We start from the raw sequence: 72089 nt of genomic DNA on the forward strand, positions 1-72089 counted from the left end.
CTGCTCTCTCCCCCACTATAATTGCCTCATGACGTCTTCAGATGTGATTTATTTGTCTAGTATCGTTTATTTTGCTGCCATTCACCTCGCAGACGGCTGTTTCACTCAATTCGGCGTGCTCTAATGCTTGTTGCCATCATTGATGATGGCTGACGTAATCTTATCCCAAGCATACCTTGAAGGCATCATGATGTCAACTAAGTTTTCTGGTCTTATCGGATCTTCTGATAGTGCGGTCAAATTGAGTCTGGTTGCCGCAAATCGTGGGCTTAATGATAGCAACTGCTATTTTCAACATGAGGATGGTCTACGAAGTGTTAGATTTCTTCCTTAATGTAATACCAGTTTACGACTTTGCTCATTTTGGGCCAAAAAGCAGATGATCCGCTTACTTTGACTATTCCTAACGTTTGAAATGTTCTTACTGGTGATAGTAGAATAATATATGTTTCGCATTCAACTGCAACTAGTCATCAATTGGTTCAATTGTAGTTACTCTAGAATAAACTCATACCCACAAATGTGCACCCATATCTGTGCATTTTAAAGCGCTCGAATTAAATACGGAGAGTTTCCAATTTCAATTTTAATTGTATTTTGCATATTTCGCGTTTTTATCTATTTTGCGTGTGTGTAACTCCACATCACTCCATTTGCGCCCATTACTTTTAGTAAATGCAAAATAGACGGACTCAGTGAGCCACCGAATATCTTTAAATGTCGGTTAGGAGCTGAATTAAAAATTGACTTCACCTCAAGGAGGACACAGCAACAACACCAGAGGTAGGTAGGTAGATAGGTAAAATGGCAAGAGTGCCACAGGCACACTTCAAGTAGCACTTACGTGCCGTTTTGATACCATAATGTGGACCATTACCTGTGCAAAAAAAAATTTTGGGAAGAGAAAACCGTCTACAGCCATCCAGTGCTGTTAATGTAGTGGAGGAGAGAAAAGGGATCTAGGGTGGAGAATTTCTTCAAGTCATCCCCAAAGGGCACGTTAAGGAATCTTAAGCGCCTAACCGCCAGAAGCCGGACATTTGCAGAGAAAGTGTTTAACAGTCTCTTTCTCTGCAGGATCCCCACAGCTTCTGCAAAAGGAGTTGTGCGGAATTCCAAACTTCTCCGCATATGTACCGTTCACGCAGTGACCAGTGAACACCGCAATGAGTTTGAAAATTGAATGGCGGTGTCCCCCGCCTTAAGCGTTCTGTTTCTATCGTATTGGGGCCATAGTGTTTTCGAAATCGCACACGATGAGACAGACTTCCATGTGTCTTGCGTTTTTTTTAGAAAGAAATTGTGTAGTTTTCCGTTATCACCGCACAAAAGGACACCGATGTCTGAGAAGGGGACAGCTGAAACCGATTCTGTCGACCCCTTTCTGGCATGCTCGTCGGCAATTTCATATCCCTCTATATTCCTGTGCCCAGGAACCCAGATAAGGGAGATGTTTCCAGCTCGTTCGAGATGTTTGAGTTCTTCCTTAAAGAAAGTCACCAGAAGAGAGCTGCAATATGGCGACGACAGGGCTTTGATCGCAGCTTGGCTATCGGAAAAAATATTAATGTCTTCCTCCCAACAGCGATCCCGAAGCATTTTGCATGCCTGCAGGACTTCTGCTTGAAAAACGCTGCTCGTTTCCGGCAGTTTAAAGGATACTGAAATGCTGGCTGATTTAGAGAAAACCCCCGCTCCCACTCCAGATCCCATCTTGGATCCGTCAGTGAAAACAGTGGTACCTATACCCGTGCCGACTCTCTCCTACTTCCAACCCAGCCTGCTCGAAAAGATAGCCCTAGCACAACCCTCAAATCCCAGTTCGCGGATGGAGAGATCAATGCGAAGAACAGAGAAGGAAGGTGAGATCTGCTTCACGATGCTACTATGTCCCTAATAGCGCTCTGAGCAGCAATGGATTTAACTTGCAGATTCACAGGAAGTAAGTGCATAATAACGTTGAGCAAAGCAGTGGGGCATGTTCTACAAGCACCAGTGATGCCCACACATGCAGTTCTCTGCACTCTCTCTAGTTTGGCGATGTTGTAGCCCTTCTGAAGAGCTACCCACCAAACTAGGCAACCATATGTTAAAATTGGCAGAATCACTAAGTTGTACCTACATCCAAAGTACGACACGTGGCTTGAGACCCCATTTTTTGCCGAATATAGATTTACATGCATAGAAGGCTATACTGGCCTTCTTAACTTGATTTTCCATGTGCAGCTTCCAGTGGGCTTGGGGTCAAGTATTACACCAAGACACCTGACTTCCGATGCGAGTGTAGGACACTGGACAACAGCAGAAAGAAAACCAGGATATCGTATCGGAAAGTCATCGAGTGACTGAAAGAGATTTATTAGAAGCCCTAGACATCTAATTGAGCAGTGTAAGAAATAATGAGTTTCAGAAAGCTGTGTGCACAATGGGTGCCGCATTCGCTAGCAATGTAATGTGACTTCGAATTCGACTTTCTCTGCAACATTTAGAGCATTTTCGAAGGGATAAAGTTGGGTTTTTGTGCGTCGACTCATCACTATGGATGAGACTTGGGTCTATCACCATGATGCTAAATCAAACCAAGAGGCTATAGAGTGGTTGAAGAAGTGTTGGCATCATTTTTTGGAATGGGAAAGGAGTTTTGTTTGTGGTTTACCTGCAAACTAACAATAAATTCTAAATATTATTGTAACCTTTAGACCAAATGAAGGAACAAATTTGTGAAGAAAGTTGGAGAAAGAAAAATATTCTTTTGCATCAGGACAATGCATCGTGTCACAAAAGCATTTTGACTATGGTTAAAATCCATTAATTATAAATAGTTGAAATTGTTGAAGCCACCACCGTAGCCGCTAGCGACTTCCATCTGCCAGACCTAAGCAAATTCATGGGTGCCGCGCGTTTTTCATCAAATGATGACGTTGTAGCAGCTGTGCAGCCCTTCCAGACTCTCGCTTCAGGGACAGGATTCATAAATTGGAATCTCTTTGAACAAGCGTACTGATGTTCAGGGAGACTATACTGTATATTAAAGTGTGTTTTAAACCATAAAACTGTATTTTCCTTGTCGGAACGCATAACTTATTAAACAACCTAACAACTGGATAATGAAGATTGTGTGTGTGTTACAGGTGCAGTTCCAAGTTCTTTCCTCTAAAAAAAATTTGGATAAGAAATTCACCACTCAAAATCCTATTGAAATCTAAGCTGATCCTAATTATTTTGAATGAGTGTTTGGGGCGTAAATTTCTAAGTCTATGTTTTTGGCGAAACGGGCCGCAAAATGCATCTTCTTGTCTTTACAAGTTCTTTTCTTCAGTGCTTTTCCTTCCATTAATTTTGTGTGTCAAGAGAAAAGCGCTGTTTCTGATTCGCTTATAATTGGTTTAGGTGGTTGATACTAGGCTTTGGAGTTCCTGCTAGGAAGCAATACGATTTGAGTAGCGCGCTAATGTAATTGAAGTTATATTCTTGTAAGTCTAGTACGTACTTTTATTTACCTTCTGGGCCACACTCACGCCTTCTTTAATTAAGCGGCGACATTTTCTTCCATTATTACACATTTTTATTACATTTCATTCGTTTGTTTTAGTTTTTGTTTTCGTTGCCCGAAATGGCCATTTTATGTGCAGCTTGCCATTAGTTCTATTGACAGTTTCGTTTAGTAATTTGTTGTCCTTTTTTGTTTTTATTACAAACATTCGCCACACATGTGCCGCTATAAAAAATGCCATTCGCTTCTTTGATGGCCTTTTAGTACTTGTACATGGATGGTAACACACAGGCAGTAATAATTCTTGCTGACTTCAGTTGCCATTTGATTTGTTGGTTTGCCTGGAATTTGTTTTGAAATTCTCTGCAATAGACTTGACTTTAGGCAATTGCACCATATCCCCAACCAATGTGTTTGCCATGCCATTAGCGAAGTCAAAGCCATTGATCTTTTGATGTAGTGCTTCGAGTGCACCTTCTTATGCTTCTGGTTTTATGCATTTTAGTATCCCATTGAAGAAATTGGATCTATTGAGATTCTCATATACGAGTAGATAGATGGCTTGCATACCTTTTCGAACTGCAACTATGGCGTCTTTACTTTGAGTAAAATATTTCTTGCATTTTTCGAAAGTTAAATTTTTAATCATTAAATTAATAGTCGTCGTCTGTCATCGATTTAATGGCATTTTAAATGGCACCACTGGATCAGACTTACGTTGATTAGAAAAGTGCATATTTGCAGGCATAATCGAGCGAAAAATGTTATTTATGTGTTTTACAGAGTCCGTGCAGTCGAAGTGTAACCCACTTCAGACCGCTTGCACAGCTGATGCATGGGCATCATCAGTCTCAGCAACGTCTCACACAGCTCGAGTCAACAAAGAATGGCTAAAAAACAACGTTCCGAACTTCATAACGTCCACACAATGGCTCTCAAATTCATCAGAGTCGAACCCGATGGATTATTCTCTTTGGGCCATTTTAGAGATCAAGGTTCGAACTAAAAGATTCACCAGTCTCGGGGTGCTGATAGATAATAAAAAAAATACCTGCAAGTCACATTCGGGCAGCTTGCGACGCTTGTCTGAACCGTTTCAAGGCTTCATAGTCTAGGCAAAAGGTGGTCATATCGAGTAAAAGTGAATTGATTCTTAATTTTGTATTATTGTCACACATTTTTTACTTTGAATTGAATAAAAGTAATTTTCCAAACTAAATTTATGACCTTTTTAATTTGTTACACTTCGTGTGCCGGACCCTGTAGGATATATAAGGAATTAGACTAGTCAAAAGTCATGGTTTAGTTAAAAAAATATATTTTGTACTGTGTAATTTAGGCGAGCTTGTATTAATGAGGTTTGCACTTCGATCTCACGATCTTTTGTGCCCTCTACTCATCACAGTACCTCATGCAAGCCCCGTTCTCTTATTAAGCTCACGATAGACCTGAGTTGGATTGAGCGTATGTGCCTTTCCTCTGGCTGCAGTTGGCCAAGATGTCTTAATCTTCTCCGCGCTATAGCACTGCGTTCCAGGAGAACGTGCTTCGCAGTCTCCTGGGATTGGTCGCAGAAACGGCAAGAGTCCGTAGACCAAATCCCGATCATGTGCAGATGACTTCGCAGTCTGCAGGCGCCTGTGAGGATGCCCATGAGAACTCTCGGATTATTCTTGGAGAGGGTTATGAGTTTTCTAAACCTCTTTTGGTTATACCTTCTCAGTAAGGATTTCGCCTGGCGTAGCCCCATAGTTTGGTGCCAGCAAATCTCCCTTAGCTCTAGCTCTTCACTTCTGAGCTTTTCTTTGATGGTGTGTTGCCCCATGACAAGTAAGGTCTCGGGTTCTATTAAGGGTGAGGCCGCAGCCTCTCTCGCCAATGGGTCCGCTACTTTGTTCCCAGTTATACCCTTGTATCCTGGGACCAAAATTACAAATTAGCCGGATGCAATTATGCATTCCTAGTTTTTTAAAGGTGGTTTTAAAATTAATAAAAAATATGTTTAAAGTATTTATTGATTAATAATATATTTTCCTTCATTATTTACAATGTCTTCCCAACGTTTAGGCAAATTTTTAATTCCTTGCTCAAAAAAATTTGTTGTCCTTGGAGCCAAAATATGCTTCGATATCCTTTTTTATAGCTTCTTTTGAGGAGTAGTTCTTCTCACTCATATGGGATTGAAGTCCATGGAAAAGGTGATAATCACAAGGTGCAATATCCGGAGTGTATGGTGGATGCGGCATTAGCTCCCATCCGAGCTCGTTCAGCTTGCCTAATGTTGGCTTGCGGTATGAGGCCTTGCGTTGTCACGGTCGATTTTTTTAAGTGCCTCATTCAGGTTTGACAGCTGATGGAAATAATAATCAGCAGTTTTCGTTTGGTTTGGTTCCCTCTGCTGAGGGTTAGCGACGGAAAGTCTAGGCGGGACCCATTTTCCCAGCTTTGAAACCTTTCCCAACTATCCATCGGTACAGACCGTTTGGTTCGGGGTGGCAGAGCTTGAAAACATAACCCATTTCCTGGCGCGCAACCTAATCAAGGAAATAAAGAAAAGTGTTTTTCGGAAAATTTACGTTAAGTGATTCACAACTGAATGAGATTCTCAATGGGGAAAACTATCATTTGGATAAACTCTTGCGTTTTATTAAATATGCCTTTAGATGCAGAGATTACCCAACAAAAGAGCTTAACTGGATTTAAAAGCCAAAAGTCGGATAATTATACGAAATAAAATATTGTCGTTAATGTAATAAACATTTTTTTTCTTAATACCAGAATTAGTAATTATCAAAATTTTGTATATTTATTTGTTTTTGGCATTTAATTATATCAGTCAACTGCAGGTGTGCTCTGCGATTTTCACTATGGATAAAAATATCGAACAAAGAATTTGTCTTAAATTTTGTATTTGAACGGGATTTCGTGTTCCGAATCGTTAAAAATTTGCAAAGAGCTTATAGCGTTAGTGCTTTATCAAAACCACTGGTCTACGAGTGGTATCAGGATTTTGCAGAGGGCCGAGAAGTCGTTGATGATTTGCCCCGATCTGGTAGCCCATCAACGTCTTCAACGGAGGAAAACGTCGAAAAAGTCAAGGAAATGGTACATACTTGAAAACCATCATTCAAGTTTGAGGGAGGTGGCTCGTGACCTTAGCGTGTCTCAGGAATCAATTGCGTATGGCGTGTGGCTACTCGACTCGCCCCCAAAGAGTTGAATTTCTTTCAAACAATTCATCGGAAGAAGAAGGCTGAAGACATGCTTGAGCAAGTGAATTCGGACCCAACGTTTCTCCAGCGCATCATAACAGGTAATGAGACGTGGGTATATGAGTTTGACGCGCAAAGCAGTCAACATGCGCGAATGGCGCTATCCACATGAGCCGAAACCAAAAAAACCACTTCAATGTCAGTCAAAAGTGAGTGTCATGGTACTCGTTTTCTTTGATTATTATGCTGTTGTGCACTCGGAGTTCATTCCAAATGGTTCTACGGTAAAAAAAAGAGTATTATTTGAAAGTTATGCGACGTTTGCGAGAGAAGGAGCGTAGGTTGCCCATTTTGTGGAAAGAAAACTCAGATCTATGAGCAGCATGATAACGCACCGTCTCACAAGGCTCATATTGTGAACAGTTTTTTCACCAAAAACTCAACAAATTTCATCGAAGAACCACGGTATCAATCGGACTTAGCCTCCTGTTCCTTTTTGTTTTTTTATATCCGTGTTTACTTCGCTCGAAAGCGTGGGGCCTCGACAAGACTTTTCCATCATACACGATTCTGGGCTGTTGTTTTTGCGCCATCCCATGTGATGTCGTCATCTGCTAGCTCGCGCAACATCGACCTTCCCCAGTGTTCCTTGGTCGACCGCGACCTCTGCTCTCTTCCCGGTTCCAGTCCAGTGCCATACTTGTGATGTTATTTGGTGTTTTTCTAAGTGAGTGACCTATCCATCGGCTTTTTTTGCGTTTTGTGTGCCATAGGATGGGTTCTTAATTCGTTGATTTCCATAGCGCATCGTTGCTGATGGTGTTCGGCCAGAATATTCTATAGATGATGCGGAGGTATTTTTTGACGTGAGATTTTAGCCTCTGTGTGATGGTTTTGGAGACCAGCGATGTTTAACTTCTGTGCAACAATGCAGACTTGGGACATGAGCTGAATATTCGCAGTTTAGTGCGCTTGGAGATTTGCGAACTCGCCCACATCGTTTTCATTCGTCCGAATGCCGCCCGCCCTTGCTTTGTTTAACCTGCCGTTGATATCTTTATCTACTCCGCGGTCTGTCGCGATAGTACAGCCGAGGTAGTAGAAGCTTTCGACAAATTCCACGGGTGTCCACGTCAACCATTATAGATTTTGTTCTTTAACTTCTATAATGATGCAATAAAGCATGGATGTTTTGCAGGAAGTGTTGTGCATTCGGGTTCCATTTTTTCTACTTCTTAAGCTTCTTAGGTAAAAAAATAAAGTAAAGTACAAAATAACTTTGCGATTTCACTTTCAGTAGAAGCCATAGCTCCTCGTGCTGTAATAGTAAGCAGGGTTTAAAAACACAACAACAATAAGTGTGCAACTTTTATTTGGAATGACTCACAATACTGTTATCGTCATAGAGCGCCACAACTGCCACAACTATCACTTGTACGAACAAGTGTTGGCCTAGTTAAAATATACAGCAGAACATAGTGTTGCACGTAACGGTTGTCCTCCGGGGCATGTACTTGTACATAGGTAAATACATACAAAGACAGTCGTTGTAGCTGTGACTTAATGAAGCTGCTTAGTTTGCGCTGAAGACCCCATGGCAGAGAGAAGGCCTAAACTGCCGTTGTTACACACACACATATTTACATACTTATATATGCAGTTGCTGTCAACCAGTTGGTATGGGCTCTGTTACTACCAGGGAAGCTGTTGTGGTTGGTAGTGCTGCTTGCCGCAGATTTCCTTATTGGCTTTGCTGCTATTGGTACTTTTTGCATTTTTGCCCATGGGCGGTGTGAGTTGTGGTTATTTCATTTGACGTTGATAGTGCCACCGTTTCCTTGACGCGACGATGTGTAAGTGTCGCTGTCACGAGTGATGACTAGCTTTGCACAATGCGCGCCTTTCCCGGCGTCATTTGAAATGATGTTTACTATGGTTTGTAGTTGTTGTTGCTTTGGTTGTTCAGGCGGCTGTCATTGTGTGTACTGTGGCACTATCAGCCAGTTGTCCTTCTACTCCTTGTCACAGTGCTTGTATGTGTAAGTTAGCATTTATGTTGCTGCAGACTGCCACAACTTGACTGACTCTTGTAATATCAGCAGCTTTCGGACTGAAGCCGTCGAGTTTTTATATATTTGTATAACTAGAAGCTAAGTATTTATGACCCCATTAGATATTCTGAAGCATCCACTCTTGTGATATGAGATGAACTTTAAACACTTTAAACATTAGCATTGATTTAAGCGTACGAAATGGCAATTTTCAGTGGCTTATTTGGGGTTATGTCTCCCTCTGTTCATCCGGTTGATATGCTTGGAAAAGCCCAGTCATCTTTTAAAAAGATATGTAATTTGCACTTCCGAGATCTACTGCTGCTAATGTCTTATTGTGCTCAGCATAAGTTTTGTACAGGTTTAATGGTGAGATGGAGATTTCTTCACTACTTTTTCGCATTCACCTGGCTCGCATTCTACAGCATGGTGGGACTTGTCAACCACCTTCATAGTTTACTTCCGCTAGTAATCTGCAGGTCAAGGATCGTAATAAGATTCCGAAGCATAGAATGAGAGCGCAAAGCAGAAGCAAAGCGAATGAGACCGAGGTAGAACATCCAACAGATGCGTCATCCAAAGAGGCCGTTTTCAAGTACAAGTAGATCTCCTGTGGCCTGGAACCCAGCATAAGATTACACGATATTGTTGTTGTTTGGAATGCAGCCAGAGCTCGTAGGGCAGCTTGGCTGTCTGATAGAATGCAGATATCCGTTGATGATATTCTGTTTATCTTTAGCCATTTTAAGGCTTCATGAATAGCGTTTATTTCCGCTTGAAAAACACTACAGTGATCCGGTAGTTTAAAGGATTCACTAATAGAAAGCTCTTCGCAAAATAAACCTGATCCTACACCGGTGTCCATTTTAGATCCGTCCGAGTAAATCTTAACGGGTGTGTTGGGTGTTAGATCTTCTTCTTGAAGCCATTCCAGTCTAGAAGGGATTTTCACTAGGAAATTCCATTCGAAGCAAAGAATGGGAGGGTGATAATCACAGTCACTGGGTATATCCGTGTAGGAGTCTAAAATGGTTGAATGTCCACGTGTGACAGTCCTCCATTGTGAGCTCGCTTTGAGCCGTAAAGCGGAGCAGGCTGCTGAGTATTTGCAGAAGAGATCTAGGGATGGCAGATGTAGCATGATATACAAAGCCATGGATGGCGTGGCTTTCATGACGCCACATATTGCTAATTCCTCTGGTCTCTGCACCTTATTTAATATATTAGAATAGGGTTTTTTCTGCATAGCACACCACCAGACAACATTTCCATATAGAAGAAGGGGTCTGACGACAGCAGTGTAAAGCCAATGAGCAACCTTAGGTTTAATTCAGCAGGTCTTACCCAGAGCTCTTTTACAGACATAAAAAGCTAGGTTCGCTTTCCTGACCCTTTCTAAGATGTTTGACTACCAAGTCAGTTTCCTATCTATGTTTAGTCCCAGGTACTTGGTTTCTTCCAAAATCACAAGAGCTTTTCCCTTGAGCGTAATTGGACTTAGCTGAGGGATTCTGCGTTTCCCAGTGAACAATATGAGTTGTGTTTTGTCTGGGTTGTCTCCTACACCACACTTTTCTGCTTACCTAGAAAGTATATCTAGCGCATTTTGTATTAGGTGTCTTAATGTAGATAAAAATTTACCAGAGACAGCAATAGCAACATCATCGGCGTAAGCTATCACCTTATAGCCCACCGATTCCAGTATTTACAGAAGTTTATTTACAACAGCGTTCCACAAAAACGGTGAGAGGACCCCACCTTGCGGAGTACCTCTACTTACCAATCTCCTGAGCACCGATTCTCCTAGTTTCGCTTCAAGGATTCTGCTATTTAGCATTTTGCCGTTTGAAGCCTACCAAGCCCGGTTCTACCCCAAGATCAGTGAGTGCTGCAGTCCATCTGGACCCGGTAATTTAAAGGGTTTGAAGCTTTCAATCGCCCATAAGAGCCGATCCTCAGATAAAGCGCCTATTCTAACTTCACGACAGCGTACTGTATCTTCCATGTAATGCCCAGTAATGTCTGAGCAGCCTGGAAAATGAGTGTCGAGTAAAAGTTCCAGAGAAACTTCAAACTAAAACTTAATTAAACATTGCGTGTCAACATTTAAGTTCTGCTATTGTAGTGCTTATCTAAAATCGTTTGCCATTCTAATGAATCCATTTGTCGCAACCGCAGTTATCTTAGCTAAGCCCCGAGGACATTCGTTCAGCTGTGTGATTTATTGACGTCTGTATAACTCATAGTGCGAAAAGCAACAAAGCTATTAAAAAGTAATATTGGGAGAGGGATGTGCACGAAAGTTGTACAAAAGTGTGCAAGTTTCAAGCCGAATTAACACTCCGGGGCTTAGTAGCATCGAATGCGAAGTGATTATCCCATTTGGCAGTTAAATCGCAGCCACAGCCTTTTAACGGTTTCAATTTCTATGGTTGTCTTGAAGGTTTCTACTAAATTGTTGTATTTTCCTTCTCTCATTTGTGTTTTTCCTGCATGTTTGCCCTCACCTCTCGCATTTACTTGCATACTTGGATTCAACCACAAACGCTAATGAAATTTACGCACACATTCGTTATGTGCGCAATCAACACAAGGGACTGCGTCAAGGCACCCGCTTTTCACACCCGTATAATTAAAATCGAAGGCCACAATCCTTTTACTGCCGTTTTGCTTGTCGTTCTTTCCTTTTACCATATCTACCCCTCGCGCCATGCGTGTTCATTATTGTGCTTTCACTTTAATGTTCTTGCCATTTCCTTTGTTAGCTCTTTTAACGGTTGCTTGTTTGTCAGTGCGTAAAGATCCTGCTGAGCTGGGTTGTCTTTGACAACATTCCTAGAGCGGCTGAGTATTGTGGAATGTACAATATATGTCTGCATTTTTGTGTGTGGGTGTGTGTGACATGAAAATTAAATTTGTCGCGGTAAATCCCACTGTGCAATCATGAAATCGTCAAAACCACATTCAGCGCTTACACAAACGCACTCTCGCGCACACACCAGAATGAAACTCGTGGACAGAAAATGGAAAATCAGGCAGAAAAAATAAACTGGAGAAAGGCATAAACGCCTGTAGATAAGAGAACGCGTGTCACTCAGCTGAGAATTCTAGTAGGGGTATTACATTTATCTTACTTAACATATGTACGAGCACACGCATCATTGTTGCTGTTATTCAACCTTCTTAGTGTAATTGCGTGTGAAATGTTTTTTTTTCATCCGATTTTCGGGTATTTGGGAGCTGGAGCAAGTAGTAAAAAGTAAATAAATTTTAATGTTTGTAAGGGTGTGCGTGGGAGTGTGAGTGTGTATGTGGCATATACATGCATTTGCGATTAGGTCGACCCAGCACGCAACACACATTTCAACAATTTGATATCCGATAGCTCTCCATGTACAGAATTCTAGAAAAGTGCAGGGGGCTATTATTCCGTTAAAAAAGAGTTGGGACCTGTGGCCGCCGTAGCCGAAAGGTTGGTGCCTGACTACTATTCAGAGAACTTAAGTTCGGATCTCCGTGAAACACCAAAATTAAGAAAAAGTTTTTTTCTAATATCGGTCGCCCCTCGGCAGGCAATGGCAAACCTCCGAGTGTATTTCTGCCATGAAAAAACTCCTCATAAAAATATCTGCCGTTCGGAGTCGGCTTGAAACTGTGGGTCCCTCCATTTGTGGAACAACATCAAGACGCACACCTCAAATAAGAGGAGGAGCTCAGCCAAACACCCAAAGAGGAGTAAGCACCAATTATATATCTACATAAATAAATATATTCACTCAATTTCATTGTATCACCATCAAAGTAGGTCTCGGGTAGAACAGAATTTTTTTTTAAATTTCTAACTAAAATGTTTGAAATTTTTAAGGTTGAAACTTTGAGTTGGGTGGTTTTCATTGTAGTACAAAGCGGCACGAAATTAATCAGCCTATCGGAAGATTTATAATTTTTTGCAACTGGCGTCGTACGTGAATCATCTGTGACACTTGTGAACTAAACAGCTGCAGTATACAGACAGACAAATGGCGCGCGCAAAGGTCATATTTTATATTTTATATTTTATATTTTATATTTTATATTTTATATTTTATATTTTATATTTTATATTTTATATTTTATATTTTATATTTTATATTTTATATTTTATATTTTATATTTTATATTTTATATTTTATATTTTATATTTTATATTTTATATTTTATATTTTATATTTTATATTTTATATTTTATATTTTATATTTTATATTTTATATTTTATATTTTATATTTTATATTTTATATTTTATATTTTATATTTTATATTTGGTATTTTATATTCTATTTCATATTTTATGATCCATAGTCAACAAATTTATTGTATCACCCTCAATGCGTGCACCAGTCGAAACGATATACGAGATTCAATATCAAAGCATTTTAAGAAAATGCTCTATCGACTGAAAACGGGTACTTCGAAGTAGTAATTTGAGTTTTCCAAGAAAAATCCATACCAAATAGATAAAGTAATTGTTTGATGACATTTTCGTAGTTCTTGGCCAGGAATTCGTAAGTAAGTTTTAAGAGTTCTTCACATGAAACTTTCAAGTTTTATTCAGAGAAATTGGTGCAGTATATTTTAATGAAATTATTGCCCATCTCTAGTCATAAATGTTTAGGGTACAAAGCATCTCAGTGCTAGACCATGAAATTTGCATTAAAACTTATAGGATTTGAGTACGTTGAAAGAAAAAGTGGCACTTGTGGTTGGTAACAGGTGGCGCTGTAGTAATCCTCCTATCAGAAAATGCTATAAATTTTGCGATTGGCCCCTAATGTCAGTTCTGTTTTGACATTTGTGTAGTAAAAAATAATATGCTACACTGCTCCAGAATGCGGAATATTGCTGACTATTTATTTGACCAATAATCGGTCGGTGACTTTGGCACAACGTGAATTTCGTCGCAGATTTCCTCGCCGTCCAACGCCTACTGGTGAAACACTGCGACGTTTAGCCACTCGCTTCGAAGAGACTGGCACAACACGAGATGCTGCCAGGCGTGGCAGACCTCGGAGTAGCCGTTCTGCAGAGTATTGCTGCTGTAGCCGAGGATGTCATGGAAGCGCCGTCGACATCGACCAGACGACGTGCCACGCAAATGGGTATCAGCCGACGGTCTTTACAGCGAATTTTGGTACAAGATTTGAAGATGTTTCCGTACAAAGTCCAGATGGTGCATCAGCTGATAGCTGCTGACCGCCAATCGCGTCTAACATACGCTCAAGCCATCCTTAATCACCACCAAGAGGAAGATGATTTTTCACCAAAAATAATCATGAGTGATGAGGCCCATTTCCATCTTAGCGGGTACGTAAATAAGCAAAATTTACGCCTCTGGGGCACTGAAAATCCGCGTGTAGCCCAGAAAGAGCCATTACACCCGCTCAAAGTCACTGGTGTGCTGTTTTCGCTGGAGGAGTCATCGGACCTTTTTTCTTCGAAGACGTCGCGGGCCAAACGGTTACTGTGAATGGTGAGCGCTACAGAGCAATGATCAACGAGTTCTTTTTGCCGCAACTTGATGAATTGGGATTGGAAAACATGTGGTTCCAACAGGACGGTGCAACGGCACACACTGCACGTGCCACAACCGATATGCTGAAGGATGCATTTCCCGGGCGCCTAATCTCCCGTTTTGGCGATTTGCACTGGCCAGCAAGATCGCCTGATTTGACCGCTCCAGACTTCTTTTTGTGGGGTTTTTTGAAGTCGCGGGTTTATGTCAACAAGCCTCAGACTCTTGCAACTTAAAGACAATATCCGTCAAGAATGTGAGGACCTATCGCCGGAAGTTTTGGCCAAAGTGATGGAAAATGCCATAAAAAGGGCTCAAATGGCAATCAACTGTGGTGGCGGCCATTTACATGACATCATATTCTCGACTTGATGTAAAAAAAATTAAAAGACCAAATAAAAATAATCTACAAGAAGAATCAAAGTTTTTCATTTTCTTTTTAAATTACAGCCAAAAAACATCGCAAGGTTACTTTTGCGTCACCTTGTATAATACGTCGACTATCGCTTTGTAATCGTTTTAGTGATGATGCCCGCTGGCCACTCTACAGCTGCGATTTAGCTACGACAGATTAATATTTGTGAAAAGCCATTAAAGGTGAATGTCACGCGAATCATCTAGCAACGACTGGGCTCTCAAGGACAAAATTGGTGCAGCCATCGTTCAAATAAAGCTCTCCGTTATAGGCCAAAATGTGCTGAAAATTTGGGTTCGCTGTATCGGCTACTGCAAAACCAGTCGTCGAGGACGTTTGAATGGATTGTTTCAAGTGTGAGATGTTTAATTACAATTCCACGTTTTTTAATTGGAATTAAAAAAAAAAAAAATACTGGTATGAACAATAGTTTCACAGCTTTTTAAATTTTAGTATAAAAAAAGTAAAGTTAAGGAGGATGGCGTAAGGGCTTTAGCTACAAACGTAATACATCTGACTTTTATACGGGCTGTTCTAAATGAGTAGTGGAGTAGGCGCTGAGATATACTGCCCATAGTCAGACCTAAGGAAGTCGTATAAGGTTCCAGATCACTGCAGTGTGTTTCAGGCTCGGGTTTTCCCAGTTGAAAAGGCAGCAGGCCTAGCTTGTGCGACTACTGGGAACAACTCCATGGTTAACTTTTTCATGGGTAGTCAGGCAGCCATTAAAGCGATCACAAAGTTTAGTATAACGTCCAAGATCGTTCTTCAGAGCTGGAAGGCAGTAAAAAAATGTACAGCGAATTGTAAGCTACGTTTCAATTGGGTTCGAGGCCATGAGGGCATTAAAGGAACGAGATAGTGGATGATATATAGTGGACCATGTAAAATTTGCTTTTTGAATCGGCTATAAAAAAAAAACTAATCAATATTTTTTCAAACTTTTTTTTTTATTTTGAAGATTGAACATTGTCATTTATGAATAAAAAATAATATCGTTCAAATGACTGCCACGACTGGCTTTACAGTATGCCATTTGATCAAACCAATTTTTAAGAATATTTTCGATTGTTTGGGTCATGAATGGCAACTTCGATTTCGTGTTTTAAAGCATCAATCGTCTCTGGATGGCTCACAAAGCATTTGTCCTTAACGGCTCCCCACATAAAATAGTCCAACGGGCTTAAATCACAGCTCCGAGGCGGCCAATTGATATCGGAATTTCGGCTGATTATTCGGTTTTCAAAAACGGTAGCCAAAAGTTCGAGTGTAACTTTGGCAGTGCGACAAGTTGCACCGTCCTGTTGAAACCAAATGTCGTCCATGTCATCCTCTTCAATTTTTGGAAACAACTCGTTGAGCATGTCACGGTAACGCTCGCCATTCACTGTAACCGCGGCTCCTCTCTCATTTTTTAAAAAAAAAATTACCCGATGATGCCGCCAGACCAAAAACCGCACCAAACAGTGACTCCTTGTGGATGCATTTGCTTCTCTACAGTAACGTATGGATTTTCTGAGTCTCAAATCCGACAATTTTGCTTATTGACGTAGCCACCGATGTGAAAATGAGCTTCATCAGAAAAGAAGAAGAAGACTCACCACTTTGGAAATAGGTTTTCAATATTTCCTTGTTCAAGCGAATAGCGTCCCATTTCGTAAATGTCAAACCTTTAAGTAAATTATGAACACATTTGACATGTCATTTGTGTTACCATTCTCAAAAAAATAGGTGGTTCAAAAAGCAAACGCTATATGGCCCATCCTTTAGTAGGCAAAATACCAAAGATGGGCAGTCCTTCCATTTGCAGGAAAGCAAAGATTATTTGTAAACCAGATGATCACAGTCGTAGTCGATTTGTACTACAACTAATACGAGGCGATTGCAAGGCTATGAAGGGCGTGTTGACGGGCCATAGCGCAGTAGCAGCGTAGAATCTTGGACAGCCAGGAGTGCAGGAAATGTAGAGAACAGGCTTCAAGTAAAACTGTGCATCTCCTTTGTGGATGTCCTGTGTTATTCAAAATATGCTTAAAATATTTAACTGTGGAGCCGGATTTAACGACATTTCAGCATTGGGTTGGGAAAGCCTCTTTAAATTCGCAATAGAAACAGGCAGCATGCGAGTGACTAATTCAAAACGCATAGCTAATGAGCTCCATTTGGCATCACTATGGACCTAGCCGGTCTTTGCGTGACCACAAGTCAACCAGTTCACTCTAACCTAAACTAAAGTACAAGTTTGAAGTTGCTGAAAGACCCAGCTGGCTTTTTTTATAATTTTCTCTCTTGACTGCGCTGCGCATTTTCTACATATAAAAATATTTAGTATGCATTTTAGTTACGAGTGCAGGCATATCCATTCGATACTTCATCAACTACCAGTAAGCATTTTACTGGCTGTACCTACCTATCTGGTTAAATTTCAAGGGCCGATGTTGAATGTGAACCACACCTAAACGTCAACGACACCGTTGGACTTCTTTCTTTGGAGTTATTCGAAAGAAAAGGTATACGTCGATAAGCTAGCAACAATTCAAGAGCTAATGGATGAGATAGTTCGGCACATAGAACCTCAATTATGCCTCAGCGTCATCGAAAATTTGGACAATCGGATGAAGGTATGCCGCCGAAGCCGCGGTAGCCATTTGGCCAATATTTTGTTCCATACGTAGTTGAGTCATACCAATATTATCCTAGTAAAGAGAAATGATAATAATTTCCTAAAAAAGTTGTATTTTATTCAAAATCCACACCGGCCCTTAAAACTTAACCACCCCTTAGAAACCAAAAAATTTACGGGTTTTCTACGTCGAAATGATGCCTTTACTGCTAAGGAGATATTGGAGCGTTTCAAATTATATCGAATTTCAATCCAAAGTTAAAAATATCTGCCGTTTTCCTACGAATCTGAATGATGTGCGTAATTTATTTTGCTTTTTTTTGCCTTTACTTGCTTTTTTTCTTTTTATTTTTATTTTTCTTTGCAACTTCTTTTTCTTCTTATTTTCCGCCATTTCGATTCGTGCATTCGACATTCCATTAAATGCATCGTCAATACTATAAATAATTGCCCAGCTTTGTGCCAATTATAACAAATTAATTGAACTTAAGTGAATTTATGGCGGTTTTTGTGTTGTGTGCCACAGTAGGAGCGTGACACATTTACACTCTTGTTTATGTAATTTACTAAAAATATACTGACGGACTTCCCTAATGGAGAACGAATGTGTGTGTGGCGTATTGTAGTACGGCCCGGTAGTCCGAAGGTTAGTCATCATAAAAAGGAAAACAGAGAGCACCGAGTCCATTACTGACAACTTAAAACTTAAAAGCAACAAAGTGAGGCAAAATGCCAGCCTAAACTTGCCAGCGATTTATGTCTTCAGTTGCTGCGTTGTATTAACGAAATTGTGTTTTGGAGGTGTGTTCGTTTTTACACCCGCTTTTACTGCTTTCATTTCAGCTGGAAAACTGCTGGTAAATGTGCATGATTTAAGTCTTTATGCGTAAAGAGTGTTGCTTATTTATATTGCGTTGAATGGTGTACTTGACAAATTTCTCATTTAGTTTTCACCCTCTTTCTTATTACATGCCTTTGGTGAGCTGTGGCATAGAAAAATTCCAAGGTCAAGCGGTAGGGAATATCAGTTGAGTCACTTTTGCTAGCGCAACGGATAAAGAACTTTCATCAGGTAGTGTTTCTGTTCACTCTAATGAATGAATGTCTTCTCGCTTTATAACTACTCGTTTCTTTTGGTTGTAACTCTAATCTTTGGCTGATGCATTTTTCTTGCATACGCCTTGTTCGTCGAGAGCGTCACTAACTAAAAAAAATTTCAGTTATTTAATTTTTTATTCGTTTTGGGGTTTAGAAATGGAATACCCAGAAGGCAAAAATCAACCTTTTTCCGCACCTGCTCTTCTTTGCTTTTCATAGAGGTCAAAAAGCTGCCGAAGCAGTCCGGAACCTTTGCGACGTATATGGAGAAGTTGTCATAGGCGAGTCTACAGCACGAAAATGGCTTAAAAAGTTCAAAAAGGGCGACTTTGACGTCTATGACACGTCTCGTAATGGAAGGTCTTCTGAATTCGATGAATAATACCTCAAATCACGTTCGTCAAACCAGTCTTGAATTCGCGGAAAAATGAGCTGCGATCTTAAAACGATTCTCAATCACCTTCATTCAACGGGATTTACCGAAAAATTGACAGCCTGAGTGCCTCACGAGCTCAACGACGAAAACAAAGTCGCCTTCGAATTACTTCTCAGCATCTCGCCCGCCATCGAGCAACACGTGGTCATAAACAGCGCTTTTTGTACCGAATCATCACGGGAGATGAGAAATGGTGCCTGTACTCGTACATCAATATGAAGCACAGAAAGGAGTGGGTGGCCACGGCATACGCCAAAGTGAGAGTCAAGCTAGATTTTTATCAAAAGAAGATCGTGATATGTGTTTGGTGGGACTGGTAGGGCATGGTTCACTGGGAAATGCTCGAAGAGAGTTCCACGGAGCTCTACATTACCTAGCTACGCTGCGTGAATGAGGCTGTTTGACTGAAAAGACCTGATCGACATGGTCAATTCATACTCCGTCACGACAATGTTAGGCCTCATGTTGCACAAGTCGTCAAAGCTGGACTCCAAGAGCTTGAATGGGAAATCCGTCAGTATTCGCCGTACTCTCCGGAAGTTGCACTGACCGATTACCACCTTTTCCGCTCCATCTCAACAACAAAGGGGGCCTTACAAACTAGCTCAGCAACTTCTTTGACACCTGACAGGGCGAATTTTGGCGGACCGGCATCAACAAATTTGTCCAGAGGTAGGAAGAGGTTATAAACTCAAATGGCGAATATGTAATTGATTAACTTTTTGATGACGGCCGCCGTAGTAAAATGGGTTGGTGTGTGACTACCATTCGGAATTCACAGAGAGAACGTAGGTTCGAATCTTGGTAAAAGACCAAAAAGAAGAAAAAGTTTTTTCTAATAGCGGCCGCCCCTCGGCAGGCAATGGCAAACCTCCGAGTGTATTTCTGCTATGAAAAAGCTCCTATAAAAATATATGCCGTTCGAAGTCGGCTTGAAACTGTGGAACAGCATCAAGACGCACACCACAAATAGGAGGAGCAGCTCGGCCAAACACCCAAATTTTTTGTAATTTTTGTATCAGAAAGTCCACGCTCCAAGAGCCTATAAAATACTATTGAATTTTTACAAATAATTTTTCACAAGATATCACGCCTTTGCCTCCACACAAATTATGCGCTCGAATTTTTTCTTTTCCATATATTGTTTGGTAGGAAAACCAATATGATATTGTCTCTCCTTAAATATGAATTCGTTGTAATGGTCCATAGATTGACTTAATTTCAAAAATGTTTAAAAATTAAATCTCCACAAGATTCGTAGTGTTCAGTCTAGTTTGCACATACCACTTCCTTTTCTTACAACGTCGGATATCATCTCCTTTTTACCGATTTTTCCCACACCGCACTCTGGACTCAAGGACACTGCAAATGCTATGTAACGACGACATATTTTATGATACACTTCCGTTTCTTCATACGATTTATTCGACTCTAAATTCGAGCGAATGTCAGGTGCGACGTCAAGGAAATACCCATATACAGACTAAATGTTCAGAACTTTTACTTCAGCTAAGCCGTGACTATTTATTTGAGGATACCAAGTGGTTTGCTCTACCACAAAAACTTTCTATGCTTTAAAAAATTGTAATAATTAAAATATATATTAGCTTTTTTTAATATTTACTTCAATTTCATACACTTCGTTGCTTGTTATTTGCTTGCTATTTGCGCTAAAACCGTAAACAATTGCTGCATTGTCTGGTTTTGCTCATTAGTATGCGGATTACTTTTTATTTAACTTGTTTTGTTCTTATTTTGGTTGTTTACGAAATAATCAACTCAACATAGATGTAACCTTTTGAATTCGTTTGTTTATTTATGATTGTAGCAAATGACAATTACCCTTTGTTTATCTTGTAGCTTTCTGTTGTTTCGCCTGCCTTTCCTTATTCATTCTTTTCTGGACGGTCATCAATGACCCTTTGTTCGCATATTTAATGCAATTTCAAAACCAATTTCAATTCAATTTCATTTATTGACCAAGCGCCAGTGATCACAAACGAAAGCAACGGCAGCGAGATGGAGGGGGCAGAAGCATCGAAATATTGAAATAATTGAATTTTAAAGCGGATGTCGAACGAGCGAGTGAGCGAACGAGTGTGGTGGTTCAATGATGAGGTATGTAATATATGTATGTATGTCTGGGTAAACGAAGCATATCTGGAAGGTGTTTGAAAGTTAGTGCTGGCTTTGGTGGGCAGTTAGGGGGTGTTTGCCTTGGACGTGCCCTCTGAAGTGCCCATCCGAAACTAAGCTAATTACGGGGTTGACTCGTTTTTCTATAATTGTGTTTTACTGTTATTATTGTCGCACATAATTACAACAACATGGTACGAGGGAAGTCAGTTATAAAATCTAAAAGGCCGGGAGCATTCAAAGAGGCGCAGAAGGACGCAAATCTAGTTCTTTTTTAAATAAAACTTCAAAAGCTAATTAAAGCTAAATAAAATTTTCTTATATATACTTATTACAGGTGCTGTCAAAATTAAAATATTTTTGTTGATATTGGAAAATGAAGTTAAACATATTTTTTGGATCGACATACATATATACATATATATATATATGTATAATTGGCGCGTACACTCTTTTTGGGTGTTTGGCCGAGCTCTTCCTCGCATTTTTGGTGTGCATCTTGATGTTGTTCCACAAATGGAGGGGCCTACAGTTTCAAGCCGACTCCGAAAGAAAGATATTTTTATGAGGAGCTTTTTCATGGCAGAAATACACTCGGAGGTTTGCCATTGCCTGCCGAGGGGCGACCACTATTAGCAAAATGTTTTTCTTAATTTTGGTGTTTCACCGAGATTCGAACCAACGTTCTCTCTGTGAATTGCGAATGGTAATCACCCACCATCCCATTCGGCTACGGCGGCCGGCATACCAAATATAATTTGAATGCTGTTTGCTAGGTTCCAAGACGGATCTATTAAAGGTGGTAAATTAGCTGATTTGTTTTTTTTTTTCTTTCGCTGTGTCCATTAGGCTCTCAACACAGAATAAAACAAGTCGAATTAGTATTTTTTTTCTTACTTTTCCAATACTTTGCCGTGCCGATCAAACGTACAAAACATTGTTGTTGATCTAGTGCCACCACTTTTAATGAATGTGCCTTTCTAGGTTCTTTGCAGTGATTGGCGCCATAACCGCTCACGCAATTTTGGCCGAATAGAACAAAACGCGCCAGTCGTTTCTTTCTCGTGCTAAACGGCGCCAGCCGGGCACACTAAGAGAAGCCAAGTCCTATTCCGGCTGATCTTTCCAACACACAGGAGGTCTTCATCTTCCTTTGCTACCACCAGCTGGCATTGCGTCGAATACTTTTAGAGTCGGAGCGTTTGTATCCATTCGGACGACATGACCCAGCCAACGAAGCCGCTGGAACTTTATTCGTTGCATACAGCTCATCGTTCCATCGCCTACGATACTCGCCCTCGCCAACGTGCAAATGTCCAAAAATCTTGCGCAGAATCCTTTTCGCAAACACTTCCAACATCGCTTCATCGAATGTTGTCATCGTCCACCCTTCTGCGCCATACGTTAGGACGGGCATGATGAGAGCCTTGTAGAGTGTTATTTATGTTCGTCGAGAGATGACTTTGCTACTCAATTGCCTACTTAGTCCAAAGTAGCCCTTGTGGGCAAGAAAGATTCTTTGTTGGATTTCAAGGCTGACATTGTTATTGGTGTTAATGCTGGTTCCTAAATATACGAAGCCTCGTACAACCTCTAAATCATAACTGTCAACAGTGACGTGGGTGCCGATACGCGAGTGCGCCCACTGTTTGTTTGATGACAGGAAGTACTTCGTTTTGTCCTCGTTCACCACCAGATCCGTAATGCATAAACATACACTTCTTTGCAGCTTGTATAGTTCCCGAACTGTGGAATTAACTATGCTCCGTCGCCACCAGACCACAGAAGCGTAAGTGATGATTGGTCTGATAAGTGCTGTGCACATCCATAGAACCGCAGCAGGTTTCAGCCCCTCGGTTTTACCAAAGGCTCTGCGGCATTGCTGAAAAATCCTCAATGCGCGATTCACCTTCAGTGAAACGTGTGTCTCCCAAGCCAGCTTCTTATCCAAGATTACTCCTAGATACTTAACTTCTTCGGAGATACCAAGTGTCACAGCTTTCATTGTTGGAAGACTGAGTCCATCCTATTTCCGTTTTTTCGTAAACAAGGCTATGGTTGTTTTGTTCGGATTAATGGAAAGACCTTGTCTCATGCACCAATCATCGATTTTGTTCGAAATTCTCTGCACTTTCGTGCAAAGCCTCCTTAGGGATATATCCGATGTTAGGGCACAGACGTCGCCCGCATATGCTTGGACATGAAAACCGAGTCCCTGCATCTCGGCTAGTAGAGAGTCTACGACGAAGCACCACAGCAGCGGAGAAAGAACACCCCCTTGGGGACATCCTTGCTTGGCCCTGACCGTGATTAGTTCGTCACTGTTCTCACCACCGGTTAACAGCTTCTCAGAGAGCATGGAATATATCCATTTTACAATGGTTTGATTAACTCCGTGTCGTTCGGCAGAACAACATATTGAACCGAAAGTGGCATTATCAAAAGCCCACTCAACGTCCACGAACACGCCCATTGTGTATTCGTCAGATTCCAGCCCAGCTTCAATCTTGCTAACAAGATCGTGTAAGGCTGATTCACATGATTTTCCACTCTGGTAATCGCGTTGATTTCTACGAACGATGTCAAACTGATTGGTCTAAAACTTTTTGCTTGGGAAAAGTCGTATTTTTTGGTTTCTGAATAAATACTACTCTTACGCGTTGCCGTTGGGATGGTATATGCCCAAGCGCAAGACAGGCTGTGACGAACCTTTTCAGGGCCTCAATCAGCCTGTTTCCTCCATTTTTAAGCATTGCTGGATATATTCCGTCAGGTCCAGGGTACTTAAAGTTCTCAAAGGAAGACAAGAAAAACCTTATCGATTCTTTTGTCACTATCCCAATAGCAAAATATCAGCTGTAACTAGAGGTTCCACCGTTGCTACCGTTATTGCTCATGCCACTGTCTACTTCGGAGAGAGTTCTATAGGGTGGGCCATATAGCGTTTGCTTTTTGAACCACCTTTTTTTTGAGAATGGTAACACAAATGATATGCCAAATGTGTTCATAATTTACTTAAAGGTTTGACATTTACGAAATGGGACGCTATACGCTTGAACAAAATTGGGAAATAGTGAAAACCTATTTCCAAAGTGGTGATAAATTTGAAAAAAAAATCCAAAAAAAAGATTTGCCAGCAAGACAATTTGTGGATCAATTTGTTAATCGTGTTCGTGAAAGTGGATTGTTATTGGATAAAACAACACGTGAACGTGCTCCTAAAGTGCGTACACCCGAAAACATTGGGGCTGCAGCCGAAAATGTGCGTGAACATCCAACAACCTCAACTCGTCATTGTTCTCAAGAATTGAACATTTCACGCACTTCTTTGAGGAGAATTTTGCATAAAGAATTCTTACAAAGTTCAATTAGTGCAAGAACTGATGCCTAATGACCATCCAATGCGTTTTCGGTTCGCTCAATGGGCAGAAAATCGTTTGACCGAAGATGAGCATTTTTACCGAAAAATCATCTTTTCTGATGAAGCTCATTTGCATATCGGTGGCTACGTCAATAAGCAAAATTGTCAGATTTGGGGCTCAGAAAATCCACACGTTACTGTAGAGAAGCAAATTCATCCACAATGAGCCACTGTTTGGTGCGGTTTTTGGTCTGGCGGCATCATCAGGGCATTTTTTTCGAAAATGAGCGAGGAGCCGCGGTTACAGTAAATGGCGAGCGTTACCGTGACATTGTTTCCAAAAATTGAAGAGGATGACATGGACGACATTTGGTTTCAACAGGACGGTGCAACTTTCCGATTTGAAAATGGTGTGTGAACTATCAGGTTTTCGAATGGAATCCAGCCTTACTGAGCGGCCTAGATTAAGGACCTTACAAAGTCTCGCTGTTTCCTCATTTCTTCGATGTTACTGCAGAAATTTCTATAGGATTCAAGTTTGGCTTTCCGTACTGTTTTCTTATATTCTCTCTGTGTAAGTCAATGATTAGCCCAGTTCTCTACTGTTTGGGTCTTTAAGGCCTTATTAAGAAGTTTTCTGTACCGTACACGAAGCTTCGACAGTCATGGTTTCACCAAGGGTTCCGCTTTCTCCTGTCTACTCTACCGTGCCCACTCAGGTTCCTCAAATCATTTGATTACAGTACCTTCTAATTTCTCAGTAGCATCTTCAATCATTTCTATTGAATTGAGTTTTTCAGGTTTGGTAATCGCTCTGTTACAAGCTCACCATACCTGTCCCAGTCCTCATTTCGAGGATTTCTACCGCAAGGTATTGATATTGTATCAATTCCCAGTCGGAATTCGATAAGACGATAATCAGAGAGAGAGTTCTCTTCCAAAACTCGCCATCGGTTGATTTGATTTCCAACTGACCTATTTCCAAAAGCTTACTTACCAGGCAAACCAAGGGCACCGAGTGTGAGTGGTGGCAATAAAAACGAATTTTCAGTGATTTTTATTTATTTTAATTTTATTAAATTCCGTTTAATTGTGTTGTATATTTCCTTTTACTCATTGTTTGCAATACCGTTTCACAAAGTGTATGGGTTTTTATAAGGGGCTTGTTGTTGTTGTTGCTTTTTCACAATCGCACAACAAATATTCATTAGTGAAAATTTTAATTATTTTGTTTTCGGTTTGTTTTGCGACAGCATTGTTCGCAATTCACCTCACCAATACATGCGCAAACAAATAATTTAATTCGTTTGATGAAAATCCAAAAAAAAAAAAATACTGTTTATTGAACTTGGCGGTTGCTGTGTGTGCATGACTGTTTGTTTGTATGTGTGTGCCTTTTTTGTATGTGTGTGTGTTTGTTCATACCCTGTGTCTACAATATGCTTTCAATAATTATTGAATTAATGCATAATACGCAGTTATGCGCACACACAGACACACATACACATATCACATGCACACACACTTGCGCACATTACAAAGTTGACTCAATAAATTTTCATAATCATTTATTATTTATTAATTAATCTCTTTATTAATAGTTATTTAGTTTGTTTTAATTATTACAATACTTTAAATTGTTTTAAATTTTTTGTGCCTGCTTGTTGTTGTTGCATGTAAGCACATAAGCACATAAATGCGCACATGAACGCATTTCTCTGGTTGTTCAATTTAAAAACGATTTTACGGTAATTTTTGTTTTGAATTGTACATAATGAGTAATAAAATGTGTTGTTTTTGTTGACATTCATGTGTGCCAGTGTGTATGTTTGTTTGTTTGTATTCACTTTTCGGTTGTGCGCTTTTGGTACTGCACAAAATTGTTTGCTAACTTCTGCATTTGCTTATTATGTTTTTTTGGGTTTTTTTCTTTGTTGTTTTTTTGTTGTTTCTTTGTTTGTTTTTAAGTTTTTCACCATTCATTACATAAATTCATATTAAGCTTAGAAATTATAAACTATTTAATATATTTCAATCTGTTAAACATTTAATTGCTGTTAGAAATGCAACTCGAACTCGAATGTGTGTATGTATGTATGTATGCACGTATGCATGTGTGAATGTGCCTGCCAATATCAGACAAAGCCGAGTAATCTACTAATGCTTTAAATTTGTGAACCATTTTGTGGCTTTAATTTCGAATAGTTCCACTTTGGGATACAAATTTGTGTCTAGTTTTGCAATTCCTTACCAAATTTTGCTGTTGTTGCTGTTGAAGTGGTTCAGTATTTCGACTAAAATAATCCTACTTAGCGACTACCTCCGTTCTACTACCACTGTACTCTTTGATGTCTTATTGTTTTTTGTTTTTCTTCTTTTATTTGAGCCAGATCTATTTCATGAGATCAAAGTACAGCAGCAAACTTTTTATCTCTACGTTTAAGATTTCATTAATTTGCCGTGAGAAAGGCTTACCAAAAGAGCAAAGTCTTACTCAACCTAAAACTGGATATTGGCATAACTGGTGGAAAGGACTTTCTTTCAACTCCTCCGCCTGACGACTTCTGTAGATTTGAATGGTTGAGAATGACTGCATAATCGTCTACCTTCCAGTGACCCGCAATGATTGCAGTATTACGTGAGTTGCTTGGGCGAGAGGGTCCTAACAGGAAGTTCAGCCTCTGGATGGTGTACGTCGGCCATGCCTTTCTTGTTGTAGTGTAGCTTCCACTTTCTTTCTGTTATCTTATGTTTTATACCGAACCTCTTCTTGCTAGCTCATCCACTATCTTCTTACCCTCTATATTCGTATGACTGCGAGCCCATATTAAAGTAATTTGAAGCCATTGACAAAGCAATTCCGGTTCCTTTCTACACTGTAAAACTAGTTTGGATGAAATGGAATCAAAATCTAAGGCCTTGATAGCTGTTTGACTGTCTGAAAAGATAGCTACTCTTGCACCTACTTCTCTGTAATGTTCTAGTGATTTGCATGCTTCTCTGATTGCTATTGGTACTGCCTGGAATACGCAGGCATAGTCAGGAAGCCGAACTGATTTGGATAATTTAAGCGGCTTCGAATATATGCCAGCTTCACAGTATAGTTCATTTTAGAACCATCAATGTAGATTTGAATGTCGAATCTGCCAATCACCTTTCCTATATTCGGCTCTCTAAAATCTTTCTTCAAGTTAAGGTAACGTTGGGAATTTTGTAGTCTGATTTGTTTTCGAGCAGTGCGGGTCCCTGTAGGAGGTTCTTGCTGTGACCGTACGAACTTTTTGTCCAGCTTCGTATGTCTCTGAGTCTCACTGCGTTGCATGTAGCGATCGCTTTTAAATGAAAGTCCAATGGTAATAGATGCGTTAGTATGTTAAGCGCTTCGGTGGCAGTGCTACTAAGTGCTCCTGTGGTTAAGATCCATTCTTACCTTATCACCTCAAATTAGCTTGCATGTATTTATTTTCAATAGCGGGTCACCCGACTAGTGCCGCATATGTTAGTAACGATCTTACAATGGCTGTGTAGGATCAATTGTATAGCTTTTGTTCAAGAACCCATTTTTTACCCAACATTCTCTTACACGTGTTAAGTCCTATATTAGCTTTCTTCACTCTGTATTCTACATTGGGTCACCAGCTGAGTTTGGGATCTAGAATAACACCTACATATTTTACTTGTTGTGCTAGCGGAAGTATATATTAAAGTATAGTATCTTGGCTTTCTTAGTGAATAGCGTTATTCTTAGTAGAAAACTCGACAGTGATATTGACAGATAAAATTGTTTGTAGAATGAATTATTAAACGCTGTAACTTCCCTTTCTTTTGTTTTTGTTGTAATACACTAAAAATGTATAACGTCATTTTGTATGTTAAGTCATATTTGGTGTTTGCTTATTTGTAAGTATAAGTAGACTTGTAGACTTGTGTAAGTGTTGGTGTGTGTAAATCTAAACGATGATACTAAAATTTCCTTTGGCCTTATATTTCTTGTTGATTTTTGTTTTTGTTTTTCAAAAACCTACCAGTATTTATCTAACCATTTCTCTCTCTTTTTCGCTTCTCCCATCTTGAGCCTTAGCTATTTTTGCACTTAAATTGTCTGCTTCTTCTTTCGCAGTATTTATTTAGTATAAAACTGGTGCGCAATTCAAAGACCCCATCGAAATGTGCGAAATGAATTTATGTTGCTTAGATGCTTTTTCTAAACCCTTTCCAATCCATATCTATCTTAGCTCTCAAAATTGACATCCTACATTAATATTTCATTCATAACCCATAGATTCTTTTTTTTTTCTTATTGGTTTCCCGGTTTGAAAACAAAGAAATGCTGCTCGCAACACTTTCATCTGCTACTGCTGCACTTTTTCTTGTATGTTTTAGCTTAAGCTGTACTTTTCCAGCTACTCTTTTCACTGCGCGCCATCTCGACTACTTCTACGGCTGCTACTATGCCTCTTATATGTATTCATACCTAAAAAACTTAGCTGCTTTATACCTACGTACAATTTTATTTTACCTCTCCTTGCTCGTATGTGATGCCAAGTAAATCATTTCTAAGCTTTTTCGCTTGCCCCTTTGCTTCTTTCATCTCTCCATCACTACCTTCTACCACATTGCTCACTTTCGTCTATTTACCTTCCTTTCCTCCATCCTTCCTATCCCTCTATCGCTCGCCATTTTCCGCTTAACCTAATATTTTCTTAAAATAGCTGACAGTTTCCGGCTGGGTCAGCACGCGATGACGATTTGGCTTGTAGGGTGGCGTTTCTGTGGTTTCTTTTAAGAAGTTCCGTGTCGGCGTTGGCTGTTCGGTAGTTGCGGCATGATGATTCTTATGCTTGCCTCTGCTTTTCTCGATGCGTGGCTGGCAAGTGCGGTGTACACGCGTCAGCTTCTTGCCATCGGCGCCTTCGGTTGCAGAACTCTCGTCTGTAGCGCCGCTGGCAGTTGTTGACTCCATATCTGTGTCACTGTTGCATGCTGTAGTTGTTGTTATTGTATGCGTGGCTGTTGTGGCTGTTGCTGCCGAAGCGGTAGCGCCAGCAGTACTTGTAGTCACTGTAGCCAAGGTTGGCGTTGATGGCACTCCGGTCACCATAGCTGCGCTTCCGCCTGGTATTGCTGCGGCTGGTGCTGCTGTTGTTGTTGTCGTTGCTTTTGTTTGCTCGTCGAGTAGTAGCTTATGTGTTGTGCTTGGGCCCTTCATTGTTTGCAATTCATCTGCCCCTGCTGTTGCTATTGCTGTGGTGACCAGGGTTTCCGCTGCTATATTAGTTGTCTTCACTGTCATTTCTTTTGTAAGCTCCTCAGAGTCCTTTGTCTGCGAGTTCCGCTTTACTGACTTCTCAATTTCATGTGTCACGACGGCGTCAGCAGTTCTCATTGTGGTTGCCGGTTCTGTTGTTTTTACTGTCGTCTGCGTTTTTATTGTTGTTGTTGCTGTTCTTGTTGACGGCGATGTTGTTGAATGGTGCTTGTTAACAGCGGATGCGACCGTGGCTAATGGCGTTGTAGGCGTATGTGAGCCTGTCGTTTTTGTTGTTGTTGTAGTTGCAATAACTTCTTCGTTATTTTTTCGTATTTTCTCTGTATTACTTTCAGCTTGCGGCTGAGCTTTAATACTAGTTTGTTGGCCGCTTTGTTGCTGTTGTTGTGGTTTTGCTGCCACAGTCGTGCTGTCAATTAACTTCGCAGTTGGCTGTTGTTGTTCTTTTACTGACAATTCATCGGTCGGTTGCTTTGTCAAAACGTCAACATCAGCTTTTGTGGCTACTGTTGTTGCTGCTGCTGCTGCTGCTGCTGATTTTATTGCTGCCATTGTGGTGGTCAGCGTTATTGTAGTCTGCGCTTCAAGATCAGATTTATCAGCTTTCACAGTTGTCGTATGACTTGGCGTTGATACAGGGTGTGTGTGGTTGGTTGGAGTGCTGTGGTGGGATACGCCTTCACTGGGTTTACCTTGAGAATGACAAGCAAATAAGAAGATTAGGTAGATAACTCATTATAAGAATTTGTGTTGGATGAGTGAAGTTGTGAGGAGGTTGACATTTTTTCCTCTTAAGAAGTTTAAATATACTATTTTCATAAAAAAATTACGTTGACTAGCGTCTGAAAACCCAAAAGATAGCCAGACAACTTTTTCTAGTACATAACTATATATATATATATATATAATTGGCGCGTACACCCTTTTTGGGTGTTTGGCCGAGCTCCTCCTCCTATTTGTGGCGTGCGTCTTGATGTTATTCCACAAATGGAGAGACCTACAGTTTCAAGCCGACTCCGAACGGCAGATATTTTTATGAGGAGCTTTTTCATGGCAGAAATACACTCGGAGGTTTGCCATTGCCTGCCGAGGGGCGACCGCTATTAGAAAAATGTTTTTTTTTATTAATTTTGGTTTCACCGAGAATCGAACCAACATTCTCTCTGTGAATTCCGAATGGTAATCACGCACCAACCCATTCGGCTACGGCGGCCTAGTACATAACTACTTACCATTAAAAGCAGTATGTATGATTTTTGTGTAGTTTTTCTTTTGGAGTCGGAACACAGTTAAAAAAAAAAAATACACAGCGCTACAGCTAAAATCGATATTTAATGAAGCAAGTTGTAAGTGATAGTTTGAGGTATCAACAATACCAATTTAATGGCTTCTTTGTTAAAATCTTCTAGTTCCTCCTACCAAGAAACCCTGATATGAGCCTTCTCTATAATAGTGTCAATTAATAATGTGTCTGGATCCAATTAAGGATTTCCTCCTTATTTGAGCTTAACCTGACAAAAACTAAAAAACCTAAAACTAGTGATAAACTGGTGGTTTCACTTAATGCCGAACCTACAAGTCTGATTTTGTCGTATAGTCTTATTGACGCACTAAGTCCTGGGCACTCCTCGCGATTGAATTTCCAAACTCGTTGTTGTGCTTACTGGTCATTGGATGATCGGCATACACGCAGAACAGCTAGGTTTTATTTTAGAAGTTTTGGTGACTTTTCAGAGAAGGAAACTGTTCAGCACTTTCTCCGTACATTGCCCCGCTTGGCAGCTAGACGATTAAGGAAACTGGGTGCTCCTTTCTTTGATAGCCTGGGACAGTGCGCCAACGTAAATCCCATCAATCTTTTCCATTATAATAACAGCTCTGGCTGGCTGTAGATATCTGCCTGTTGTAGGTCTCATAATGCTATCAAAACAGCGCTTTAGTGCTAATTGGGGAGGGCCAGACTGGTACTTTAACCGTTTCAAAACTTTTAAAACTTTAACCGTTTGCTCAACTCCAATGGGTAATCTGTGATATTTTAAGGCTCTGAATCGTAGTTGGTGGCCAAACAATCATTGGATATTCTGCAAACCTTTATGAACAAGTGCCTTTTCCCCATTTCAAAATATGGCGGCCAGACACCAAGATTTGTAAAGAGGAAGTTTGAAAGTGGGCAAGAAAATAAATGTCAATATATAAATTAGAAAAAGAAAGTAACTACCTCTACCTTTACAGACTTTAAAAGCCGTAATATTCTCTTAGTTGGATGACACTAGAATGGTTCGACACATTCGTACACTTTTTGCCTATACTGCGTTTACATATATAAAAATTCAATAAAATAATCCTTAATAGAATATGAAGCTTGCTCATCTGTATTACCTGTTGGTTTATATGCATGAAAGGCAAACGGGAATTGCCTAAGGTGAAACTTATATTTATGTGGGTACCTCTACGACATGTGTAGGAGCTTTCCTTTTTATTAGCGTACAATTTCTCCATATCAACAGTGAGTTGTGTGAGACTATATTTCTCTCTCGCGTGTGAGCAGAACTTGTACTATATGAGCTCTGATACCAGATTTATTTAAATTCCTGTCTGTATTGTATTAGCATTACTTAAAATTTAGCTATCCAGATAGAGCTAAATACATTCAATCATGCGTAGCCTCGAGATTCCAATAAGTCTTTCAATCCGAGCTTACTTAGTTTGGCCATGCTGTCGAAAATTTGGTTCACCTGATCGAAGATTAACAAAGCTCTCCTTGTCGTAAAAACCTGAGTCCTAAACTCTGGCGGAAATGTTTTCTGAGTCTGTTTTAAATCGAAAATAATTCTTCCTAAGGAAAATATTTCAGAGGAATGCCCCCCAATTTTATGACTGATATGTCAAAAATTTACTTGAGGCAGCCATTTGAAACAGCAATGAAACATTTATGAGCATTTTCATAGAAATAGGAATAGTAGAATCGCTAAAAACTAGTTCTTCTGCGAAAAATCCCAAAAGCAATCCAAAGTATTATGGGAATTCTTCACCATGGGCGGAAGCTATCCAACACTAGTCTATTTAAATTTCGTTAAGGCTGTACGAGTACAAATGAAATCGAATATTCTAGTCTCCATAGGTCTTTATAATAGATATCATCGATGAAATCTACGGCAAGATATTCCATGGCTGACGAATAAAGTACGGGGCTGTAAAAGAAGAGAAGGCCGTAGCCGAATGAATGGTGAGTGATCGAGGGGAAAATCTGCACCGAAGCTTGCACCTCTGTCTTCACTGACGGTTCCAAGATGAAATCGGGAGTCGCAGCATGGCTTTTCTCTAAATCAGCCAATTCATCTAATTTAAACTGCCGAATACTGCTAGTGTTTTTCAAGCAGAAGTCTTTGCGATCCTGCAGGCATGCAAAATGCTTAGGGAACGCGGGAGCGAGGAAGATATTAACCTTTTTTCCGATAGTCAAGCTGCGTTCAAGGCTCTGACGACGCCATGATGTAGAACGAAACTAGTCAACTCCTGTAAAGAAGATATCAAATCTCTTGGGTGTGCAAGTAAGATTTCTCTGATCTGGGCTCCAGGACATGGGAACATAAAGGGAAATGAAAGTGCTGATGAGCTTGTCAGGAAGGGGACTGAATTGGCCACAGAGACCTCCTACCCGATCACCGGCATCCCCGTGACAGTTGTTAGATGGGAGCTGCACAAATTATTTCTTAGGAAAGCGCAGAAACGATGGAGCTTCATTTCTTCATGTGCTATTTCGAAAACCCTTAGGTCCCAGTACAATAACGAAGGACTCAGAAAGTACTTTGGACTGCTCCCCCTTCAATTTCCAAACTCGTAGCTGTGTTTACCGGTCACTGGACGATTGGCACATACGCGGAAAAGCTAGGGTTACCATTTAAACCCCATTGCAGAGGATGTGGGACCTTTTAGGGAAATAGGCTTTTGAGTGCTTTCTCTGTAAATGTCTGGGTTTGGCAGCTACACTATTAAGGTCACTGGGAGCTCCTTTTTTCGACAGCCTGGGGCAGTGGGCCAACCTAAGTCCCATCAATCTTCTCCATTATATCAACAGCTCTGGCTGCCTGTAGATATCTGCCTGTTCTAAGTCTCATAATGCTATCAAAACGTCCTCAGAAGCGGTTAAGTTCGACTCCATTAAAAAAACGGACGTAAACTTCAAAAATTATATATGACAAATATTAACCTTGACCTTGACCTTCACCATAAATTGTTGTCAGAATTTTCTGTATTTTTTATGTAAAACTAACTAATTAGCAAGAGTATCGATATTCGATATTTTGAGTCCTCTTTCTCTTTTACTCGCTTCATTTTATTCCATATTGTTTTCTGGGTAACTGCCATGTGCTTATACTCAAATCAGTTTTAGAGTGATTAAAGGTTCGATTAAAAATTTCGAGTTCATGGATTACGACCTTACGATGTTTGGCCGTTTCTTGACGGTATATTCATAAAATTTCTTTTTCAACAGAAAGGGTTAGGCTGACCCATCTTGATTTACTTTAAAAAGAAAGTTTTTGAACCTATTTCAATGAGATGTTGTTCTCTTTGGTGCAACATTCAATGAGCCTTGCGGAAATTGCTTATTGCTAAAATAATATTTGAGAGCATTTTGTTAGCCACTATCGCTCGTGGAGTCGCTGGGAACGCACTTGGCGAACATGGTAGGCAAGAAAATTATTGACTTACCCGCACCCACTGTGAGCTCCCCATGTCCAGCATGCATAACCGCTCCCTCATGCATCCCATTGCCATGGTGTTCAGCACCCGAATGCTCATTATGCTTCAGCGGTGGCACATAATGCGACTTCACCAACAACATAGGTGGTATGAAATGCGAATTGTCTGCCGATTCCTTTACATGTGGATGCTGTGACTCCTCAGTGATAATATTGCCTCGCTGCTGCTGTTGTTGTGGATGCATTGGATGGCCTATGGTTGCGGGTAACTCAGTAGCAAATTCATCGAAATCAATTGATTTAGGGGACGTATGAGGAGCTGACGAGCTGCTGAGCATTGAAGAGGAGTATACGTGCAATTCCGACTCGGTTGAAGAGTGCGCGCTTGTAGTTGTAACAGGTGCAGGATGAACTGGAGGCGTAATAGTGGGCGCTGTTTCAGTGCTTGAACTGACTGCATCTTTCTGAGTTGTTATTGTGGCTTGATTTTCATTTGCACTTTGGGTGATGCTTGAAGACGGGGCCAATGTTGGTATTCCAGTGCTGCTGGGCGCGACTGTTGTCGGTGCTGCGGTTGTGGTAGTAGTGGTGGTAGTAGTTGTTGTTGTTCTAGCTATGGGTACTACTATATTGCTGCTTGTTGTGCTAGTGGTTGCCAAAGTGGCATCAAAAAGTACTCTTTTCTGCATCTCCTCTTTCATTCTCTGCGCTTGCTTCTCTTCGCTCACTGTCTCCTCCGACGACTTCTCGGTTATGGGCGCCATTGTCTTTAGATCTTGCGGTAGCACTTTTTTCTTGTGTGGCAATGGTTCCGTTATTTCATTAGACACCTCATCATCTTCGGGGCCAACGTGCTCCATCATTTCCGGTTCACCACTTTGTTGTGGTTGATCGCCTAGCATCATATCTTCCAAAGCCAATAACTGTTGTTGCTTCTTTGGTTTTGGCGTTGGTGGTGGTAATTGAATGGTTTCATCATATTTCTGTGCTCGATTCTTTTTCTGGTAATCACCGTCGCTAGTCACAATCACCTTCTTGGCTGCCTTCTTCACCGGTTTCGGTATCTCGCCTGGTATATGGTAATTGCTCATGGGTATTGGCGCCTCATCAGCCTGCATCAGTTCGTCCACATTGAATTGCTCGATGAGTCGTTGTACAGTATTCTTTTCGGTCTGTACCTGCTCAGAAAGGTCACTGCTGCTGGCCGAGCCATAAGAGGTTTCCCCTAGCGGTAGAAGTTCGATATCGTTGTTTTCGTTGTTGTCCGTGCGAATGCTATTGATGATTTGGAGTGATTTGAAGTGAGAATTGGTTATGTCGTTGATGCGTTGTGCTTCGAGACGCTCGCGAGGACAGATCAGATTACGCAAAGCTCGATCGCGATCCTGTGTAGACGGAAGGAAACGAAGAAGAAGAAAAGTGAGCTAAAAATATGCCATTTATTTTCGATGAAATAAAGTATAATAAGGACTATTCGTTATGCAATTTTTGGTTTACTTTTGTAAATGTTGAATTAATTTTTATGCTTTAGTTACTTGGCAACTTTATTTTGTTTATTTTGACCTTCAGTCGAAATGCTCTTCTACAGTCTTTTCTTAAGTTTCTACTTGCAAGCAGGCACTGCGGACCTATTTGCGTTTATACTTACAAATAAAAACTGAATTGTTATTATCGAAAGAAATAAGGCGTATAATACAAAAATAAGTCATACAATTTACGACAAATTCATCCACTTTTGAAGGAAAATAAAGCTGAAAAGCTATTTCGCAGGTTGCATCTGCCGTCTGCAACTTCCATTAGAATGGTAAGAAATTTTTTTATATAAATCACGTAAAAACTAATTCTAGGCCTTTTTTCATGCCCTAGAATACTGTTATTCCTTAACTACTTGCAACTGATCTAATATTCTAATTCCCTACATTCCCCTCCCATCAGTCTGACAAAAGAGTCACATGGCCTTAATCAACCTACAATATTTTGTATATAGAGAAAAGATTTCTAAATAGTCTTTAACATGCAAGGATAATCCTTGAATTTTCAGGTTCCAAAAACATTTAGCCCCCACTTACCTGCTTTCCTTTGCACGACTGCTTTAACAGGCCCTCCTCTGCGCAATTCCGTATCAATTCAATGCTTGCCGTATCAGCCATATATTGCATAGTCAGATTGGGCATATCCTTGAGTATGCAAGCGTCAGCCCAGGAAGGCACTAAAGTGGCAATAAATGAAAAGCAAAATGAACAAGACAAGTAGAATGAGAAAACATATACATAGGCACATTTTAAGTGTGTCACTCCCTGGTGCATCACCAAATGGGAACACTTACCCGGCATTTCGCAGAGGAACGATGCAGTCTCGGGGCCGCCGCAGCGCAGCGCGTGCCAACGATAATCGCGTATGGGGTCGATGACGGCGCAGAGTGGTGCATCCATTAGTGGCAATGATTCGGCCCAGTAGCCAGTGTCGGTGACCAGTGGGCGAGAATTGCTAGAGAACGGTAAAGGTGGAGCAAGAAATATTGAAAAATTAAGTGTAGGGAAAAGTTACAACAATTACTAAACGTAGACGTGTATGTATTTGTGTTTGCTTGCTATTAGAAAACACATAAATTGAGGTCTAGTTTTAGGCGGACAGCCCATTGAAATCTCTTCGCAGCAACAGCGCTTAGAAAATGCAATGCTTTTAGACGTATTCAGCGCATTTCATTCGAAAGCTTAAATGGAGGGCACATGACCTAGTAAACACATAAATTCACACACATACACGCACACACACAAAGATATGCACTTATGAACCTAAGCTTGGACGCGTTTGTGTAGGTGGATGTGCAAGTTGGTCTATTAGAAGATGAATGAATGGCGCTGATTCTACGAGTACAATGCGTGATACGTTTGCAATAATTTTTGTGTTTGTGTTTTTCACTTTTCAGAGCAGCAAATGGAACATGAAAACAAGGTGACCAGTGTACTCGTATGTCGACAAGTGAATTTGAAATATCGTTTAATGCGGACTGAAAAGTATAATATGTGGGGTTATGTCAAATAGTTCTTAAATTAAAGTGAATGACTGAAAACTTTTCAAATTGTTTGAATGAAAAGCTTTAAAAATAATTTTTAGCGCTTTCACCCTTTTTTGCGCTTCTCCAATTTGTTTTTTGCATCTCAATATTTTTCCAAAAAGGCAAAGACGTACAATTTTATGCCACCCCCGAACGTTGGATGGTTTTCTACTTTCGGAGGCTTGCCATTGCCTGCCAAGGGACATGAAACCTTTTTCTAACATTTGAAGCTTAGTGTTTGATGGCCGGTGTTTCGAATCGAGACACAACTGAATGGTAGCCACATATCAATATATTTAGCTACAGAGTAAACTTTGGTTCTTACTAAGAACTAAGAAGTTTGACGTTCAGAGTACGCAAGATGTGTGTTCGATTTCAATCTTAATGAAAATAACAAAAAAAAAACAAAAAAAAGAGAAAAAAAGAAAGAATACGAATTCCTTTTTTTTGTTTTTTTTTAGATAGCTCAACAAAATTTCGCAAATTTACTCAGATACATTGCCGTAACTCAATGTTCGTGTTCGCAAGCTGACGTGTGATTAATTGCTGCAGTATTTTTAAAATTTTCTGGAGCATTTTTGTTACCAATATTTTCTTAATTCTCCACAATCATAAATAAAAGGAAGATTTTAATAACCTAACAAGAATTTGTGCAAAATTAACAGTAATTGCGTGATTACAAAAATAAATCATTCCGCCAATCAGTTTCATATGCGCTACAATTACTCAACAAGCAAGTCCCGTAAAGTGTGACAGTCCACCAATACTGAGCTGGCTCTCAGGGCTAGGAACGAAGATGGAAGCGCAAAAGGAGAGCATCCTCTCTGAGCAAACAGCTCGTTTGTCTCAATCTGAAGAAGGTGTTATGCAGAGGATTGGTGAGTTGACGACGGGGTGAGCAAACTTAAATGAGTCTGTAAAAATCGTTGAAGTTAGAGTTGAAGGAGCGTAGAAAGAATGCGCGCGTTAGTACAACAACTACGCAATGATGTCGCAGTACTCAGTATAGAAGTTGACAAATGTGAGAACACTTCAGTGCCATCAGATCTCATTAGCCAAAAATGAGAGATTGCCTGATTGTTTTGCTCAGCTCTGTGTCTGAGATTGATCGCTCTGTACTATTTAGTTTCGCAAAATCAAAAAACGACCGCTTACACTTCGGGACGTTGATCAGAGTGCAGTTAACAAAATTTATTTACATGAAAGCCTAACAAAGCAAAATCGCGAAGTCATGCAGTTTGGCATTGAGTTTTCAAGATAAAAACGGTTGACCTATGTGTTCTCTCCGTGCGTGGGAATGTTTTCGTTTGTGTGTAAACACAAGGCGAGGCAGTACAGTTGAGAAGCGTAGTTAACACAAAGCAAATTGCAGCAGTAAGCGAATGAAAGCATCCAGCATCGAATATTATGGTTAAAAACGAAAATGATTTGCAAATATGCCTGCGAAACTTTGTCTCTTCTTATCTTGAAAATTATACAAAGATTTTAAAAAATATATTAAGTAGGTGAAGATGCCATAAATATAAAGTTTTTACGTTACTGATAAAATAGTTAAAACACTTCTAAGGGGTCCCGGTGGTTTGGAATTTTTAAAGAATAGTTTGTTTGCTTGATATTTCGAAAGTATAGGCTTTTAAGAATATATTGTAAAATTTTTAGAAGGATATTCCTAGAATTTTCGATTCTACAGCCATTTTAGCAGGTAGAGAGAGAGAGAGATTCGTCACGCGAGTTATGTATAAGTGTATACATAAAACAACAATGGTAATGTTAAAGCAAGTGGGATGGTGATGTTAGTTCCAATGTTGTTAAGTATTGTTGGGTAACGGAACGGTAATGGAACTATACTGTTAGGTGGTGTGATACTTTCAAACAATAAAAAAAAGCATAATGTACTATTTTTTAGGTAATAAGCTTTTAGTTTTTATGTTCAGATTTTAGTACATAAGTTGATGTTGAAGAATAAAGTAATGTTTTCACTGTTTTATTTTAAACACATATATAATTGGCGGCCACTCTCAAAACTTTACACTCAATAATCTCAAAACTACTTTTTTCGGCCTGACGTTGTCAAAAACAAAAAAACTATTCAACCGAATCGTCTGAAATTTTAATATGTTGTTCACAACATCAGTGGCTATCGCCTGCACCAGAATCATATTACTATTCCAATTACTTCTTTTTTTTTTGTTAAAAAACTTTAAAACCCCGATCTTTTTAAAATTATTAAAATTCCATTTTTTTTTCATTTTTGTATGTAAAAGAAATTAAATAAAAAGCTAAAAAAAATTTAAATAATAGACGCGTACACTTTGGATACGGGTTTGGCCAAGCTTCTTTTTCTATTTGTGGTGTGCGTATTGATTTGTTCCTCAAAACAAATGGACATCCATAAACAGGAAACTATATTACACATATAAACTTAATTTCATTTTTTTATTGTAAAAAAATTCCTGAAAATTCGCTAAATTTTCGAGCTCTAGACCACCAGGAAAGTGATCACTATGCGATAGTTGTAGAGAAATTAAGTTTATATGTGTAATATAGTTTCCTGTTTATGGATGTCCATTTGTTTTGAGGAACAAATCAATACGCACACCACAAATAGAAAAAGAAGCTTGGCCAAACCCGTATCCAAAGTGTACGCGTCTATTATTTATTTATTTATATCGACCGATTTTTAGATATTTTGAATACAATATACCTACGTATATATTTCTCGCGCAATTTCGGTATCCCGAAATCGGTACCGATGTTTAATTAAGTTTAAGAGATATAGTCGATTAATGGATAAACATTATATAGGTTGGCAAAAAAAGTTTTGCGGTATTTTTATTGAATTCTCAATTGTTCATAAAATTGGTTATAATAATGCGATTTAAGTGAAATATGCGCCGTTTTGTTCTATGACGAGTTCCCAACGAGATGCCAACTTCATAATGCCCCTCTTGTAGAAGCTCGCTTCCCTATTGTCAAAAAACTCGGAGAGCCAATTTTCACAGGACTCTCTTGTGGACTACTTCCGACTACCAAGCTCGTTCGCCATGGACAGAAATAGGTGGTAATCACTTGGTGCGAGATCCGGACTATACGGTGGATGCAAAAGAACCTCCCATCCGAGCTCCCGGAGCTTCTGGCGCGTCACCAAAGATGTGTGTGGCCTGGCGTTGTCCTGATGGAAGACAATTCGGCCTCTGTTGATCAAAGATGGCCTCTTCTGCATGAGTGCTGCATTCAAGCGGTTCAGTTGTTGGCAGTACATGTCCGAATTGAGCGTTTGGCTATAGGGGAGCAGCTCATAGTGGATGATTCCCTGCCAATCCCACCAAACACACAGAAGAGCCTTCCTGGGCGTCAATCCAGGCTTGGCCACCGTCTGGGCAGCTTCACCGCTTTTCGACCACGACCGTTTGCGCTTCAAGTTGTCGTAAGTGACCCACTTTTCATCGCCAGTCACCATCCGCTTCAAAAACGGGTCGATTTTGTTGCGATTCAGAAGCGATTCGCATGCATTCATACGGGCAAAAATGTTTTTTTGCGTCAAGTCGTGTGGCACCCATACATCGAGCTTCTTTTTGAATCCAAGCTTCTTCAAATGGTTTATAACGGTTTGATGACTCATGCCCAGCTCTTGGCCGATGCTACGGCTGCTACTATGCCGTACTCTTTCGATCAATTCAGCGATTTTATCGCAATTTTCGACGACAGGCCTTCCGGACCGTGGCGCATCTTCGATCACCTCTGCACCAGAACGAAAACGTTGAAACCATCGTTGTGCGGTGGAAATAGAAACTGTATCGGGTCCATAAACTGCACAAATTTTATTGGCAGCATGAGATGCATTTTTGCCTTTATCGTAGTAGTCCTGTAAAATATGCCGTATTTTCGCTTTATTTTGCTCCATGTTTGCACCGCTATAACTCACGAACGACTAAAAGCAAACAACAATTAATCAAACACGTATTAGCACGCGTAAAGGGCTTTCCAAAAAGCTCTAGCGTGAACCGATGCGACGAATACAACTAGAACTACGCGCTTGCAAAGACAAGTTTGCGGAAATACCGCAAGACTTTTTTGACAACCTAAACCTGATTTTTCATACTTTATATATAATTTCATATAAAGTTATAATTAAGGAAGATAGCGGATGTATGCAGGAACATTGTACGTTAAATATCGTAAATGTAATTTCGGGATCCCGATCTTGGCCCGATATTTAAACTGCTTAAGGAAGTTGGTAAACGTATCAGGGAACACTATAGATCGCATGATTTTAGATATTTAAACGTTATTTCTGGATCTCGATGTCAGCCCCTATATTAAACTCAGTTTCTATATTTTGTATTTTTACTATATACATTGAAATAGTAAATAAGAAATGATTTTCTTTAATTTAAATTTGAATACTTACGACCACATAAAACGTTCTGAGCTCTGCGGCCTCATCAAACCGATCCAAACAATATCGTTCACATCCAGCTCGCGCAGAAGATCCCTTGTCGCATCAAATTGGAAGCTATTATCAACTGGAAAGAAATATAATTTTTAAGAAGATTCATAGAAATACTTGGAAATAAAAGTGAGTTCATTCAAATTTGATTGTGAAAAGAGATTTATAAAAATATTCTTATATTTTGGTTTGTTGCAAGGAATTCATTGCAATATTACTGAAATCATGCGTTGAGATTTTTTATTTTGTCAAAATTAATAACTTTTGAAATTGTTGAAGTGAAACTTCTTAGGCGTCGATGGACGAGCTTTAAGGCCAAGCAAGGTTTTGGGCATTTTCCTTCCGCGAGAGAAAAAAGATATAACTTAGGGGTAAAGGGGGGAGAGAGGCAATTTTTTCTGAGTTTTTCCTTGTGGTTGCTAATTTCTCGTCAGAAATAAGACTGCCTACTTTTTGGAGCTTATTTCCGTTTCATGGCTAGTGCTTGTGCGTACTTTAAAGTGCTATCCATTCCGGGGTCGGATTTATTGGTATTGCCTTGCGGTAGTTTTTGCCGTTGCTGCGATCTTGGAATCGCTGCGTTTGCGCGGGTGATAAGCGCTCGGAGTAGTGCGCGTTGTTGCTACGGTTTGTGTCCGGCGTTTACCTACACCGGTCGACCCTTCTCCGTTTGCGTAAATTTTGCCTATTTGTATTCTCTGCAAATGTTGTGAATTTATTGTATTGAGACATATATGCTTAAGTACCGAAAAGGTGATGTTGACTGTTTTCTTCGATTGCCAAGGCGTAGTATGGGTGCCTTCCATTGGGCCAGACAGTCAATAAAGAATATTATTTATCCATTTTGAAGCGTTTGAGAGATGCTGTACGTCGCAAACGGCTGGAAATGTGGGCAAATAATTCTAGGATTTTTCATGATGATAACGCGCCATCGCACCGAGCCCAAATTGTGCTGGATTATTTGACCAAACACCAAGTAAATACCATCGTGCAAGCAACGGATTTACCTGATATGGCTCCGCGTGATTTCTTTTTGTTTCCCAAGTTGAAGTTACCACTTCGTGGATTCAGTCGATACAGGAGATGAAAGAGAATGCGACAAAGGAGCTGAAGGCCATTTCTTCGTCGGTGCATGGAGAACTGGGTTAAACGTTGGCACATGTATGTTGCTTCAGACGGATCATATTTTGAAGGAGATAAATAAATTTGCCTTCACTTAGTTTTAAATATGCGGGTGAATGGTCTGAATTTGGATATGCTCCTTTATATATTTATTTTGATCTGCTGACCAATGAGGAGGCTTGCCGGTGGGGATAGATTCACAGCCTGTTCCTCTTGCAGCTTTGTAGAGTTCACGTCCTTTCGTTGCTGTGAGTCGCGAGCCCCAATGAACGTGTTTTACATTGAAGCCTCCTTCTATTATGAGGCTCCCCATATGCTTTTGAAGTAGTTGTTTATACTGCCTTTGTTTGATGTTATGTCGTGGAGGACACAAGGATGATAGATACCAGGTTTGCTCGTTAGGTCTGATAAAACAATTTTTTGAGGGGATTTTACGTCATTCGTTGAGTGTTTCACAAAATTTAGCTTCAGCTTAGTCAAACACAAAACGAATCACGTCGGCGTGTCTATCAAATTCGCTCAGAGGCAAATAACGGTCGTTTAGGTAGTACACCTCTAAAAACCTTTTCACCATGTGGAGGACTATATACTGCAGTTAAGCATAATCCGTTCATTTCGACATTTACTGCTATGCTGATGGATTGAAATTCTACAAGGCAGGTGAATAGAAATTTTTCTAATGATGGCTAAATATGAGTTAATCTGTATACTCGTACATTTTGCCAATTTGAGTACCGTGATAATTATGGAAGTTTGTTTGATGCCTACTTGGAGCGCTGAAATGCAAAAACACTTAAATCGCTATCAATTCATTTTTACTGGCATTCACTCTAAATCACCCCCGTTTTAGCTTGCCTATTCATGCACTACTTCTTTTGTGCTGCCACTCCATCACTTTACAAAGGCACTTTCCCATTTTGCGAGGACTTCCTCTTGTCACGCACAGCTTATTGCTGTGTAATAAAGCTTTCATTTCTATCTCATCGCCTACATGTCAACTTCCCATAGTACATACGAGTGTATGGCAGAAAACCAAACAAAAAACCAGAAAAGGGATAGACGAGGCGATAACTCGCTGAGAACACTAGCTGGAGGAGATGAATAGCGAAGATAAAGCTGAAAAAAATCACTTTTCCACTATCATTTTGTGTTCGCCCATTGCTAAATATTCAAATTATCGAAAGCTGCCGGCACAATTTTTAAATTTTTCAGTGTATTTGCCTGCCTTTTACGTATGCGTCCTTTATCGCCGCTGACAAAAAATGTCGCTGCCGGCACAAGGAAGCTGTCAGGAAGCATTATTGCCTTTAGGGCAAACTGTGAATTTGTACTACTGATAGGTCGAACTTTGTCGGCGCTTGCTGACATTATAACTGATAAAATGTCCCACGAAAAAATAAAAAAAAAATAAAAAAGGTGAAAAAATACACACCAAAATAGCAAAAGGAATTGATGCGGCGGATATCAGCCACTATTGTGCCTTTTTCAATTTTTCACCAAAATTTTCTATGCACGTACTTTGTTGTTGTTATTTGTTTTTGGTGGCAAACGGCGCAGCCTGACAAACGCTTGTTCAAAGCATTGTTAGTGCTTTCGCTGTGCTACTGTTGCGCTCGTCCAGCTGGAAATAACGATTGCCTGCAGCCAACTGACGCGTACTCTCAGTAGCCAACAGGGCGCATGAATTTTATATTTTCGCACATTTTTGTCCCCGCATTTGAGTCAAGCCACTTGTGCTGGTGTAGATGTCTATCTACGCAAGCATAGGTACGAGCATACGAGTGTGTAAGCAGGCAAATATTCACTTGTATACAGCGTGGGAAGGAATTATAGCACCACATTTTGACCAGTTCTGAATACTTCTTTAATTTTTTATTTTCATAATTTTTTTATAAAAAATAAATTTCAAACTTTGTAAAAAATTTATAAAAATTCGAACAATTTTATTAACATTAAACGTTTTTTAATCAGATTAAAAAAAATGCATACACAGTTTTGTATGCCTTTAAATTTTAGTCGGGTAAAGTGGGGTACCTGTGACTATGGGGCAGCATTGACTTTAACATTTTCAGTGTCAAAATGATTCAAAAACTTCGCAAATACAGAACTGTATGCAGCCTAAAATAATAATACGTGCTTATATGTAGTTTGGCAGTTCTCCTTAAATGCTTAGCGGAGCAACACGTGTTTCAGTGATTTTCGATTGGGTGATGTAAAGCATTTTACGTAAGCATTTTTTGAAGTAAAAAAAAAATCGTTATTAACTGGTGCTTCGTGATTTTAATTTTGAGAAAACATCGGTAAGTAACAATACGTTTTTTAAAATAAAATAATCAAAACAATGAATGTGGACAAAGTCATTTGGGGCACATTTGGCTTTTGAGTGTGGGGTACTTTTGACGAATGGTTTTTTTTGACGAATGGTTTTAAGCCACCTCAGCAGAGCGTGGCATCCTAGCCACCATGGTTGGGATTGTATGCGCCAGTGGAAACCATTTGCGAAAAATTCATGTATGGATCCTTCACATGTTCATTGTATATCGGTTTCCTGTTTTTTTAAATAGATTCTTGCTCGAAAGGTGAGAGAACAGTGTCTCAAGCCACCTCAGCAGAGCGTGGAAACCATTTGCCCCCGGTGTATGTGTTTCCTCGTATACGATTCCACGAAAAATTGGATCCTTCACATGTTCATTGGCCCTGAACTCAAAATCTGGCTGGATGACTTCAGAAATATTTATCGAAGTAGTGAAGCATATAAAATGCACCACTGATTGTTCAGATATAAGCCCATTCTCGTTTTACTAGATAACCATTCATCTCATTGTAGTCTCGAAAGCATTACCTTTTGCAGAGATAATGGAATTGTGATGCTATCTTTTCCACCTCATACCTCGCACCGTTTGCAGCCTTAGATGTGTCCATATTCGGACCATTTAAACAACTTTGCCGAAAGAGCTTCAACAGTTTTACTGTTTCAAACAACGGAAAACAAAGAACATTTATGATGTGGCAAAATTAACGAATCATGGAAAGAAAAATATATCGTCAGAAAATATATTGAAAGGGTTAAAAAGTATAGGTATTTATCCCTTTCACTCACAAATTTTTAGTGACGACATGTTTACGTTGGAAGACTTGCCGGAAGAAGAATCTCGACCAGTTATTAATGTCAGCGAAAACATATAATAGAAAACAGATAAAATGTAATAAACGTGCAAGAAAGCCCATAAAGCAATTCGGCCCAAAACCGAACTCCTGAAATGGTTCGCCCGATCAAACGTTTGTGTGACTTTAAAAAACGCACAGAAGCGCAACATCCCGTATCATAACGAGTACAGCTAAGAAACAAAAGATGATGGAAGCTAACAAAAAAAAAAAAAAAAAAATATTCATAACGTAAAGCGAACTATTGTCTTTTTATCAAAAGAATCGAACGCTTTTAAAGAAAAGATTCATAAAATATGACGTAATTGAGTCTGATACGATTGAAGAAAATGAAGATAACGTTTCCTACTGTGAGTTCATTAATTCCATTGGTCCCATTACCGATGACGAAGGAAATTATGATACAGCAGATAACGACTTATCTAAATGAAAATTAATCGACGAAGATATATTAGATATAGGAGATTTTGTTCTGGTTAAATTTGTTCCTAAAAATCAAAACTTATTGGTGAAATAACGGCAAAGTGCAGTAATAACGCTTTTAACATATACTATTTACGAAGATTTGCAACATTTAACTGAGTGTTTGTAAAACCCGACGTAGAAGACATCGCATTAGCTTGAAGAAGTGAAATTGAACTTAAATTACCATAGCCAACTAATCCAGCTGGCACATCTTTATGCCGGACGAAGTATTTGTTTGATGTTAACTTTGGATATTGCTATATTAAATAATCAAATACTTTTCAATTACCTTTGTTCTCTCTTACAAATTTTTATTATAATATTATTTTGATGTAGCTTTGATGGAAAAAGAAGCCTGGGTTTATGTTTTGTTGAAATAAACACACATATAATTATTTTATTTTTTGAAATAACGTCTTGTTTTTTGCGTTATTGTAAGTATAAAATAAAGTAAAAAACACGATGTCAAATGTGCCCCTTTAAAAGTCAAAGGTACCCCTCCGGCGGGGCACATTTGACAAATTGGCTATTTTTTTGCACATTATTTACACTGTTTTTTGTAATTAATTTCTAATAGTTACGATCAAGTTTTAAAATCTACGTTTTTCTCCAAAAATATGCGAGAAACATGACTTCGCAGAAAAGATGTCACAGGCTTTCCCCACTTTCCCCTACAATAAAGTGCAAGTATGAAATGACACAAAATTTTCGATGATTTTTGATAATTTATTTCCTGGTCAAGTAGTTGTGGTACTATAGTTCTTTCGCGTGCTATATATATATGTTTATGTGGAAATTTGCATTTGTATGCGCTCAGAGTGCTTGTCTGTTTGCGCATTTTGTGGAGCATTTGCATTTCTTGTTTATTTATTTTTCCAAAACACACAACCAACAGCTGCTGGGCATTTCTACAGCACATTTTCTGTCCCTCGCATTTGTGCTGGTCGTTTTGTAATACAATTTTGTTTTTTATACTTTTTCTCATATCCTTCATTCCTTGCCTGCATATTTGCATTTTTCATTTTTATGTCAGCGTCGCCACTGCCGTCGCCAATGTTTGCATTTGACAATTTTATTTTTCACAAATTTTTCGTGAACATTTTTTTCCTGTCTATTCTTTCGATTTCTTATTTGCCGTTCATAGTTTAGAATGTCTGAAAGTGATTTTCTTCTCAGTTGCCTGCTGAGCAGTTGGGCTTCTCTGCCCAGTTAAGTTTCGCCATTACACGTCGTTTGCCATATTGAGTAGGGTCAAGTTGATTTTAAGTGCTTTGGCAATAACTTTAGATTTTTCTTGGACTTTTGTTTAGGATAGAGGTTTTTTTTTATTTTTATACTATATAAATTGAAATCGTTTAATCTCGCTTCTTTACATATTCAGCTATTTACCTGTCACCAGATTGGCATGATGGAATTGGCAAACGGCATCTGCTTCGAACCAGGATATTCGATCACGGAAGAAGCGATAGAAAACATTGAGTCCTTCTTGCGGCATAGTCCAAGTATTGCTGACATTGACCTGAAGAGAGAAGAAGAAAATTTGCTAATCAGTAAAAAGCAAAACTTAGTTTGTGTAGGTACATGTGTATGTATATGTAACATATTTTTATTTTTTAATTTCATAGTTGACATTTTCGTCTACAAACAAAATTAAGAATCAGGGTACCCAATTTTGATTGGTTACAGAGAAGGTCCACTAACTCTTTGCCTGCTGCGGGTTGTTGTTCATTTCGATAATGGCATATGTCGGCTGAGAGTTTATGTGATGAGAAAGAGAGCAAGTTGTCGAAGATAACCTTAAAATTTTCGAATTTCAATCGATATTCCTGTATCGAAGCCATGCATGCATGCGTAACTTCAGCTCTTGTGTGGTTCCTGTGGGGGAGAGTTTGAGACTTCTATTTCTTAGTTAGGAAGCTAGAAAGTTCAGACTGTTTCATTCGAGTGCAAGACATGAATGCTAACACCGTACAGTTAAAAATATAGGGGATCAGCGCGAAGAAAGAGAGTAGATATCTCGTCCAGCTACGGCCAGAAGAAAGGAGCAATCGCTCAACGCAACACAGCTCAACTGTGGCTTATTGGTGCAACTGGGCTGGGGAAGTGTATTATTATCTTTCGTTCATCCTTTCATTCATTCATTCATATGAAATCGCGGAAGCTACCGCGGGATGTAGTACAAAGCTTAGCAATGTACAGGGTGAACGATATGAAGTGTTACCTATTCAAAACACCATAACTTTTTTGTGTGAAATTAGTTTTTATTGATTTCAAAGACAAAATTGTTCAAAAATGATTTCAATTTTAACATATATTCACTTTAGCTCGATATGACCACCTTTTGCCCTGACTAAAACCTTCAAACGGTCAAAAAATGAGTCGCATGCCGCACGAATGTGATTTTGAGGTATTTTGGTCCATTCTCGTATAATCGCTTTTTTCAGCGCATCCATACTGGCATATTTTTTAGTCCTCACCTTGCTCTCCAAAATGGACCAGATGGAATAGTAAATGGGATTTGCGTCTGGCGAATTCGAAAGCCATTGTGTGGACGAAATGAAGTGTGGAACATGATTTTTTAACCATTCTTTTTTCTTATGAGACGGTGCCGAGCCCTGTTGGACTCTCTGGTCTACGACCGACATGTTTACGTGTTCACGTCTCTAAAGCAGCTTCTAAAACATTTTCCCGATAATAAGTCGGATTCACTTTGACACCAGGCTCGATAAAAACGATTGGAGAGCGTCCATCAGCGGTCACTGCGGCCCAAACCATTACTTGCAATGGGAAATTGCTTCGAGTGGCTATACGTAGGCTCAAATTCTCGTATGAGCGTTCGATAAAATAAATACGATCGTTTTGAGTGTTTATGAACTGCTCAATTGGGAAATTGTTTTCATCAGAAAACACAATGTTAGGAAATTCGCCACGTTCTTGCAAGCGCGACAACTCCTTTGCTCTTTCGCACCGAACTTTGTTTTACTGGTGTGAAAGATCGTGTGCTTTTTGGAACTTTTAAGCCTTGATCTTGAGCTCATTTTTCAATATGCATCGAATGCTGTGTTGCGATTGGCCATTTTTCTTCCATTTCGACGGGGATTTCGTTCAAGTCGATCCTTCACTTTCCGAACCATTTCTGGCTTTGTTGCGGTGTTTTTTTGGTCCACCTCCATAGCGTTTTGCCATGCTACCAGTATCATTGTAACGTTTTATGGTGCGATACACAAACATTTTATTCACTTTGAGGTGACTGAGCTCACGAACAATAGCTGGTTGTGATTTTCCAGCCAAATATAACGCAATCACACTATTACGTTGGAATTCCATCACAGAAAAAAAAAAATTCATCAAAACTGAGACGCAAATGGTTTTGATGGCTTATAAACAATATATTGAACTGTCATTAGAACAATTTTGACGTTGATGTCATCAGCTGTTTTACAGATACAAGCAGTGTGAAGTTGGTAACACTTCATATCGTTCACCCTGTATCATAGTAGTTTATCAAGGGGCATCAGTAGTGCAACAACTGTGCCGTCATTGTACAATTCTGGTACAACTAGAGTTATGAGCGACAAATTGATGACCTGAGTGCTAAAATTTGCTCCCACCGCGCCAGGATCTTTTAACATCAGCCTGAATTCATGTTTATTGGTGTTGTGGACTTTTGCCTTCCCAAAGACCACCTGAACTTTGTCAATGGAATCAGTGGTATTTGGCAGTTTGCGCAGCTTTGGCACCCTTATCTTATCTTATCTTGCCTTATCTGAATTTATTTGAACTGATTTCAGTTTATCTCACCTTGTCTTATCTTATATTCTGTTATCTTATTTTCTCTCTTTTCATCTTAACTTTATTTTATATTATATCAAAAGGATGCACCTAAACTCATCATAAAATTGATTTTATTGATGCTGGAATGTAGAACAATCAGTGCATAATTAAAAGGGAGAATAAACTCTATCAAGAATTAAAGACATTGCTTGCAGGGAGAGTACTCTCCCTTCTGTGGACGCCAGCAATAGATTACCTTCTCCACAAACTGGACAATCTATGTTTCCATAATCAAGCTTATGCTGATGACTTGGTAGTATTCGTCAATAGGTGGCATGCTGAGAATCATTTCCAGCGCCTCCGTTGGATTAGTTTTCATCGCTCCTGTTAGGCACAGAGCAGCGAGTCGCTGAATTCTTTCCAGTGGCATTAAGTATGCCAGTTTTCTGGTCGCAGTCCACCATACTAAGGCCCCAAACACCAATATCGGTCTAACTATTGCCGTGTAGCACCAATGCATCAGAGAGGGTGATGGACTCCAAGTAACGCCCAACATACTTGTACATGCGTACAACGCATTACTGGCCTTTTTCACCCTTTCCTCAACATTGTGCTGCAGCTATTTACAGCTATTCACTGTCCAGTATTACTCAAAGGTACCTTCCATGATCTTTAGGAAGAAGTTCGTTGTTTTTTAGCGTCGGGAGGTTTCACGGCGGGACCTTATACTTCCTGGTAAAAAGTATCAAAATAACCCATTAAAATTATCAATACTTATTAAGAAAGTGGTCGACCTTTAAGAACAAAATATTGAAAAATTCGTGAGTTTTTTGGTCGAAATAATAGTCCAATTCAAAGGTTGGTGAACAAATTTTAAGATACCGGTTCTGTCGAGCATAGCAAAACGTCTGGCAGACCAAAAGCTGTAAGTTCTATTGAGAATATTGCTGCTGTAGCGCAAAATGCGGCTCAACAAAGTTCAACATCGACACCTTTACGTTCTCAGAAATTAGGCATTCATGCATCGACTGTTTGGCGGATCTTAACTGTAGACGTGCGCTTGGTGGACACTTAAATGATGCCATTTTTCACATATAATTTTCAAGAGTCGTATTTTGAATAATAATAATGAAACCTGAACGAGTCTAAATTTTTATATTTTTTGTTTTAAAACAACATTTAACCCTAGGACTTATACCCAACTTTTACTACGACTTTTTATACCAGGGTACAGGTGTGGCCAGTAGCCTGGTTTACCCGTTTTTTCTCATTTTTTCTGAGAAACAAGTTATTTTTTTTTGATGCAATGTTGTACTATAGCTGACTGTCTTACGAACATTTTAAGTAGTTATAAACATATATTTGTAGCGTGTTTCTAAGAATTGCGCGCATTCTAAGTTATTTCTAAGAAGTCAATAATTTTTATTGTTGTTAGAATTTTTAGAATACAACCTTTTTCGCGCACTCTTAATTATTTAGAAGAATACATTATATTGTACCCTTGCTAGAATTTGCTGACAAACAACATTTGATATAATCCAACTACCTGGCAGGTAAGAAATGCTTCCAGAAATTTAAGGGTTGCAGCTATATAAACGGCAGTTTTGCGAGTTTATATTCATTGTAAAGCGTTCTTTTGAAGTGTGAAGTTGATTTATATTAGTGAAAATAACAAGTCAGAAAAAATTTAAAATATTACAACAGGGATAGCAGAAGGAACATGGAATATTTGTCTTCGAATCAATATATGAGGTAGATACAAATAACTCAAATATAATTTCAGAAATGGAATAAAAATTAATTATTTTTATATAGATTATCTGACACTGAAAAAGAGCAGTACATACAAAACCTGTATGACGAAATCTCAGATGATGAATTATTTGAATTTTCCGACCCTGAAGGGGATGAAAGCGAACAAGTAGCAGTAGCAGATGGCGTGGTTGAATCGGATGTAGAAGACCCTGATTACACAATTGACAATGCTCAGGTAGATGAGCCTGATTATGAAGAATCTGACAATGAATCCGATGCTGCAGATGATTCTGAGGAGATTAATTTGCGTACAGCTGAATTCGTAGCACGCGATGGTACCATATGGAGCTCACAGCCCCGACAGCAACAAAATATTTTGCGACAGCGAAGTGGGCCCGTAAGATTTACTACTATGATGTCAATAGTCAATACATATAAATGTTTTATGACTCCGGAAATGGTGGACATTATAGTACGCAAAAAAGCAGAAGCTACATATGCGAAATTAAACGCAAAACATCCAGAGGCGGAACCAAAAACATGGATGAAGGTTACTTTGAGCGAAATGTATGCGTTCCTTGGAGTGCTTATTATGACTGGCGCTAACCGCAGCAATGCCGAATGTGCGCCGGACTTGTGGTCGGTGGAAAATTGTCCATTATATCGTGCGTCAATGGGCATTAACCGCTTTCAGGCCATACTGCGGTTTATAAGGTTTGACGATGGCAACACACGGGCACAACGTTTGGTAACTGACAAAGCTGCACCAATATCCGAGCTGTGGACCATGATGAACTACAACTTTGAGCAGTCATATTAGCCAAGTGAATATCCAACGGTAGACGAGCAGCTTTTTCTATATCGTGGCCGCACCCGTTTCACGCAATACATCCCATCGAAACCGGCAAAATATGGCATCAAAGTGTGGTGGGTATGTGATGCCAAAAACGCATATCCACTGTATGGACAAATATATACTGGCCAAGCACCTACGGGACGGGAAACTAACCAGGGTGAACGCGTGGTGAATGATTTAGTAAGCCGCTTTCATGGAACCGGCCGAAATATAACGATGGACAATTTTTTTACATCCCTAAATCTACTGGAAAGCTTGTCATCCATGAATTTGACGGCAGTTGGAACTCTGCGGAAAAATAAGCCCTACATACCAAAGGACATGTTGGCACACGAAGATCGTGCAGAGAGGTCAAGTACATTCGGTACATATCCATATGCTCCTATGTGCCGGAAAAAAACAAGGCAGTTATATTACTACATATCATCAATGCATAACGATGATCACATTGGCGAAAGCGGCAAACCAGAAATGATTATAACAAGACAAAAGGAGGAGTGGACGTGATGGACCAATCGCTTGGAGAATATACTTGCCAAAGGATGACAAAGCTTTGGCCGTTGTCCCTAGTCTTCAATATGATTGATTTGACGGCATTGGCAGCGTACAGCATATATTATGAGAATAATCCCAACATCAGATGCACCAATGCGAAGCATAAGAGATTTCTTCGCCAGCTCGCCAAGAAGCTGTCTATGCCCATAATTGAAGAGCGGTCGGTGAATCAGCAAGTGACGCGGAACTTCAACACAAAAATTGCAGTCGCGAGTTTCATAAGTACGGCCTTGCAAGGAAGTGCTGACAATAAGTCATCAACGTCTGCAGCTGCTGGTGCAAAATCAAAGAAAGAGCAGGTTGGAAGCTGTTTTCTCTGCTACATCCATGACCAACACAGAAGACGAACGCGTAACATGTGCAGAATATGTCAGCGCCCAATATGCATACAGCATTCTTCAAATAGATTTACATGTTATAATTGTGAAAATAATGAAGACAATTGAATAATTTAAATTTGTTTGCATATTTAGTTATAAAAAATAATCAATAAAATAATATTTTATAAAGAAAATAATAAATAAAAATGTTTTTCCTTCAAAAAATGAGAAAAAACGAGGAAAAAAGCTACTGGCCACAACTGTACCCGGGTATAAGAAGTCGTAGGTGTCAACTTTGAAAGCTTATATCTCATCAATGCATGGACCTAGCATGACAAATAAGACACCAATCGACGTATATTTACTTCGTTTTCCTATATAAAAAAAGTCAATATCTTTAGCGATTTAGGAGCTACATCACTCCAAAGTAGCTACTGGCCACAGCTGTACTTGGGTATAAGTCCTAGGGTTAAGTGCGGCCTTTAAAAGCCCCTTTAAAAACATTTTTTTCTTATTAATTAAATTTATCGATAGCAACATTAATTTACGCAAGAAACAAGTTACACAATACGAGCGAGGCTTAATGAACTCATGAATGTTATTTCACCCTGGAACTCGTTGAAACATTTGCCTTTCATTATTTTCTGTATCCTTTGTCAGTAATTTTTTTCTTCATTATCCTTAATTCTATGCAACCGCAATATTTACCTTCATTTTGTTGCAATCGTTTCTTTATATGTGTATGTGTATAGCTTATATTTTATAATCTTTCCTCTTTTCCGACTTTTTCAATTTCCTGCGCAACTTTGTCAAAAGTTTGAATAATTTGAGAACAAATGAAAAGAAAATAAAAAAAACATGGGCGTAAAAAATAAATTAAAATAACAAAGGGTAAACTAGGAAGGAAATGAGAAACAAAGGAAAATAAAGTGCTAAACAAATAAATTAAAGACGAACAACAAACGAACACTCCTTTCTGTTGTGGCAGAGAGAAAAAATTTCCCTTTAATAGAGTAGTTGTTTTTGTAGCAATTGTTACAATAGCTCTGTGCTACTGGCAGAGAGGCAGAGGAAAACGGGGCATGAAAATAATGAAAGGCAAAAGAAAGAAAAAAATATTATAGCAATTAAGTAAGGATAAATACGACGTAATGGGAGAATTTCAATGCTATCAGAAGTGTAAAAAATCTTTGCTTCTCAAGCTGTTCGCGGCGCTAAGCAAAATAGGTGGCAACGCGCATAATTTGCCTTAAAATGAAAACTTTATTGAAGTAAGCTGATTTCGTATTTGATTGGCGGTCAATCTGTTCATCTACTTGCCTGATTTTCACGTCGGCCGCGCTTTACTCTTCCGCAACTCATTACGACTTAGCTACAAGTGGCTTTAGTTATTATATTTGAATTGAGGTTTGCAGGGGGCACAAACCGCTTTGTCTGTAAGTTTTTCAACAATTTTTTTTTCATTTATTTTTTCTTGATAATTAGGCAAATGCAAATCCCTTAACGCAATGCAATGCGGTCGCTGCTTCTAATGCTGCTAAAGCTGCTTGAGTATGGACTATGAGCATCTTATGCTTTTTTGTTTTTTTTTATTGTGCCAATCATTTTGTTTGTATTCTTTTCGTCTTAATTAAAGTTATCAAAAGACTTGGTTAACGAGAAATGTGGGCAATGTTAGTAAGAAAAATAGCTAGTGAAAGGGATAAGAAGAAGTGTAAAACAATGCTTAGTGACAGTGGAAAAGTAGCCGAGCTAGCAAGGCGCAAGGGGTAACAGAAATTTAGTCTGAGAAAATTCGCGAACAATTACATTAGCAACTGAGCCGCTTTTAGTTCTAAGTTATGAGGTAAGGTAGTTAAATGTTGTTATTTTTTGATTACTTCTATATGTTTTTTAATTTTTTGAGATCTAAAATATACTTAAATGCAGAGATGTTAAATAATGATTAGATAATGCTAATTATTGCTAATTAACCTTTTTTTTGTGAAATTCTCTAATTCATCAAACAATTAGAATGAGTTCAACTAATTCCCATTAGATAATTGAAATTTTTATTCCAATGGTAAAACTAATTGCAATTAGTTGCCATTAGCAAAAAAAAATGCCTTACCTTTACAATTAGAAATCTAGTTGACTTCTGCTAATGCAATTAGATATTCAATTAGCTAAGAATTTTCTGCATTAGCTGGACAGGAACATAGAAGGTGTTCTAGCGTTTTCCTCTCTTCTAGTTCAGCTGTCGTTGTTTGTAATTCCTATCTTGTATGCGTGCGCCGCTAGCAAATTGTTGCCTGTCAGCATACCTACGACAGTTCTGCTCTCTTTTCTAGACAGAGCTAGTACGACTCGGACGTATTTAACTGCACTCTGTGTACACATGATTTTCGCGGTTCTGCAAGTGGCTAGATTATTCTACCTCCTATCTATCCTCATGTCCGCAGCGATGTATTTGTATACCGTTTCAGTATGTCGTTTTCTTGTTCGAATTTTCTGTAAACAGCACTTTTGGCAATCTCATCTACAATTTCGTTTCTTGCAATGCCCTTATGTCTCTATGGCTTCCCTGCTTTTTAGAACATTTTCAGATAAAATTTCATATGAGTTTATTGCCTTCATCACAGCTTGGCTGTCAACGTATATATTTATTTTGGAGTTGCTTGATATCTTTGCAATTGCTATTTCTGCAGCCTTTCGTACCGCAAAGACTTCTGCTTGAAAGATACTATGTACAGTGGTCAGGAAGCTTAAATGGCTGCCTGATGCCTAGCTCTGCGCAATAGATCCCTGCCCCCACTCCGTCTACCATTTTCGAGCCACCGGTAAATATATTAAGAGTATTTGGGTTAGGTTTCATTCCTTTTTTCCACCCCTCTTCTTCTATTGTTGTTCAGAATTTCTTCACCCAATTGCATTTCGGAGTCATATAGTCCGTTTGAACCCTATAACTAATACCTATTGAGCTATGTCCGAATGTTGTACAGGTAAATTCGCCTGTCGCGCTGAGTCTTACAACGGATTTAGCTGCTAAGCATTGCGCCGCAATATCAATCGGTGACAAGTTGAGTATTCTTTCAAGCGCTGCCGTTGGAGTAGTTCTCAATGCATCTGTTGTGCAAAGTGCACCAAGACGTTGAATACTTTCCATAGGCTTTTTATATGTCGGTTTTCTTAGCGCAGTCCACCACACCAGAGCGCCGTATAGTAATATTGGTTTTTCTATACCTGAGGCGCAAAAATACATTATAGCAATATATTGTACTTCCATGATAGTTTACTATCCAAAATTACTCCAAGGTACTTTGTGTGGTTTTTTAAATTTTAAAATATATGTAAAAATAATATGTATATAAAATTTATTTTAAACTGAATAATATAAAAGAAACATTTTCTAAAACTGTTTCTAAAACTTTTTTTCTAAAAGTAAAAAAAAAAAATTAGAAAAGAAAATTAAAAAAAAAAAGTATTCAAAATTTGTTTTTAAATTTTTTTCTGTTTGAAGTTCATTATATAATATCTTATTATAAAAAAGGTAATCAAGAAAATATTTATAAAAATTTTAAAGGAATAGAAGGTATATCCCCTTAAAAAACTCTATACCAAAATTTTCAACATTGAAAAACTCTCACAATTAAGGAATTTTTTTCAAATCTTTTTTAGTTTACTGCTTATTATACCGAAAACTACAGGTTGCGCCATCTTTTATGCTACTATGTAAACGCTGAATAACTTTGTCATTTACCAACGAATCGACTTCAACATACATGTTTTCGATACGTCAATTCAGTACAATTTCAATCGTGGATCGCTTTACCGTGAAACATTGCGCTGAAATAGTCACGTTATACATCGAAAATAGTCGCTCTATTGTTCTAACTCAACGCGCATATCGCAAAAAGTATTGCGGCAAACAGGCACCGTCTGACTATACTATTCGTCGTTTCGTCTCGAAGTTTTTTGAGCACCGGACAGTAGGAGATCGTCAACATGCCGTTCATCAACGACCAAGACGTTCCAATGAACTTGTCGAAGCAGTGAGGAAGAGCGTTGCCCAAGAGCCAACAGTGTCGTATCGTCGTCGCGCTCAGCATTTTGGCGCCAGTGAAATCACAATGCGGCGCATTTTAAAGGATGATTTAAATTTGTTTCCGTATAAAGTATAGGGTTTTTTAATAGGTGCGCATCAACTTTTTTCCGATAGGGTGGGCGAACGACGCAGTATTTTTTATTTTTCGCTTGTCATTTGTAAACTTCATTAGTGTACATTTCATCATGGAACGCTACACACTTGAGCAACGATTGCAAATCGTGCAAATTTTTTATGAAAATAATCGTTCTGTCGCTGCTACTTTAAGAGCATTACGACTATTTTACGGTCCATTTAACAAGCCGTCCCGTTTTGGGGTTATGTGAAGTCATTGGTCTACAGTAACAAGCCGGCGACGATTTGTGAGCTTAGAGCCAATATTGAACGCGAAATTGCTGGAATTTCGGCCGATTTATGCAAAAGAGTGGTCGAAAATTGGGTTCAACGATTGGACTTCGTAAAACGTGCACGCGGTGGTCATGCAAAAGAAATCGAATTTCATACTTAAAGGTATATGTTCAAACTCTATAATAAAAAAAAAATAGTTAAAAAAGTCAAACCGTTTGTGTTTTATTCAAAAAAAAGTTGAAGCGCTCTTACTGAAAACCCCTATACAATTGACACAAAGAATGCCGACAGACCATTCACGTTGCTTGGAATACGGCCAAACAGTCGCCCGAATGATTGACATTGAACCCGATTTTTGAAAGCAAATTTTAATGACTGACGAGGCACATTTTAACCTCTCTGGCAGCGTGAATAAACAAAATTGCCGAATTTGCGAAACTGGGAATCCACACGAGTTCCATGAAACGCCATTGCATGATCGGAAAGTAACTGTTTGGGCCGGCATTTGCGCCAAAACCATCATGGGGCCATATTTTTACCGAGAAAACGAAACCGTCGATGGAAACCGATATCGATGGATGTTGGCTCATTACGTCTGCCCGCAAATGCGTGAGAAAGGGTTAGACGGTTACTGGTTTCAGCAAGGCAGTGCGGCATGCCACACTGCGAATGCAACAATTGAATTTCTGCAACGAAAATTCCCGGGACGTCTAGTGTCATAAAGAGGCGACATTGACTGGCCCTCCAGATCAACTGACTTAATCCCCTCGGACCTTTTGTGGGGTTATCTGAAAATTAAGGTTACCGCCAACAAACCGCAGACTATTGACCAGCTTAAGGCAAACATTCGTGCCGAAATCGATGCTATAAAACCGAAATGCCTGACAAGGTGATGAAAAACGCAAAAAAAAGATCGCAGTTTGTGATTGCTAATACTCGTAAAAGTGGCCGCTTGATTGGTGTTGTATTCAAAACATAGTTTTAATAAATTGTAAATAACCAAACCAAATAGAAATACCGCACTTATACAAATCAGTTGTTTGTTGATATGTTCCCAAAATTTTAAAGCCTTCCTACAGAAAAAGTTGTGGGGTTGGGGAGCCATATGCTTGGTGACTTAAAAAGTATCAAGGAGGAGTTAAAGCATAGTAGCGACTGAATGTTTTGCTATACGATTTAAAATTCAAATTCTTTTTTTTAACTCTACAAAGAAGAGGAGCAAATTTGTTTTTTACCTTCTCTTAGTTAATTCTCTCTCATCTTTGTTTGACTTGGCAGAAAATGTGGATATTGGAAATAAATACAATTTGCACTTTTACTCGTCTCACTTGGGAATTTTAAAATTGCTCAAAATTAATCTACGGATACACTGAGCTCCTATTTGCCCCCTTTCGAACTTCTGCTGTTTACATTTCTCTTAATTGAATTTTAAATACACAAACGCTTTCGTTTGTTCGGATCTTTCGAATATTTTTGCACCCAATAAATACATACCCAAATTGCACTGCAAATTGAATTTCTCATTTCCATTGGTTTTCTCTTTTTATACATGAATTGCCATGAATTAATTGAAATTAATTATTTATAAGATTTCTAAGAATTCCTTAGAGCAAAGAGAGAGTTTTGTTTAATTTTTGTCTGAGAGAGGGAAATCGCATTCAAAATGATGGAAAATTAGAAATAAATCCCTTGAAAAGGTATTGCAGTGTGAGAGGGTGTTTTTGTAACAGAAAGTGCATGCCAATCAAGAGTAAATTTATCACTCAAACATTTAATTAATTTCAACAATTCAGTGGCGTTAGATCAATCAAAGTTACAAAAAAATCGTTGATGACAATTTATTTCTACCATCGGCTTTACTGTCTTTACTGTCTTTCCTTTTTTTTTTTTCAATTAACCGACTTTTAGTTCTCCCTGCGTTCATTTCAGTAACGCACGCGTTGGAAGCTGCATTTCTGCCCACATTTTGGCGGTTGAGGCAACTTAGCACTAAGATAAAGACAGGCAGGCAATTTTTGAGCAGGAAAATTAATGAAAAAACTGATGATTGAAATTTGTATTAATTTTTCATGTTGCCGTCAATGTAGCTGAAAAAGTATAGAACTATCAGATTTCACGCCTAGGTCTAGATTCCAGAGTAATTAAGAGGGCAATGTGAATTCGTTGAAAAAACGAATTTCTTAATGATGTTTTTTTTGGTAACACTGATAACTCATTATGCTGAAACATTTGAGGTATAATTTTCTAAATATTAAAAAAAAATATTGAAAATTCGGCAAGGGACAGTGAAACTTCCGAAGCCGCGGGAGGCAGGATCCTCAAAAAAAAATTATCTTCCGTTGTACATCACAATTGAAACAAGATAATTAAAATGCATTTGTTGAAGTAGATGCTTCTCGAGGCATCACTTTGATAATTTTTTTTATATTTTTCAATTTTTTGTATTAGATTAGATTAATAGCTATTAAGGTTAGGTTAGGGTAAGTGGTTGTCTTTCGATGCACCTACACCAGTCACAGGCCCCTTGTGATACCACCGGAAATATCTCATCCTTATTCTACTTGGTTCTCTCTAGGACTTTGTGTGACCTTTATAAAGCTGGCTATACTAGCTAGTTTGAGCTTTACAACATACGCATTGTTGTCCAGAAAATCAAAACCGAGCAATCTCAACCCTCTTCTACACAAAGCCATGAAACCGCATAGACATGGTGGAAAGAGTAATGAGATGGCGCCTATTTGCGCTCAGCGAATTTGCCAATGAGTTACGTCGTTTTAGCACCAGTATGGCTAGCATTTTTTTATTGTTATTTAGTCTCGGAGTTTTAGTTCTTTCTTCATGACATTTTTCTAGCCTGTTCTAATTAAAAGTAATGTTTATAATTATGTAAGGTATAGATTTTTTAAACATTAATTCAATAGTTCACTCAGTTTTATTTAGATTTACTTTTTTTAACAACTGGTAGCATTGCCCGCTATTGCAGTTATTGTTGGTGTTCTTCTGCTTTTGGCAGTCTAATCTCTCTCTCGTTACTGCAGTGTTGCCTAGCTTTGAATATAAAAACGCATTCAAATGCCCATTTAAAGAAAATAAAACACCAAATTTTTATTGAATTAATTAAAGAACTTTGTATGCATGACAAATTGTCTTTAGAATGTGCGTTTTTTTTAATAAATGTGTTATGCTTATGTACAATTTAATTTATGAGTTTTTGTTGTTAAGCGAGACTCTTTTGTTAAGGGAACGACTTATTTGCTATATTTGAGGTTATGTTACAAGATAAGGTATTCTTTTTGTAAGAATGTCAGTATGGTTTCATTAGTATTTTCTGGTATTTTGTGGCTTATTTTTACAATGAATACACCTCTTGATGCCCTATGTTCCACTAAGGACTGATGTCCGGAAGAAACGATTACACCTCTGTAGTTTTAATTCGCATTCAGTAAATTCAAACGCTTTTTAAAATGTGTAGAAAGGTTTTCCATGTTAAGAAGAGTTGAGAAAATAAGATTTAATATTCTTGCATAACCCTAGGTTAGGTTAGGTTTGGCAGCCGCATCGCTCATAGAGACAATGACGCCACTTAGACCACGAAATGGGTCCGTTGTGAGCCGCGGGCGCTGGGCTACATTTCCCTCTCCCTATTGAACCATCCTGAGCTTTTAACAAAGCGTAAAAGGTTGTTGATACCTAAAGTGTATAGATTATCTGCATTCGTTAAGAAGTAGGATTTTAAAAATCAATTCCTGCTTCTGGCTAGAGCTGGGCATGTAGTATAACCTTAAAAGGAGCCAAAAATTAAATTTCCACTTTCAAATTATCAAATTTTATAAGATCAAAAAATTTTCATTAGCACCAAAATCTTCTCAGAGTGACCTTTTTTAATCTTCTTTTTTTTAATAATACAGTTTTTTTTAACTTACAGTTTCGGTAGATTTGAATTAAAAAAAAAGAAACAAACACCAAACTTAAAAATTTTGCTTTTTCGGTATAAAAAAGCACTAAATTTATTTCAAAGAGCAAATGGTTGGCAACACTGCACACCTCGGTAAACGTGACTTCACGCACTCTTGATGGGCGCAATCTTGTTTCTATCATTCTTGCCGCATTGAAGGTGTTCGACAGCCTTTTCCTCTTCGATATCCTGGCAGCTTCTACAATACTCATTGGATGGTGGACCTAATCTACTGGCTTGAATTCCTATTAGACTTCCCATTGACTTCCTATTAGACAGGACTCCTACATTTATTCTTAAGTCTTTCCTACTTAACTTAAGTAGACTCTTAGTGCAACCCATGCACCATTCAAGCCACGTTTGCCTACTGATAGCGCAGGTATTTAACTGTTTCTTGTTGGAATTTGCAGCAGCAACAGTCTAAAAGTCTGTCTATTAAAAGTTTACATGTTGCCAACGGCATGGGTATATTGACCTTGTGCTGACTAATTCGGAGCCATGAGACCAATCTATCTAACTCATCTGCCTTACAGTTACCTTTTATGTTACTATGTCCGAGCACCCAGAGTAGATTAATGGAAAAATACTATGCAAGTATTTTTTATAATTTGTAAACACTCTTTTACTCTCTCAGACGAGTGTACACCACCTCCCACTTGATCATTGAGTATTGAGTATACTGATATATATTGGCCCGTTTCCATTATTTATTACACCATTTCCCAGTCCTCTCTCGATGGAAAATGGAGTGTATAAGGCCTGCCCAGGTACGTATTCGCCGATTCACAAAACTCAGAGGTGTTTGGAATACCAAGAAACATTCCAAGTGTGCTCTAGTGTCAATGGTTTTGTGTTGAGCATCGATGATTCTCTAAATCCTAGCGCCCCTTTGGCGGCTAGTTGTCTACAATTTAGATCAATTGGTAATAAATGCAGCCGAACATTTCGAGCCAAAGTTGGCAATGTTTTGTGTGCCTCAGTAGTACTGAGGCTAGCCGCCCTTTGTATATTATCTAGCCTCTTGATTGACGTTCGCTTATCAAGGGTTGTGCACTAGACCAGAACTTCGTAGGTTATAATTGGGCTGACAATAGCTGCATACAGCCAGTGAACTATTTTGGGGGCTAAGCCCCATTTTAAATCTACAGTGGAGAGCCGTGGCAGCCTTCCTTGTCCTGTACTGAACATTCAGCCTTCACGAAAGTTTTTTATCAAGGGTTAAACCAAGGTAGCTTGCCTTGTCACCAACTCGCAGAACATTTCTATTGAGTGTCAGAAGCCGAAGGACGAAGGTATTAAAAGAGAATACAAAATCTTCAGAAATATCTGGTGAATTCTGTGGAAAAGTATTGTGTAAAATTGCGATCGGTCTTCTAGATTTGTAGTTATAGCGTATCCGAACTTCCAACGCAAGAAGTTTCATAAACACTATGCAGTCGAGCATATTTAGAAAGCTGGTCAGTAGCAACGGACACTCAAATACTCATATCCCCTTGATTGCGACAACTACGCTTAGGTGGGCGAGCTTAACAAGCTTAAGGGGTTACATGGGTTTCGTCGGGTAAAAAAAGGCCTATTTTCAATATTTTTTTTCTGTGTAAAAAATTATTTATTTAATTTAAACTTCTTTCTGTCTTATAGATACATATTTAAAAAATAATTTATAAAATTTTCAAAAAAAAAAATTAAAACTCCTCCGTTCAGTCGTTTCTTGCTCGTACTAACCGGTGTTGCTTAGATACACCAATTGAAGTCAAATTCTTCTCCACCTGATCTTGCCAACTCGGAGGAGGTTTTCATCTTCATCTGCTGCACCAGCTGGCACCGCATTGAATATTTTCAGAACCGGAACCGCTGGATTTTTATTTGCTGCGCTATGTCTATGTCGTCGTAAAGCTCATACAGCTCATCGTTCCATCACCTGCGATATTCGCCGTTGCCAATGTTCAAAGGTTCAAACGTTTTTCGCATAACTTTTCTCTCAAACATTTCAAGGAACGTCTCATCGGATGTCGTTATCGTCCAAACTTCTAGAGACTCACAATACTCATACCTTCATCAATTTTACGCCGCCAGAAATTTTGACGCGATATTTCAAATAATTTCAGAAATACAAAAACAAACAAAAAAACAACAAGAAATACTCAGAATGTTAGAAAAAATTCAAATCGCACTCCATACTAATGTTAGTTGTTTGAAATTTCGTATATAGTTAACTCTCAGCTAGAGCTTTAATAGCATTCTGTTGAACCTTAATAGCGGTCCAAAGCGAGCAGTCGAGCGCCGAGCTGGTTGAAATTGCCGGTGAAAGTCCGCCTTATATTTTTACACAAACGCTTCAAACTCCTGACTTTTAGAACAAGTTAGTCTTCGCATTGGAAGCAATAAACCTCCAATTATAAAAAAGTGTTTAAACTGGTCTCATGACACTAAATAATTGGAATTCTTTGACAGCAGCTTTAAATGAGAGATTGAGTTCGAAAAATTGACATGAAAAATGACGATGTTAAATGTAAAAAAGCCAAATAAATCACAGGATTTTTTCATCTTGTGAGTAAAGTCTTTTATTGCTGGCTTTAAAACACAAAAATGCAAAATAATAAAATAAAGAAGGAAAGAAAAAAAAGAAAAATGAAAACAAGAAAGGGAAGAAATCAAAAATGCATAAACTTTCGAAACTAGTGAAGCAAATAGAAAAACAGCAAAGCACTCTGATTGCCTGAGCATACATACGACGCTGCATGACAAACGCCATTCGCATGCATTAGATTCGAAGCAGCAAATAAATGATTTACCAGATGCATTCTTGAAAAAATGTTTTTTTTTTTTAATTTAAATTCAGACGTTTAACTGCCAAACTGAATTTTCTGAATTGAACATTCTAAACCACATAAAAAATCAAGTTTGTATTAATAATGATTTTTCAATTATTTTTCCGCCAAAATTAGCTCGTTGCAATTAGACGAATATCAAACTCATTTAGACGCCAAGAAGTCAAAACGAAGAGGGAGACTTCACAAATAAGATGACAAGAGTAAAAAATTCAAACAGAATTCAACGAGTATCGCCCAACACTCAGACACCCCAAATTAAGTGTTGAAAGGAAGAGAAAAAATGCAAATTATGAAAAATGGAATATAAATGGAAAATAAATTTCCACAGCGACAAAAATTTCAAGATGCCTGCGGACAAACCACAACTTGAAGTGTAGCGGCTGAGATGAGGAGCAGTAAAGTTAAGGGCGGCGGGATGAATTCATTTTAATTGCTGTCTGAGTGAATTGAGAGTTAAAGCAACTCGCTCACTGTGCATTAAATTTGATCTGGTGGACAGGTGTACAAGAACTTGTCTGAGAAAGTGTTGTGTAAACAAAAGAAATTAAGTACTAAAAATGCATAAAAAATTGTTGGAAATTAATAAGACTATGCAAAATGTAATTTGTGTGCTATCAACAGGGAGTGATTGGACACGTTTGATAGCTTAAATTCGGCTTCAAAAATTGTTCGTCGTGTCAGAGTTCTGATGAAAGTTCGCGTGAAGTGTCGAAAGATGTGCCATTTAACTTAGAGTTGAGCATATACAGGATGAAAAGAGTAATTAGATACAAAAAAAGCGAAATTGAACTATTTATGAAGGATCCCTCTTTACCAATATATATTTTCGCGCACAGTATTCGAATGACTGGCTATTTTTGCTTGGTCGCAATGTAGGATTTATGTTTTATGCTGATGATTGCCTTTTGCGCTGTTATAGTACTCCTGAATAACTTTTATATGAGAGAAAATGAGCAAAGTTTAGCTTCAATTTTCAATAACCCCAAAAGGCGATAAGTGCAACAAATATCTTTTTAGGAACGTAATAGTTAGTAAAAATTAAGTTTATTTATGAAAGTTTTTATTTCTTCAATAATATGTTATGAAAAATTGTTGGAAAAATAAATTAAATTTTTGTGATAATTGTGCTAATTGTTACTTAACAAAGAAAGTGAAAGAAAATTTAATTTTTTCTGCATTTTTTCTTAATTTAAATTAAAATTTTTCATAACCTCAAAAAAAGAAATAGAGAAATCTGAAAAATTGTGCTAAGAATTTTAGTCGCTAAAAAAACTGAAAGAAATTAAGTATTTTTTTGCGGTTATAAATTAAATATAAATATAAAAATATAAAAAAATTAAATACAATATTAAAATTTTGAAATAAAAAATTAAAAGTAAAAATGAGATTTTAAAAGTAGAAAAAAAATTAGTTTTTAACTTTCTAACCTTAAAGAAAATTCTAAATTTTTATTGTTTTAAGAACTTTAGTTGCTAAAAAAAATTTAAAACCAAATTAAATATGTTTTTCGCATTATTTCTTAATTTAAATTTTAAATTTTGTAATGTTATAACCTCAAAAAAAAGTAAGATTTTAAAATTTTTAAATTGGGCTCAGAATTTTGGCTGCTAAAAAAAAAAATTAAACATATTTTTGCTGTTATAAATTTAAAGATTAAAAAAGTTTAAATATAAAAATATAAAAAAGTTTAATTTTTCAATAATAAATAAAATTATAAAATTACAATGCACTCGCGATAATATGAACTAATTAAAACTAGACGTTTTCAGTTTTGCGAGATTGTTCATATTTACGAAAGCAACTAAATTGAAAAATATTCTATTTATTTTGTTTCGACAGATTTTTGTTTTATTTAAAACCGGAAAAGAAACGTTGTTTATTAATTTTTTCACATTTAGCAAATAAAAAATTAGTTACAGTCAAAAAGTTTTTCATGTTCAATTGAGTTCATGTCGAAAAAAAATCAGTAATCCCCTTTTGTTGTTTCTTTTGTTCAAATATCTTAAAAACTATCTTTTCCCTTAGCTTCTTCAACACATTTAAATCCCATTTATCAACCATTTCAATCTTAGCCCATTCCAAAGTTTTATTAAGCATGTCAATAGCTTCGTTTCGTTTTAATTTGCTTTAGAGCCTCAAGAAAATCAAACCCCTTTGCAGCAACCGAAGCCAAAAGACTCTTTCTGTAGTAAAGTTACGTAATCCTGATGGCATTTTGATCCATAGGTTGTATAAGAGGGGTGAAATTTGGTGGCATAAACATTGTTAATATGTAGCCGTCTTCAGTTATTAGTTCATCCTCGGCTGGATGCGACGTGAGCGTTATCAATTAAAAGTAGAGCTTTTATTGGTAATCCTTTTTCCATCAAAAACTTTATAACCGAAACAAATTTTATGAGTTTTAACCTACTGAGATAAAAATATGAAAGCTTATCTCAGGTATGAATGAACGGTGGAACCAATCTTTAAAAATACCCGCACTCAGCCATGCGGATTTCGAATGTTGATAATACACTGGGCAGTCAAAACCTTTAAAGCAACGGGGATTTTTAGCCTTTCCGACTACAAGAAGCTTGAGTTCATGAGCTCTTGACGCATTTGAACACCACAAGAAAGTTAGTCTTTGCTTTTCTATCTTTGCACCTGGGGCTTTTCTTTCTAACGATGACACATATGTCTTTTCTGGCAAAAGTCTCCCGTATAAACCGGATTCATGGGCGTTGTATAGTTGCACACAACTTAACTCAAGCTCCTCCATTTTCATCTTTAACGCCTTTTTGAATGGGTTAACTAACTGGGGTTGTAAAGATAGTTTTTCTCCAGAAACTTGGAGCAACCGAACGCCATATCTATTTTTAAAATTTTGAAGCCATCCATAGCTGGCTTTGAATTCAAGGCAATTTTATTTAATTTTAAAATGAAGGTCTTTTGCTTTTTCTTTCAACATAAGCCCGCTAACCGGAAGCTTTTTGTCTCTCATATACAAAAACCATCGATACAGAGATTTTCCCATCTTTTCGTACTCTGAATGTCGTAAAGCTTTCATCTTTCCAGGACTGATAAAAGTATTGTTGGCACATTTATAGATAGGATTTTTTATTTATTCCGCATATTGTATACTTTGTTACTCCACATTTGCGCGATAAATTAGTAACACTTTGACCCTTTCGTAAATATTCTACAATATCTGACTTTCTCTTAAGGTCAAAAACTTATGCTCTTTTGTGTGAATTTTTTAAACTGATTCACATTAAATTTTTTTGCAAGAAAATGAACGACGTTGAAAATTTGTATTGACGACTGAACATAGGAGAAGGCAAAGCATGTACATGTGTATGTGAGTGAACGCAAGCATTTCTCAGCGACGGTTTTGTTCATTTTAAATTTTATTAACCAGGGGACTCTCCGATTTATTAGGCTCAAGGAATTCGATAGAAATTTGAAAATCAATAATGGTCATATTTTAGAGCTTTTTCCAAAAGTTCATATTTTAGAGCACTCAATGGAAGCGAAAAAGTGTTCATATTTTGGGGTGTTCATATACCTTTTAGGGTGTTAATATTATCGCGAGGGCACTGTGCTATTATAAATATTATAAAATTAAAAAGTAAAACAAATTCTGCAAAAAAAATTTAAAATAAATTAAACATATTTTTCCGGTTGTAAATTTGAAGATTAAAAAAATTCAAATTTTAAAATTTGAAAAGAAAGTTTAGTTTTTCAATAATAAATAAAATTATAAGACTATTATTATAAATATTATAAAATAAAAAATAAATAAATTTCAAATACTTTTACTTTCGAAAAAATTTAAAAAGCCTAAAATCTCAAAAAAAAAAACATTTAGTTTTTAATTTAGTTGAATAATAAAAAAGTATTAAAATTTTAAAAATTCTAAGAATTTTAGTTGCTGAAAGAAAAGAATTTTATTTGCGGTTATAAAATTAAATATAAATAAAATTAAAAAAAAAAAATTAAATTTTAAAATTAGAATTGTAGTTGCTGAAAAAAATTTAAAAAAATTCAACATTTTTTGCGATTATAAGACTAAAAATAAAAATAAATAATTTTAAACGCTTAAACTTTCGAGAAAAGTTTAAAAAGTTAATAATCTCAAAAAAAAAAGAAAAATTCAAGTCTTAATTTTTTTTATTTTGAATTTGACACCTTGAAAAAAGAATTTTAAATTTTAAAAATTATGCTAATAATTTTAGTTGTTAAAAAAATTAAACAATTTGTATGCGGCTATAAAATTTTAATTAAAAAAAATATAATTTTAAATGCTTATACTTTAGAGAAAAATTTAAAAAGTTTATAACTTCGAAATAAGTTGTTTAAGTTTTAAAATTTTTAATTTTTAATTTTATAATCTCAAAAAAACTTTTTAATTTTAAAAATTACGCTACGAATTTTGTTGTTAAAAAATTTGTAAAATTTTATAAAATCAAAAATTAAAATATCTAAAAAGTCTGAACCTAATTTTACGCTAAGGTTGTAAAAAAGGCTTGCTAAATTCTCATAGCCTTCAAAACTTCTTTAGTATTTTTGAATGGCAAATTTAACATTTATGTGTCCAATTATCTCTAATAATACCATTTTGTCTGTTCGATAACATATCCCGCCACATTAAACTCATGTTGACTAAGACTTCTTATAGATTTAATTGTAGCGACTTCAAAAAATAAAACATTCTTTATTCGGGTCAGTATTTAAGATCCAAGCAAAAGTTATGGTCTAATAATGATAGCATTAACTTTTGTACTTAACTGGTACGCTAGCAATTGGTACGCTATTGAGCAACACGCTCGCACCTCTGCGTTAAATCAGGTCCTTATTTTCGTGGATTTCTTACTTATATTGGCATTATCACATAAAAGCAAACTTGTATTTTTCTTTTCATTTTTACCATATCTGTGCTCTGTTATTGAAAATTTGATTGCCATGCTGAATAAACATATAATACATACACGCGAAACTACCAATATTGTAAATTCCATCAAATTGCATATTAAAATTTACTTTATTTCATTCACTACTTTGTTCAAATAAAATTCGTTTGATTACACATTCATGTTGAACTCAAGCGCATTAAAGTGTAATTTCACTTTATGCAACGTATAAGTGAATGGTACACCTGAGCGTATGAGTGATCTGCATTTATTACTTGGCGCCCAATAAATATGTAAGTATATGCAGGTACATCATAAAAATCTGTGCTATCACTACCTGTGCATTTGAGTACAACTACTTCCCACGCTGTGCAACACACATACACAAGTATGCACACATACATATGTGCAAACACATACGTCACGTTAGGGTGCCTCACATTCCGCACAAAACAGAAAAATGCTCTTTCGCGGTATTACTGCGGATTACACTAACATATTTTTGTTATAGAGTGTTGCTTGCGAGGTACATTGCGCTACAAATATCTGTATAAATAGATTTGTTTATAAAAAATGTATATTCGACATGTTTTTTTCCAATAAATGACCTCATTTGCTAGAAAAAATTGAACTAATCCCTTTAGTGTCCGATTTCGCCCAAAAATGTGCAGAAGTGCAGTGCAAAAATGTGTTTAGTGCCGTTATGCTCAGTTTTCTCGTTAAGGTATATTTTCCAGGAAAATTGCATTGCGTTTGTAAAATATAATGTGATATGCGTATCGGGTTATCGATTGCATGCTGCTCAAAATCGCCGTAATACGTGTTGAAAAAAAACTGTACAAAACTGATAGCGATTAAGGGATTTTTAAACACAAAAAAAGAACATACTTTCAGTCTTAAATTTGAAAATTAAAAATGAATAAAAATCAATATTATTATTGTAGTATTATATTCGGGGACAGTGTACTGCGACTTCTTATGTGGTCTTTTGTGCTTGCTTATGAGCTTATAATTGTGGCTTGAATGATTGGAGCACCTGCTCTTGGTTTTTTGTTCCGTATTACTAATGGACTCTGTAAATGTCCGGGCTCGGCAGCCAAACGATTAAGCTCACTGGCTGCTTCTTTCTTCGACAGCCTAATCTCATCAACCTTCTCCGTTGCATCAAGAGCTCTGGTTGGCAAAAGATATATGCCCATCGGAGATCTTATAACGGTATCTGGGTGCTATTTGGGGAGTGCCAGTCTGGTACTTCGATCATTTCCTCTACCTACTTACTAATGAATTTATAAGTAGAGTCGCACAACCTAGTTCTACAAGTCTTTCTTTAACTAAGGCTGCACATTCGCAAAGGAGGTTTACTGGCTTTTTATTGTCCAGTTCACTTCTTCTTCTTATCGAATGGAATGATATCAAAAACTAAAATGCCTCTTATAGCACCCAGTGAAAGCACGTAAGTTTTTCCTATCTGGGTTCTAAGAGCGCTACATAACTCTCTTATAGGAGGAAGGATAAACTGTTTTGCCTGCTTCTGTTCTGGACCCTCTCGTATGATTTCCATGTCTTTACCGTCGTCGATGACTTCTGTTATGTGGGTAAGCCCATAAAAGTGTTTCGGCCTGTGGAATTTTGATGTAGTGTCTAATTTCGGTAGTTAGTAAATTATCCTAAAATGTATTTGTTTTAAAACATTAACTAAAAGGCTAATAAAAATAGTTGAACCTTTTTATTTCTTTTGCTCTTTTTCCATTGCCATTTTTCAATTAGTTATTCTCCAATTTTATTTACTTTGGTTTTTATAGTTTGTATTTAAGAAAAGTTTAAAAATGTGGAATTTTAATATGCTGTGGCTAAAATAGAAAGACTTTCGTGGCTTACTGCACCGAGAAAATATATCCTTACGAGTACTAATATGGTAAATGCGAAAGTGAGTTGGTTTGCTTGATGCGCATTCACGCTGTAACTGCTCAGCCGATCACGATAACATCCTGCAAGCTGGTATCATTTAGCCCAGGTTCAAAGATGGGATAGGGGTCTTTATTTCGATGAGAGGAGGGGATGCATTGAAGGATCCATTCCTTTGGAAGTGTTTGTGCTAGAGCAAAGGCACTT

The 72089-nt window shown here is 38.2% G+C and overlaps 1 protein-coding gene across 1 annotated transcript; it reads right to left on the bottom strand.

Moving 5' to 3' along the window:
• Window positions 1-25452: 25452 nt before the first annotated feature.
• Window positions 25453-51466, bottom strand: LOC129238103 (mucin-2). Its single transcript, XM_054873142.1, has 7 exons — window positions 51380-51466; window positions 47997-48126; window positions 41817-41931; window positions 36674-36834; window positions 36417-36556; window positions 34358-35732; window positions 25453-30336 (listed from the first exon to the last, which is right to left on the bottom strand). Exons 1-7 carry the CDS (start codon window positions 51464-51466, stop codon window positions 29063-29065), a joined length of 3282 nt encoding a protein of 1093 aa, XP_054729117.1. The 3' UTR covers window positions 25453-29062.
• Between the last annotated feature and the right edge of the window lie 20623 nt (window positions 51467-72089).

This window comes from Anastrepha obliqua, chromosome 2, assembly GCF_027943255.1.
Source record: "Anastrepha obliqua isolate idAnaObli1 chromosome 2, idAnaObli1_1.0, whole genome shotgun sequence".
NCBI classification, from domain to species: Eukaryota; Metazoa; Arthropoda; class Insecta; order Diptera; family Tephritidae; genus Anastrepha; species Anastrepha obliqua.

What these genes read in the sequence shown, in the direction of transcription:
- LOC129238103 (XM_054873142.1), bottom strand. Translation starts at nt 51,466, where the DNA reads ATGGCATCATTTAAGTGTCCACCAAGCGCACGTCTACAGTTAAGATCC. An exon ending in AGTCGTGCAAAGGAAAGCAG is followed by an intron (nt 35,733 to 36,416) that starts GTAAGTGGGGGC and finishes CCGTCTACACAG; the next exon opens with GATCGCGATCGAGCTTTGCG. An exon ending in GGAGCTCACAGTGGGTGCGG is followed by an intron (nt 30,337 to 34,357) that starts GTAAGTCAATAA and finishes GTCATTCTCAAG; the next exon opens with GTAAACCCAGTGAAGGCGTA.